General features: G+C 43.4%; 1 protein-coding gene across 1 annotated transcript; it reads left to right on the top strand.

The window, feature by feature from the left end:
• The first annotated feature begins 13,811 nt into the window (after positions 1–13,811).
• NMB (neuromedin B) lies at positions 13,812–70,314 on the top strand. Its single transcript, XM_069221251.1, has 3 exons — positions 13,812–14,127; positions 49,347–49,549; positions 69,949–70,314. Exons 1-3 carry the CDS (start codon positions 13,962–13,964, stop codon positions 70,003–70,005), a joined length of 426 nt encoding a protein of 141 aa, XP_069077352.1. The 5' UTR covers positions 13,812–13,961; the 3' UTR covers positions 70,006–70,314.
• Positions 70,315–72,089: the final 1,775 nt, after the last annotated feature.

Raw genomic sequence — 72,089 nt, 5'->3', positions numbered from 1 at the left:
TCAGTGGTGGACGTGTTGGGAACGTGCACAGACCCCGAGGATCTGGTGACTCTGACAATAACTCTGTATCTTTCTTCTCTTCATTTCTAATGAAGTTAGTTGATTCATCTTCAATCACCAAATTAAACATTTAACATGCTCAGTGACTGGGTCCTCGATTGTCATCTTCTAATAATCCACCCAAACCGAGTGGAATAATCATTCTGTTCCTGGAATTCACAGACCTCTTGAAGATTCTAAATGTAACTAAAGCTAAAAAGCAAATTATTTGTCTGGTGCAAAAATATTCATTTCTCAGAATGTCTCTAAAGCCGCAGCAAAATGTCATAAAGAATTACCGAATCTTCGCCCTGCACTATGTACTCAATATGGTATTTTACCCATGTACATTCAAAGTCATGGTTCACATTAACACTACTTCATATGAAGACCTGAATGAACTTTGAAAGTTCATTAATTCACACTCTACAGTTTCAAAGGACACTACTGGTCCTTCGTCCTCACATTGACTTAATTACAATGGTTTATAATTTCAGTAATTTTTCTTAATTTTTCTGCCGGTTATTAATTGTTGTTAACTACTGACACCAATTTTAGTTTGCCTAATCACCCTCTTCTTTATTCCTCTTATAGGTAACTAGTATTACTTCATGGCTGTTTCCTACTCATTCTATTTCTGTCATTCTGGTGTGGTGCATTGTCCTATTTTGGTTGTGCCAACTCCACTTGTGTGTCCCCCCCCTAATATTCCTCTTGTCCACTCAAAAAGTACCTCACTTCAGTTGTCAGCTCCTGACATGTACTGTCCTCTTTTACTATATATGTTGCTTTTTCTCTTTTCCCTATTTTCCTGACCTTTTTCTCTTCTCTCCCTTTGATCCCTATCTTGTATTATCACTCTCCTTCTGCATTTTCCTTTTTCTTCACTTTGTATCTCATAGACGTTTCTGACGGTATAGGTTTATATTTATTAACTGTTTTTCTCATACAGAGTTGTTTTTTGGAATGTGAAAGGTTTTATTACCCCTATAAAACAGCAGAGAATGTTTGTGCCACTTGCCTACTTATAATCCAGACTTTTGGCCTCATTACGAGGCTGGCTGTCCTAGAACTGCCAGCCTCGTGGTAGCAGTCCTACTGCCACATTACAAGATTGGCAGGCAAACCCACATGAAAGACCGCCGTCCCCGTAAGAATCAACGATCCCAATGGTGTGACGGCTGTCAGGCTTGTAACTACCCATGGCGGTGCTGAACTCAGCGCAGCGTGGCTGATTACAACCCCTCTTCATTCTTGGAATGCACACTGTCTGCTTTGCAGACAGTGCACATTCCGAGAGTGATGGAGTGTTGGGATATGAGCCGAGGCCAATATCCTAGCACTGTTCCCACCGGACAGCCCGGCGGGAATGTATATTGCAATGTTCCCACAGGTCAGCCCAGCGGGAACATTGTAATACCCTCGGGGGAACATCACCGCCATAGCAGTGGCGTCCTCCTCATGAGTTTCACGGTCCCCTGGTGGGACCACCAAACTCATAATGAGGCCCTTTGTCCTATTGGAAGAAACTCACCTTGCAGAAGCAGAAGCCTTAAAGCTTTAGCGTAATTGGGTGGGTTCGGTTTTTGCATCTCCACTATATAGCAAGAAAATGGAGTAAATAATGTATGTCACAAAACGTTAAAATGATCTGTTGTTACTCAAAATAATCATAAAGTAGATAGCTAATGGTTAAATTGCTTATAAAATGATACCTCACTATCTGTCCTGAATGTCTATGGTTCACCCCAGCCTGATTATTTATTTTGGCCTATTATAACCAAAAAATGTCTTCAACACAGTTATGAATTTTGCATTCTAGGTGGTGAAAGTAGCCAAACTATGGAGCCATTTATAGATTGTCAATCACAGGTGAAATTCACTCCTCATAAAGCTCATAAACAATTTTGCTCCACTCTCTCTCAAAATAACCTAGTAGATGCCTGGAGATTATCTAATCCCACTACAAAAGAATTTCCTTTTTACTTTCCTCCCCGTGGTGCTCTCACATTCTTGGATCATATTTTTCTTAGTAAACCTCTAGCACAAAATCTCCTTAATTCTACTATAGAGACCATTGGTATATCTGACCAAGCTCCAGTTATTGATGATCTAGATCCATTTTCAACACTTCTCAAATCTAATAGATGGAAAATGTATAATTCCCTCTTACTTGATTCTGCTTTTTATACATAATTTGCTTCCTTTGCTGAGGAATTCTTTATGCTTAATCAAAGCTCAAATACATCACCCCAATTATTATGGGATACTTTTAAAGCTACATCTGCAGGATTTATTATTGCTTTTGTTTAAAAAAAGAAGAAATAATTTGTGAAACAACACAAATCCTTACTAATCAACTATTAAACGTCTAGAACACCATTTCTATACTTCTGCACCTGACTCCAATTTTCAAGACCTTGTTCGAGCTAAATTACATTTTAATAAACTTTCTACAGATAATGCTTCATCTATATTATTACTTAGTAGTGCTCGTTATTATGGGGGACGTAATAAATTAGGAAAACAATCAATGTTTGTAAAGGTCGGCGTGCATCAGATAATTCAATGCATCAAATAAGGCCTCTTCTCTCTCTTACCCCTTACCTGCTGTCTCTATAGATGCTGAAAAAGCTTTTGACAGAATTGACTGGACCTTTTTACTTAAATCTTCTAAATGGCATGGCTTTAGTCTCAATAATTTGCTTATAGCTTTACTTTATAAAGTCCCTGTGGCCTCCATATTGGTCAAGGGACAAATTTCCCAATATTTCCCACTACAAGGTGGAGTCCGTCAAGGGTGTCCGCTATCCCCCTCATTTGTTTGTTTTTGCTCTTGAACCCTTTTTATGTTGAATTCGCAATAATGATCATAGATCAGGTTTCCAATATGGAAGCAAGCACTTAAAACTCTCTGCATACACAGATGATATTCTTCCTTTCCTTTCTGATCCTGGTGTTACAATCCCTGCCCTGCTTCATGAGATATCTGAGTTTTCTTTAGTTTCAAGTTCTAAAATAAATTCTAATAAACACAGATTTGGCTAATTGCTACATTTTGTACTAAACAATCAATTGAGGCTACTGGCTTTCATTGGAATAATTCTCACATTAAATATTTAGGTGTCTGGTTGACCAATTGTATTACACAATGTGTTATAATAAATATGAAAAAAGGATTAAAAAAATTGAGAGCCCTATCTCTTCTTGGAATCCATTATTTTGTCCTGGTGTGGTCGTCTTGATTCTATCAAAATGATGCTTACAGTTATTTTGCTATATATTTTGTTCATGATTCCACTAAATATATTAAAAAATAGATTCTCACCTCTCCAAATTCCTATGGAACAATAAAAAGCCACGCCTTTCTTTATCAATGCTCAAAAACCCTAAGACAATAGGAGGAGCTAACTTACCATACTTTCTGACTTATCAGAAAGCATTTTGTTCACGACAAGCCTCTAAATGGCTTCTCACATCATCTTCCCTAGCTATGCCTTTATTGCTGGATATTGAACACTCTAAAATAACACAGTTCTCTCCCCAAGAAATCCTTTATTTCTCCTCTAAGAACATTGTTACTTGTTCTCCGCTATTTAGTCACACATATTCATTTATTTACAAATATGTTCTCATCTCAGATCCCTCTCGAGCTAAATCCAAAACAGAACTTAGTTGGGAATCAGATATGGAATGTGTTTAGTCGATCTCCATCAGGAATAAGATTTGGTCCAGAATATTAAAACTTTCTAGAACAGCCACTACTACTCAAACCCTTTTCGTTTTATATCATAGATTACATTATACACCTTTTTCTATAGTTACCTTCTCCAACACAAACAACAAAGTGTGTTGGTCATGCAGTCATCCTTACAGTGACTTGATGCACCTTCCATTTTATTCCCACTCATTGTTTCCTTTTGGACGAAAGTTTGGTCCCAAATTACCAAAATCTTTAATTTACATTGCTCTATAACATCACCTATTATTTATCAGATGTGATCACATTAAATTCACATAATAAAGGTTTATTTGACTTAATGCCTGGCCTAAGCCTTTCAGCAAATTACAATTAACTGGAAATGTTCCTCTAATATTTCATTTAAAGCCTTGTGGTTTAATGTTTGTCATTATCACAGATTGGAGTAACCTTTACTTCTTCTTTCAAACCACATGTTAATAGAGATTTATTCTGGTTTTTATTAAGAAATGTCTTAGCTAATGCTGTTAAACACCAGCCTAATTCTACAAAATCAGAAAATGTTAAACCTCCATTAAGTGTCTACAAAATCAGAAAATATGAAACCACAGTAAAGTTTAGATTTCTCTGCTTTCTTTTAATTATACTTTATCTATCATCCAAACATTCTAATGGTTTATATTTCTAATGTTTTAGCTTTTTTCTTTAACAATTGATACATTAAGATTAAACACAAAAAAAGAAAAGGTCTCACTGAGGGGCGTTTTTTTCTCGAACCAGACTCTGCCGGTATATCGTGTGAAGTTTTTAGGCAAGGTGCATAGTTGTTTATAAAAATGTCCTGTGAGATACCATCGAATCTAATTTCACTCTGTTACATAAGTGTGTCCAATTTGCATATTATTTTCGAAAACGAATATGCAGTTTCACACACACCTGTATACAAGACATTTTTCCACGTCCATGCATAAAAGCGTATTTTTTTAGCCTGCCTGCAAAGCGGGCGCTGGCAGGTATTTTTACCCATTACTGCTGAGATTGGTAACAGGGAAAAGGCCAATTACATCACTTTCACATGCTGGCACAAAAAATGTTCACTGAGCACTAGTGCTGAATCTGGCTGAGAAGAGCGTGATAGCAGCCGATCTGGCATTTGTGTGTTAGCTGTGTGATTTTCTGTCTATAGGGTTCTGTTGCACTAAAGGTCTTTAATATTTTGTGCCACGTTTCTGTAGTATGGGTCTTGAATGTTAGTGCTGCTGGAAACTGATTGCTGAAAATGTTTCCTCTGTGCTCTGTTGAAAGTTAGTGGGATGAAGTGTGTAAAGTGGTCTCTTGCATTTTTGAGTGACAAACCTTGTTGACTGGTGCTGTTGAGAGCTATGTGACTTATCTCTGTTGTTTTGAGTGGTTGTGAAATGTTCTTATTTGTTCTGTCTCGTGTTTGGAGAAGTAGAGAGTGTTTCTGTTTGGAGCAACACATTTGTTGGCTATATGGCATATCTGTGGAGTGTTGAGAGGAACATATGTTCTGTTGTATCTGGACTGAAGTAGCACTACAATTACTACATCTATTTAATACGGTACCAGCTGTTTAGTTACAGTAAGCCTTAAATAAAAGAAATGAATGCATTATCGACCCAATCACATAAGGAAGAAGCCCTTTGACATGAGGAAGGTGCATATGGACAATGCTAGACAGACACATTGACTATTGTCATATGGAAATGCGTTTGACCACTGCAAGGTTCACATTTTGCTGTAGACCAGGGGTAGTTTGACTAAAAAGTGTTGCCATGCGCAGCAATGAAGTGGTGTCGTACCCCACTGGATCGAGCAAGTTTCTTGTTTGTAGCTGAAGTTGAAGAGCTGTGGAACAGATGAAAACTGTCAGTTGTCATATAACTAGCCTGAACTGTGTAGTGTGAAAGTGTAAGGTTCAATGTACTGATCCATGGGTGTACTGGAAGAGGCCAAGCACCATATGTGGAAAGTGTTTTTGTGTTACCAAACAGGATAATTCACAGAATTGGCGCATTTGCAAATGCAAAAATGCTTTTTGAAATGTTTAAAGTCCTAGTTGCGAGTCTGTAACCTATTACTGAATTGCAAATTGGGTTGCGATTCAGTATTAGGAAGGGGCATGTTTTGGGAGTCCCTACCTAATACCGAATTGCAATGGTATATAAGAATGTAAGTGGGAAGAGGTCCCCAAGAGGTCTCTTCCCTTTTGTTAATGTTTGAAAAAAAGAGGTCTCTTCCCTTTTGTTAATGTTTGAAAAAAACATTTTAAGAGCAGTCAGTGGTCCCACGGACCACTGCCTACTCTAAAAAATGAAAAGAAAACTTTTCATTTTTCTATTCGAAACGCATCTTGTTTTCCTTAAAGGAAAACGGGCTGCATATAAAAAATACAAAAAAAGATTGAAAAGCAGTCACAGACATGGTGTTCTGCCCCTCGTGCCATTCTAATGCCACATTAGCGTAATTTTTTTATGCTGACGTGGTGTTAGAAGGCCAGTAACTACGCACCATATTTACAAAGTGGCACAATGCATGCAATGCACCACTCTGTAGCCACTTGCGCTACATTATGCTTGCACCAGGCATAACGTATGCAAAGCGGTCGTTCCCCCGTTAGTGGGGCTAAAAAAATGGCGCAATGAAATCTAAGAGATTTCTTTGCTTCATTTTTTCTGCACTTTTAACACCTGCTCAGATCAGACGTTAAAAGGAGGCTTCCATTGGTGACAATGGGCCTCTGGGTGCTTTGCAGGATTAGCATCAACATTTTTTACGCTAATCCTGCAAAGCGCCGGACTAGCTTTTAAAATTCTGACACTAGTCCCCTAACAACCACCATGGTTCGCCATATTTTAAATATGGCGCACACATGGTGGCATTGGGGGGGGCACTAAGGGGTGCATGAAAAGTGGCCCTGCACAGTGTGCAGCACCACTTTTCGTAAATATGCTTCCTACTTTTCTACATATGGCACAAAGGGCTAGATGTACAAATAATTTTTTCGTCAGGCTGTTTGAGACCGGACAAATGCTTTTTCCAGTGTACAAAACCCAAAATGCAATTCGGTAATTTGTTACCAAATCACATTTTGCTTTTGTGAATCAGTATTTGGAGGGGGTATGTTTAGGGCATCCCTTCCAAATACTAAATCGGTATGGTATGTATTACCGAATTCTGGTCGCAAAACAGTCATGCTTTACCACGAGTTTCAAACTTGTGGTTACCCAATGCACTGGTCCCCTTCTTCTTTGAGAATGTAAATAATAATATAATAATAATTACAGTAATAATAATAATAATAATAATAATAATAATAATAATAATAATAATAATAATAATAATAATAATAATAATAATTTCAAGAGCAGGCTGTGGGACCACTGTCTACTCTTAAAAAATGAAACTGCAACGTTTCATTTTTTTCTTTTCAAATGCATGCAAATTTTCCTTTAATGAAAACTGGCTGCATTGAGAATTTTAAAAAAAGAGCTGCTTAATAAAAAAACAATCACGCAATCACAGACATAGTGGTCTGCTTAGCCCAGCAGGTCACCATCCCTGTGATGGCTGTGATTCCTAATGGGTCTCAAATTGTGACGTACCTTATTAATTTGCATGAGATAGGTCTATTTGAGACCTACTAGGAATCGTTAATTAAACTCAAAGAAGTTTCATACATTAGGAATACCGATTTCCTAACTGTGATGCTGAGAGAATCACAATTAGGAAATCGATATTCCTAATGTCAGTACATGTAACTCCAAGTGTTTTCGCACTAAGGGTGGCTACTCATGTGCAAGGAGAAGACAGTTTCAGTCTGACAAGAACTATTAGGAGAGGACTGGATGAGGATATTTTCACATGCCGAGCCTCATTAGGAAATGTTTTCAACGTAACTATTAGGGTTCAGCTTGCAAGTCAGAAAACAACTTTCTTGGATGCCAAGTACATTTAGTACCTCAAGGAGAGATGTGCTACCACAGTCATAATTAATTCTTCCTACCAAAATCACTAGCACTGTGGTGGTGAGTTGCATAAGCATCCACATGCTCAAGTCATGGTGGTGTCACTGAAAGTAATTAGTCTTGATTCCAAATGGGCCGATCACAGGCCTGCTCTCCGGCCACAAGATTCTTCGCCTCTTCCTCCAAGAAATAACCCTCTTCCTTGCCAAGGAAAAATATGTGAACTATTATCAGGGTATGTTTAAACTACAATTACATCTCAGGTTATTTGAAGAACTATTTCGAGGGACCTGCTGTACATTTATTGTGTTTATTAAGATTCTCAATTAAACCTGGAAGGGTCAGCATGCCTTGCAGCTGAATCTGGTGTCTTTCACAGCAGTACATCCACAGCAGAAGTTAAGTTACCAGCAGCAATAGGGATCTTCTTTCCTCAGCTAAGGACTAAGGGGCACATTTACAAGTTCCTTGCGCCCCCGTAGCATCCTTATTTTTGATGCTGTGGTGGTGCAAAACAGTCCCCCACCTCACGCTGTATTTACAAACTGGCTCAATGTCACCATTGCCCCAGTTTGTAAACCCTTGCACCACATTATACCTGCATCCGGTACAATGTATGCAAGGGAGGCGTTCCGCCACAGGGAGGCCAAAAGAAACGGCGCAGTCAAATCTACAAGATTTTACTGCAACATTATAGCATACTTTTTTAATGCCAGCCAAGGGCAGGCGTTAAACTGACACTAGGCTCTTTTCATTGGGCCTCCCCGAGCTTTGCTGGACTGGCGTCAAAATGTTTGACTCTAGTCCAGCAAAGCACCATAACTGTATAAAAAATGTTGATGCAGTTGTGCTAACGAGCACCATGGTGTGCTGTATTATAAATACATGGTGTCATTGGGGGGGCGCAGGGTGACGGAAGGAAACTGGCGCATCAGAGCTGATGCGCCAGTTCCTTGTGAATGAGGCCCTAAATGTCACCTCATTAGACATCTCACTGCACATCCTAAATAAAACTGATTTCAAGCTGTTTCAGTTATTGGAAATTGTACTTTTTATACATGTACCTTGATGTAATATGGTAATATTTGGTCCACTGATTATGCCAAACACTCTTGGAAGACACAGTCTGTTCACAGATGGTGCCTTTGTGGAACCACATTGTATTCTATCAGTGAATGAATCAATGAATCTATGACAATTTCAAGAGCACAGCTGTTACTTCCAAGGTGTCCTGGTGTAAGCTCCAGAAAAGGGTGGGCAGTGAAAAATATAGGTGTGGCTAGGTGGAGAACAACTTAGGCTCAGATTTGCTAACATTTGACGCAGTGCAAACAACCTGATGCCCTGAGTCAAATAGAGAGAGCAGGAATGAGCCTTATCCACTAAGATGGTGCATTCCTGCTCTCTGCCTCTGTGCTGGTGCACACAGTGCACCTTAGCACCAATGCAGACACCTTTGCACCATGGTGCAAGTGTGCCTTCATTACAGGCAGAACTGTTTTTGTGCAGGAAGGGACACCTTCCTCCAAAAAAAAGAATCCCTAGAGGCATTTTACTCTTTTAACATGTGTTGCAGAATGCTGCACACAGAGAAAGAGGAAATAACGAGGAGAAATAAAATTATTTGTCCTCATTGTGCCTCTGTTGAGAAGGTGTAGCATTTGGATGCATTCCCAGTTTTACTAGTCTTAGTAGATCTGGGAGTGCATCGAAATCTATGGGTGGTGCACGGGAACGCCTATTTTCCACTCAAGGAACGCCTTCCCAATGGAGAGTAAAGTAAAATAGCGAATTGTGCTGCTTTGTATTACTCTATATTTACTAATCCACGCAAAGACTAACAAGATGGCCTTGGGTGGCTAAGTATTTCTGACTTAACCCCTTGCATTGCCCTGCGTCACCTTGCTTGACGCAATGGCAACACAAGGACTTTTAAAACTACTCCAAGTTTTTAGTGGCTTCCTCAAACTGAGACTTGTGAGGTGATAAAATGAGGAAAGAGATGATGGTAGTTTGTTCCAAGATGTGACTGTCAAAAAAGTGAACTAACGACCACCCAGAGGGGACTGGCGGACAACTGGGAGAGTCAAGAGATTGACCATCAAACAGTTAGAACACTTAGGAGGGCGTATTTTTTAAAATACTGATGAAGAAATACCTGCTGAAGTCCGTGGATGATCTTGTGGCAAATACAGAGGCTACGAAAGAAGATCATTTGGCTGTTAGAAAATAACAGAAGGTCTTTACGTGTGAAGAAATTTACATCTATCAATTAAACTCGATTATCAAACGAGCTGCAGACTTATGAAGCAGTTAGAGCTGCAAAATATGGTATTTGGGAAGGCCGAGCACAATGACTTGCGGTAGTCCAACATGGAAGTTAGAGAGGCCTTACATATAGGATGGTAGAAGTAAAAGGGAAGTATTTTGCTTAACGTTTTATTAGAAAGGGTTTTCAGTATGTAAATATGTTGATCAGTGGTCAGATGGGGAGCCAGTAGCCAATATACCACAGTAGGAGTTGGGGCAGAGGCAGGCGTTTACATATCCCTGGTAACCTGGCACAGATATGGGGCAGAGTCAAAGAAATTCAGCTGGACTTGCTCTTGCAGTACTCCAGACTTCCCTCTGTATTCCAGGAGTAACCCATGAGTCATGCAAAAGTAAATCGGAATTACTCATAGCAAATTCTCTGTGAATTGGTACCACTGATTGTTTTGTGTGCACGGTTGCCTGTGTGCGGATATGTGTGCCCACAAACCCCAGCCCTGTATTGTCTGTTAAGGCCATGACTGCGGAAGTGTAGGACTGCACTTACAGTGAAGAAACCTCCCCTTTGTCCTATCCTAGAACATTATACTTCGGCCTATCACAACTCCGACAGCCAGGCGGCCGCTTCCTGTTGAGAAGTCACATAGATCTGTGGGCGAATATGTGAGCAGCATCCTTAGTGGGACCTCGACAAGAAAGTGTAGCTCCTTCGGGGGTGATTGTGGGTTTGTGTTTTACACATGGGGAAGCAACCACCACATAGAGCCCATCCCCAGGTGCAATAGGTCACACATACGATGCTAGAGTAGGTGCTGTTTGGTTTGGACAAGGTGAGTATAGGGAGATCAGCTTCGATAGCTAACTAATCTCCCATCATTAATTGTTATCCTTAAAAATTATTTTTAAATGGACATACTTTAGACAGCGCCGCTGGAACTATATCGCTGCTCGGGTGTTTTCCTCACAATTATGGGATGTTCGCATTTGCAGCCATGATGCATAATTTGCTGATTTCAATAATAAAACAATTCTAGCTCAGGTGGATAAAAACATATATATTTTTTTAATCGCTAACTCTCACTGTTCGGGGGCCCTTTGCAGTGTGTAATCTCAGGTCCTGGTTGCTGTATTCAGGTGTTAAACGTGAAACTTGTGCTCACACAATACTAATGTTTGTTAAAATTGAAAAAATAGTGAAACAATACTGTCAGTGGATGTGCACTGTGCGGCATAATTGGCCTTTCTTGCTGCATACGTTGTCCACACTGCAGCACAATTTGGACCTTCCCTATCACATAATTCCAGTGGCCCTCTCAATGAAGGTGCGGTGAGGTGGGAGAAGCTTGCAGCCTAGTTTGACGTCTTGGAGACCTGGTGGGGCATCGCTGCCTACGTGGAATAAAATGCAGCTCGCATACGTTGCTCCTGGAATGAAACATCCTCGCAATGCCGACCCGGACCCCTGCTTGAGGCAGGCGTGAGAACAAGCAGCACTGAAGAAAAGCGTCCCCCTGAACATGAGTCCTACCACTAGACCCTTTCCTGAGTCTCTTGGAGTCCCTTAGCAGAACAAACACGCAGTACATGAGGAAGACACACCCTTCTCCCTGTACAGGAATCCGGCCACTGGACTCCTGCCTGTGCCTCCTGGGGCCCATGGCCCAGCACATAGAGCAGGCAGGACATGGCTGAGTCCGGCCACTGGACTCCTGCTTGTGCCTCCTGGGGCCCTTGGCCCAGCACATAGAGCAGGCAGGACATGGCTGAGTCCGGACACTGGACTCCTGCCTGTGCCTCCTGGGGCCCTTGGACCAGCACATAGAGCAGGCAGGACATGGCTGAGTCCGGCCACTGGACTCCTGCTTGTGCCTCCTGGGGCCCTTGGCTCAGCACATAGAGCAGGCAGGACATGGCTGAGTCCGGCCACTGGACTCATGCCTGTGCGTCCTGGGGTCTCCAGGTCAGTATATAGAGCAGGCAGGAAGTGGAGGAGACACCCTTCTCCCTGTACAAGAGTCCGGCCACTGGACCCCTACCTGTGCCTCCTGGGACCCTTGGCCCAGCCCATACAGCAAGCAGGACATGATTGAGTCCGGTCACTGGTCTCCTGCCTGTGCCTCCTGGGTCCCAGGGCCATCCCATAGACCAGGAAGGACATGGACGAGACACCCTTACAACTGGGAGAGTCAAGAAATTGACCATCAAACATTTAGAACATCTCAAGAGGGCATATTTTTTAAAATAATGATGAAGAAATACCTGCCGAAGTCCGTGAATGATCTTGTGGCAAATACAGAGGCTACGAAAGAAGATCATTTGGCTGTTGGAAAATAACAGAAGGTCTTTGCATGTGAAAAAATTCACATCTATCAATTAAACCCGATTATCAAACGAGCTGCAGACTTATGAAGCAGTTAGAGCTGCAAAATATGGTATTTGGGAAGGCCGAGCACAATGACTTGCGGTAGTCCAACATGGAAGTTAGAGAGGCCTTACATATAGGATGGTAGAAGTAAAATGGACTCCTACCTGTGCCTCATGGGTCTCTGGGCCAGCACGCAGAGCAGGCAGGACGTGGAGGAGACACCCTTCTCCCTGTACATGAGTCCGGTCACCGGACTCCTGCCTGTGCCGGCTGGAGTCTCTGGGACAGCACACTGAGCAGGCAGGAAGTGGAGAAGATACCCTTCTCCCTGTACAAGAGTCCGGCATTGTACTCCTGCCTGCGCCTCCCCGGGTACCTGGGTCAGCAAGCAGAGCAGACAGGACGTGGAGGAGACACCCTTCTCCCTGTACATGACACCCTTCTCCCTGCCTATGCCTGCTGGAGTCCCTGTGACAACACACAGAACAGGCATGACATGGCCGAGTCCGGTCACTGGACTCCTGCCTGTGCCTCCTAGGGCCCTTGGCCCAGCACATAGAGCAGGCAGAAAGTGGAGAAGACACCCTTCTCCTTGTACAGGAGTCCGGTCACTGGACTCCATCCTGCCTGTGCCTCATGGGGCCCTTGGCAGCACACTGAGCAGGCAGGAAGTGGAGGAGACACCCTTCTCCCTGTACAAGAGTCCGGCACTGTACTCCTGCCTGTGCCTCCTCGGGTACCTGGGCCAGCAAGCAGAGCAGGCAGGACGTGGAGGAGACACCCTTCTCCTTGTACAGGAGTCCGGTCACTGGGCTTCTTCCTGCCTCTGCCTTCTGCGGTTCCTAGGCCAGCACACTGATCAGGCAGGAAGTGGAGAACACACAGTCTCCCTGTACAGGAGTCCGGCCACTGGACTCCTGCTTGTGCCTCATGGGGCCCTTGGCCCAGCACATTGAGCAGGCAGGACAGGGCTAAGTCCGGTCACTGGACTCCTGCCAGTGCCTCCTGGGGCTCCAGTGCCAGCCCATAGACCAGGAAGGACATGGACGAAACACCCTTCTCTTTGTACAGGAGTCTGTGCCTGCCGGAGTCCCGGGGACAGCACACAGAGCAGGCAGCACACAAAGAGAAGACTTCCATGGTCTTCCTGCACAGGGGTGCTGTCACTGGACTCCTGCCTGAGACAAGAACCCAGAACTGGCAGTGCTTGTCGGAGAAGCCCCTTCCCCCGCCTACACAAACACACTCACTCACACACCTCTCTGCACATGAGTCATTCCACCTGTCTCCTGTCAGTCCCTCTGGAGGCGCATTCTGTAAGGGGTTAAGAGAAAGCCCCAAAGAGTGACACACGCACACCCTTTTGTACGTAAGTGCAGAGTATTTGTTATTCAGCAAGCAACCCCCACCCCGCGCCTGGGTTACTTAAGTGAAGGAGGCGGAGTAGGAGAGAACAGAGGAGAGAGGGGCTGGAAGGGGACGGAGAGTCGGAGAACAGACGAGTGATAGCTCCGGAGCAGCAGAAGTCAGAGGTCCTCGGAGCATAGACGGCAGAGCCCCCATCCTTGCCCTGCAGCTTCGGCCCCAGCCCGTAGACATGGCCCCGCTGTCCGTGCACAGACTGCTGCAGCTCGGTCTCCTCGCCTACCTGTTGGTCTCCGCCTTCATCTCAGCTACCGCCGCCGTCAGCGTCGACCTGTCCGAGCAGCGCAACAAGGTGGCCAAGATCAAAGTCAACCCCAGGGGCAACCTCTGGGCTACAGGTATTGTTCTTCTCTTTCCCTCTTCGGAAGAGGTAGCTCTGTGGGGTAGAGACATTGCTGAAGAGATGCTTGTAACAAACAGGCTATGGGGTAGAGAGGGTCCAATCCTTGTATGTTAGCTCATTGGATTAATGCTCCTGATGCTTAGATCCGTGTCTGAGATGCACGTCGCTCATTCTGACCCTTTCTAGATTAAGGCACCTGATATAAATATATATTCATCACTTGCAGATCAAACGAGATCAGTGGGATGGAGAGGGAGGAAGATGTGCAAACCTCCATGTCACCGGTATGATTCAAGTTTTGGAAGATACACTCTTATTCTTCTGAACTTCCAAACTATCGCGGGCTTTGATGACGTGGCAAACCACGAGACCAAGGCTGGAATGGTTTGTAAATGCCATTCGAACCCCGAAAAGACACTATTTGGCCACGATTGTTAGGTAGATATAAACTATCAGTTCCGTTTTGAAAATATATGATAAACTACCTGTAGTATTCTAATGAGTTTAAGGGCTTTTGTTTCATACGTTTGAATGTTAAAGTGTAGCTTTTTGCTTGCCGCATTGCGTTAAAATATTCGAACGCTTGAAACGTTTCATCACAGTCTAAATCTAGGCCCATATTTATACTTTTTTAGCGTCGCATTTGCGCCATTTTTTGACGCAAAAACGGCGCAAACTTGCAAAATACAATTGTTAATTGTATTTTGCAAGTTTGCGCCGTTTTTGCGTCAAAAAGCGGCGCAAATGCGGTGCTAAAAAAGTATAAATATGGGCTAGTGTTTTCGCGGTTTGAGGTTTAACACACGGATTATGTGATACATAGTGTAAACGTATGGTTGCTGCAACACACAAGGAAGGAAACGTTATTGATGCAATTAGTACAATGACAGATTTTTCCAAAGATTATGCAGTATGTCCTTTTTTCTAAGCAAGTGTTCAAAATAGCAGATGGTAATATTCTGTGTGTGTTTAGTCTACCTAAATAAGTATGTAAATAAATGTATGTATATATTGCCCGATATTAAAACACAGTTTATGCGGCAGCTGCAGAGACATGTTTGCAACCCGCAGGAGAGAGGGTTGAATGCCGGGCAGCTGGCTCGTCCTTTTATCTTTCGGGTTCATATAACACTGACTACAATTGAACTGCGTAGCACAGGTATCGTACAGCAAAACGAAGCCAACATTTCAGCACTATTAGTGTCTAGTGTGACTACTTTAATTACATCTGCCCATTTTGTTCGCCATCTGGTTTTAATTGGAGCCTAAAGATTTTCTCCAACACCTTAAACAAACAGTTTACCACACAATACTCTCATGTTTAGGTTTCCACAAATCACCAAACTGAGCGCGCTGTACTGCGTTGCATCTTGTAAGACCCAGAGGACGGTTTGAGAAATACAATAATCGGGGCCAGGGCAATTATGTAGCAGGGAATTTCGAAATTATGCGGCAGAGTTGACCAAATTGTGCGACAAGGCAAGCCAAGTTATGCGGCACATGTTGCCGTATTCATTTTTTTTAACATGGTAACACTGTCGGTGCAAATCTTTCACCTCATTTCTTAGAACCAGTTAAGACCCCAAAATCGCTATAAGCAGTTGAAAGGTGACCAGCTACTGCGAAGGGCTCTCCATTACGCAGAGAAACGCGACGACGCCTTTTTAATAACTTTTGACCCGATTGAACTGGAAACACTATTTTTTTTTGTTGAAATCGACATATTATGCAGCAGATGTTGGATGTGCAAGTGCACATCCATAATTATGCGAAAAACGCCGTGGCCGCAGAATTGCGTAATTTCAGTGGCCCTAACAACAATACTCAGCATTCAAGATGCTAAAAAAACAGGTGAGTATCTTTTCGTTGCAGTTTGCGTCACGCTACAATGACTTGTCAGGTAGAGGGCCCACGGTGTGTTGCCTGTGCCGTTTTCCTCGCATTTTTACATTTGCATTAAATGCCCAGATCTGGCTGCTTTAACAGGGATGCAGTCTGTGGTTTGATTCGTGAACTGGTTTCAAATGGTATGTTCTCGCTTTGCCTACCGTGTGCCGTGTGATCGTGGGAAGATCCTCCCCCCCACCCCCCCATCTCATCCTGGGGCGCTAGTTGGCACCAGTCCTGGAGCTGCTTTCATTGAGTGGCGTGTAATTAATGAATTTAGCATCCGCTGCTTAGTCCAAGAGGAAGGACATGTACACAGTGTGTCCCTCTGTCAGGTCCTGTCCTTAACCAAGAGGGAGGGATCTGAGCGGAATCGCCTGTTCGTGAACTTTGCTAAATTAATAACAAGTGGCTGGCGGTTGCTGGGCAGGACGTCGGGTGCCCTCAACGAACAAACAGCCCCTCTTCGCCAGACAACACCTCCTACTAGACACATTTTATGGAGCACTAGATTTTCACCCTACAACCAGACGGGTTGTATGAAGCACTGTATACTCTTTAGTCAGATACATGGTGTCACTGACTGGACCCTTTAGTCTATAACCTGTAACATTGTTTAACTTAAGGAGTTTTACCCAGAGTCTATTGTTACACTGTGTGGAGGACTGGATTGCTAACCCAAATTGTTCAAAAGAGTGGCTTTTAATCACCGTTGAATTCATTGTGTCTATGCCCGGACTATTCAACCTACAGTTTGTAGTTAGGTCTAACCGAACGGACTTTTAACGTGGGGGGGGAGGAGGTGGGGTAGTACATTTCTACATTATGTATAGATCTGGATTGTCAGGAGTAGACTGTTTTGCCTCCTGTCAGTAACACTGTTTAATTGATGTCCTTTTAAACTACAATCTAACAATATTTTATTTAATTTGTAGTCTGAAACACTGTCTGTAGGTCTCGATAAATTAACTTACAGTCAGCAACACTGTTTAAAGGGCTGGATTTATTAAAGAACTAGATTGTTATTCAACATTCCCATACACTCTTTGAAGAAGTTGGGTTTTTAACCTTTAGTTTGATACATTGTATCAAGGGCTACATTGTTTTGCCTATAGTCAATAAAATTGTTTAAAGTAGTAGATGTTTTAACCTACAGTTGGATATACTGAGTCAAAACGGGATTGTTATATCCAATGGTTAGTAATATTGTTAAAAGAATACAACATAATAAATACTGCTCTATATAGTCTCACATAGGCTATGTTGTATAAAGGATGCCTGGTACCTAGACTTTGTTAAAAACTGAGCTGTTTACACTATAGTTGGGTACACTGTATCAAAGACCAGATGGTCTCTCCTTCAGCTGTGTCCATTGTGTGGAGAACTGCCCTCTATCTGCATTCAGTCTATGCTACTTACAATGAGAAAGACACATTATATGGAGGACTGGGCTTGATTTACAGTGATAATCGCTGTATAAGGGACTGGGATTTATGGTGACCACATTGTTGATCATGATGTTCTGAATGATCACTTGACAAGCGTGGGGACAGTAGGGATAGCACACATATGGTTCAGATCCTTTCTGGTGGGATAAAACATTGTTGCTTAATGCACTCCCTTTTTTTCCTACTCCAGCTACCTTTCCTGCGTAGCGTCACAGTGTACGGTACTGTCCTCAATTACCTTTAATATTTACATCCACCCTCTTGCACTACTCACCCAATCATCCAACCCTCACTTTCACTACTGTGCTGATGACACTTACCTTTGAGGTTTCATAATGACCTTGGTGTCTCCATCACAATATTCAGTTGTATTATGGTTCATTTGTTGTGTGCAAGGGCAGGCACCATAGGACTTAAATCCTGTGAGAAGATGCATTGTAGCATCTGTTTTCACCCTCAGATATATTCAGTAGCTAGTCTGAAGTTCACTCAAAAGATGTGGCTTTTCCAACCCCTAAAGACTGATCCTTGCAGTCACAATAATTGTAGCATCTAAACCTGATAACACCAGCGACCTGTATTTTTGGATACGTCTGGACAGGTTTGGACAGGTCTTCAAATGATTCAAGATATCACTCTCCAGTTGGTATGCAAAAATACACGCTTGTTGGTCAGTCACGCTTGCTACTGGTTTAGCAACAAATAAAATTCAGAGTTCTGTGCACAAAAGTACCGTATTCATCAGCAAAATCCTCAACACTAACACACCACTCATGATCTTGGATGAGGCAGTAGGATGTTACTTATTTTCTCATTTAGAAAGAAGATAAAACATTGCCTTTCCCTCTTTCTACCAGCATCCTTGCTTTGGAATGACCTTCTCTAAACCCTCTATACTTCAAGAAGTCCTCTTTGCCTTTACATAATTTTTGAAGACCCAGCTTTCCCTACATTCATTTATTTATTTAGCTTTTAGAGGCCCATAATGGGCAGATGTGTGCTTTAGAAATGAGTTGAAAGTACTATAACTTTCATACCACACAATGCATCAAGATCTTAAAAACAAAAAACTACATTGAGGTATAAGTTATGAAGGCCCCTTTATCCCTAGTCTCATGATTTTGTTCCATCCAAAAGCGTGAGATGAAAGAGAAATACTCCCCTGGGTCGAGCCAAGACTGACTTTTACTATATTTTGAAGTTATACAAAAATTATAAAAATGCATATACTTTCTTCTGGAAGTAGACTGCCTTGGATTCTAAAGTCAAGGTCTTTTTTATCTTCCTCTGTATTTCCTTCTCCACTTGAGCTATGCTGTATATTACCTTATTCCAATGTTCATACTTGCCTGGCCTTTTACTCCCTACCAAAGAAAGTCAGTAACCTGAGGAAGGGAAATGGCAAGGATAGGCTTAAGAGCCAATCAATGGAGGGTGAGTGAAGAGCACATGCATGCTCAGCCCTCTCAGAATACTGAACATAGGGCTACCAAGACTCTTAAAGGTCCTATGGTGAGCACCTTTTTAAACTCAAAGACTAAAAGTGGATGTTTATCGCTCCAAAGAGGGCAAAAGTGCTGAGGTTATTATTCTAGTTCTGCTTGGCTGTTGGCCAAGTAAATGACAGGACAGTTTAGTGGGTTCAGCTCTTCCTAATCTGTGTGAGTAAGCATCAAGTGAAAGCCATGAATCTCGGTGGCTCCACTTAAAGGTTCACCTATGAGCGCTGTTGAGTTAGAGTAATTCTAACACCACATACATACATAGTGCTTTCAATCTAGAAGTCTTAGATCAGGTAAGTTCTCACATCATAGTGCACGATACCAGAGTCACAGCTTTGCTGGCATTAGATAACTTCTATCCTTCCACTGCTTCCATTCAGGGAACAATTTTTTTCTTTTTTTGCACTGCGTGAGAGTGCAGGTTTTATTCTTGCAGTGCTGTTTACCTCCTCAATTCCTCCCGCCCATGTGGTTTCCACTCCCTCACCTCATATCTATTCAACTGGTTCCCTTCCCCTCTTCCTCAGGCTTTTTTCAAACTTTTAACACTCTTACCATGCTTCTCTGTTGACCGACCCGCCTGTTAAACCATTGCACTCTCGCCACTCACAATCACGTTTAAAAAAAAAAAATGTGCGTGTGCAATTCGGTATCGGGTCACCCTCCTTCTTCAAGAGCTATTGCACCTATTTTTTTCCTTACTTTACTGCTCCATGCTTGGTGTCTGCCATCTTGGAACAGTAAATTGAAAAAAGCCAAAATGGTGCCGCATCATGATGAATGCACCCATGTGTGGTCACTCATACCTGTATAAACATTATCAAGTGATGGCCTGCAACGTCATGACTCATACTTTAGCATGCGTCACCATAGATATGCACTTATGTATCACTGAGCTTTTTAAACAATGGAGTTCAGTATTGGAAAGTATAATGTTATCCCCTTTGTGGTCAATGCTTTAAATAAAAAAACACCCGATCTACATTGACAAAGTCTTTGCCGAAAAGCGGGACCCATTAGCTTTGGCAATGCTTGTTCTGTATGGTGCCGGAGCCCCCATTCCCATCCTCGTGATTTGGAATATCGCTATAAAGATACTTAAGTGCAAAATTAATTGATACTGTTATTGAGAACTCAGAGAACTGAAGTTCTCTATCAGTTATTATTTAAACTCATGTGTTTTCTGGCGCGCGCGTAAGCAACAAAACACCTCACGGTGTCAAGGTGCATCGTTTTCTCTGTTGCCAGCGTGAAGGGAGTCCTCGAGCCTCCCTCCCTCCAGGTACGCCTTTGAGGGCAGATTACACCTGTTAGGACTCGACCTGCAGATGGTATCAGAAAAAAAAATCAGAAAACGAAGCGTGCAGACCTCGCCAGCCCCAGAGCACCAAGCAGACGTGCATGGACTATTGTAATAGGTGGAACGGTGGGGAGGGGCGTTATTACACTAACGTACACTGCCGCCAGTCCTAGCGCTGTTTGTGACCTCAGTTGGTATAACATACTTCTAGGTGCTCATTTTACCGAACTCAGAAGTATTAGAGGAACTGAAAACGTGCTTCAAATGTAAAAATAAATAAATAATAATTAAATAAATACATCTTTTGAAACTCTGAATTTATTGGGGATAAGATGGGACTGCGGGGAAAAGAGTCATAACGGAGTCAAAGGCAAAAGTAGATTCGTTGACAGGTGTGATTGAAGGTCGCCTACAATCCCCTAAGAAATGGACACCAAGGAACAGTCCATTAGCAAAGATGTTCTAGCTTACCTTTCTTGTCGCAAAAAGACAACAATTTAAGATAGATTAGGTGTGTGAGACACCTATTTGGATACCTGTGTGTAAGCAGTGAGACCGTAGCTCAGGTTGTTAATGCACCACCTGCACAGCTGTGTGTTTGGACATTCATAAAATAGTTTACACAGTGTGCCTGGTGCAGAGCATTACGCGTATTTTGTAAGTCCAAGGTGTGCATTTGTGTGTGTGATCTATGTAAAGCAGATCAGAAGGTTATTGCATTGTTATTGCATAGATTCAGATGCATTCTGTAGACGTTTAATACCAGTGCTGGTAAAACAGCATAATCTACTATTCACACGCTGCAAACAGCTTAGTGCAACCTGCAAGATATTCGTTTGAATCTATTGTCACCAGGACAGAACTCAGAAAAAAACGAATTACCAGCTATTTCTACTAACTATATTCACTGAAACAGATCAGTACCCAAATATGTCTTTGAAAACACCGAACAGATGTCGCTTTGTTTCTCACATTGAAATGATGAGGCCTAAACTGGGACACTGTCACCTGCGCCACTCTGGAACTTTCCAGAAGGGAGCTCTCCATCTGTTCGCTCCTGTTTGAGCAGTGCAACCTCTTCCACATGGCCTCCGAGAGTCTGGGCCAGCCCTAGCATTGTGGGCTTCACGTATGTCTCAGCAAAAGCCAGGTAACGGACACTATACCACGCACACGAGATTTCCACAAGTTAATTTAGCTAGTTGAGTTGTCATTTTACAAATGTTTCTGAAAATGTTTTGGCTTACGTTCAATACAATCAAAAAAAAAATGTAAAGGACAAATTCGAAGAGAGTTTTGTACCTGTGGCTTAATCGCATACCAGGAGCACATGCCTGATCTTTGCTATGGCACCTTACTGGGGTGCAATAGGCGCACACCGTGTCTATGTACCGAGTTACTATAATGTGGTCCAAGTGTGGACTTGTGCCCGCCATGGGAGCAGAGCATTAGTGAAAGGTGGATTTGCAGTTTGAAACCACTGGTGAGCCTTTCACTGCAGGCGTTGGATTTAGTTTCAGTTTCAAGAGTGTCAGGAACCCCTATGTAGGTAGGTGCAGTTTTGTGAATCTGTGATACTCTCCTCCGTTCTCTCAAGTGGTGCTTTTGGGGCCACACTGATTGAGTGCAATGTCATATATGGCCCTTCTTGAGTACTTGCATATCCTGCACCCTATTCTGTGAGACAGCACAGGGAAATGCTTTCCCTCATTTGCACTGGACCACACTCCCATACAAATGAGACACCTTGGGATTGCAAAATGTCCACTGGCACCATCCATATTTCAGATGGGTCAACATACGCATCTGCAGCCCCTTCTGTAATTCCACTTGCCCCATGGGATAAAAAAGCAGACACAAACACTGTTGTACTAAAGGACATCATGATCCTCACAGGATTGAAAATAATCACTGATTGTATTAATAATGCCCAATAGGTCATTCACAGATATGTAATCATCCATCACATCCAACTTCTTTGTAATGTCATTAGAGTATATTTTTAAAGCTAATTTATCCAGGCTTTTTTGTTAGTGTATAACCTGTACCAGGCTCCAATGTCCCATTGCCAGATTGAAAGAGATATAATTAGTGCACATTGAATTCATCAATTGTTTTTGGGTGGGCACAAAGGTGAAGGGGATGGCCTTGTAGTGTTGTATCTGATACCCCATGGTCCACTTTCTTTGTGAGTAGAATGTGTGGTTTTTGGGATGAGGATGACGTGTGTTATACAAGAATGGAGGTGTGTATTATCCTATGTGTTGAAATGCGATGCACGAGTGAGCTGTGCCATTGCATTTGTGTGCGTGTCTGTAAGTTTGCAAGTGTGCTCACCTGCAGGCATGTCTATGCATGCATGCATGCTCAGTGACTGATTGCGTCTGCAGCAAAGTCCTTGACATTGAGCACGATGCATATTGGTTCCTGGACATGAACACCAGTCAAGTGCTGCTAAATGTTGTGGCCGCTACCACATCGCTTGTCCCATGAAACTCCTGGTATTGTCTTTGCTGCCCCTGATCTCCTGAGGTATAGAGGCAGGGGTAGGAGTAGAAAGTAAACAGGACTAAGTGCCATATTTACATTTTGGAGACCTAGCCTTGTCCCACATCACACCTAAAACATAGAATATCTTCCCTTTACACATCAGGGCTTCCTCTTCACTTCTTTAATTCCACAAGAAGCTGAAGATCTGGCTCTTCAACTAGCCTTCCACTTAACTCCTCTCGTACCCACGTCAGCCCCACACCTACATACCTGCTCCAGTGCCTGGATACCATACTGGAGGACAAGCCGCGCTCCAAATATCTAGATAACAGTATGCATTCTCTGCTCCTTGCCCCTTACCTCGCACCTTAGAAGCAAATAGCAGGCTGCTCAAGGGCTAAGTTGGAGATGAGGAGTCAGCATTGTGCAACTTTTAAGTGTGAAGTGTGTGTTCATACTCCTGGTGGGGCATATTGTTGTGTATACCTGTAACCTGTCTCCTTGAATTAACGCCTGTAACACAATCTGACATCTGTCTGTTGCTTCACCAACCAGTGACAAATTGGAGTATAATAAGTGGGGCATCTTTATTTGATTTTGAACCTTAAAATACGCAGCCTGGTCTTTGAATTACAAGTTATTATTGCAGAAGGTTGCAATAATATTATTATTACTATTATTATTATTACTGCTGTTGTTGTTATTTTGTTTGGTTGAATTTTTTATTTACTGAAACCAGAAATAAGCATTTGAACAAGGAATGCTATTGAAAGCAATAGATCATATGACCATTAAAATAGGTTGGATGGGGGAAAGGATTCGTCGAGTGATCACTTCCGGTAGTGCTGTCCAAGCGCAGCCTCGTCTGTAGCCAGGGGGGTGCCAGCGGCTGCTCCCCGGTAACCAAACACTCGTAGTAGGCTACGGCGATCCAGGTGAAGGGGGCCACCGAGGCGCCGGCCGCCAGCAGCCCGAGGACTCGCAGCCAGCAGCGGCGGGAGCTGCGCTCTGGAAAAGGGGCGCAACAGCCCGTGAGCAGCCGCCAGGTGCACGAGTTGAGCAGGAGGCCGAGCAGCAGCAGCACCAGAGCGGGCATCAGCATGGAGACCAGATTGTAGCTAAAGCTCCAGGCATTGCAGGGGCACTGGAAGACCACCTGAGAGAAGAGCTGTCCCCCGCCGGCCGCCAGGAGAGACAGGGCCCGTAGCCTCGCGTGGTCTTGTGCTTTACGCACTGCCCAGGACTGTCTGGAAGTTCTGCATCTCCGTTCGCGTAAGTGGCCCTTTCCCTCGCCTCCCTTCTTGGTTGTACGCGGATTTACAGGGCGTGCACGCGACCAGTTCGGCGGCTTTTGATTTTCTCGACGATGACATGAGATCGGTGCAACTTCACTCTCTGTGTACCATCGTGACTGAAACCGCGCAAGAGGAAGTGCTATAGGCCCAGGTTGTGGAATAACACGGGGAGGGCAGCTGCGGTTTGTACTGCAGTAATGGAGTGAATGAACTGACAGACAGCTGTGACTGTATGAAAGTACGTGAAACCAGCCACCAACCTTCCTGACAGCTGAGCTTTAATTGCGCATCAACAACGCACCTCCGGAATCGAGGATCGCGGGCTCCGAGCAGGGGAGGCGAGACAGTGACGAGGTGTGGAGGCGAAGACGGAGCAAAGCAAGGGGCTCTGTCGGTGTTGTATACTGCAGAGACCAGGCTCTTTCGGTGTCTGTGCGACGGGCTCGGTCGGTGTCTGTGTGCCTTCGTGAGCGGGCTCTGTCGGTGTTTGTGTACTGTCGAGGACGAAGCCTGGATAAAGGGCGGACAGTTCGTGACAGTTCGTGACAAGGTTCAGGTTTATACAGGCTGCTGACTTTTGTGACCTGTAGACCTGTACACTGTGAGAGTTCTTTAAGTGTTTTTTTGGACTGTATGTAGGTTGTGTATATCACATTTTGTTTTCAAGCAGCCATTATTATCTTATTATTTGTGTGTAATTAGGGAAAGCCTTATTCGATTTTTAAGTGATAATTTGTGACTGTTAAGCATGTCAAAGCAAAAAGTCCCCTCTATACCCCAGACATTGGATAATTATTTAGTGAAGATTGTTAGTAAAATTAACTGTGAGAGGAGACACTCCCTAGGGCTTAGCAGCCCCCCCCCCATTATCTAGTGTGCAACTTTCACCTGCTCCATTGGTTCTGGATGACAGTAGTAGTGTCTGCACTAATTCCGGTGTTCCTGATAGGGAAATGATTATGCAGAATACTTCTACCTTAGCCGATCTAGAGGTTTCTACTGATCCCATAGTGCAACATCCACCCACCCCACTATCTAGAGTGGTTAGAGCATGTAGAAAGACCCAGACTAAACGTGGGGGTGCTCGGCCCGCAAAAAAAAGATTAGTTAGCCCCCTCAAGAATCCAGATAAGGATGAGGATAATACGGCAAATATCGACGACGTTAAACTAGATGCAGAAAAAACAAAAAACTTAGTAAGTATTATTGACTTAAAGATTAAGGGTATTGTCAAACCTCTTATGGTAAAAATTGATCAGCTAACCGCAGAGGTTAATAGATTAGGCGATCTCCTAAAAAAAACACTGGTGGAAGCAGATAGTGTGTGAGCCCCAATAACAATAAGCAATCATGATATTCAGGTTGCTCCTCCCCGTGATGTTACAGGTTTAGATATTAGTAGGAGTGTTGTACAGAACTACCCGACAGCACAGTCCTTAGCCTGTAATGATAGTCAGGTTGTTTTAATACCTGATAGAAAAGAGGATTGGACTGAGGTAAGGCGAAGGCGCACCATTAATCTCCCTCCTGACTGCGCACCATATGTGGTAGTTTTAGCTAATGTTCCCCCTGTTGCTAAGGGGAATCACCAGGAAACCCACGAGTCTTTAAAAAATAAAACCGTTTCCTGGATGCACAGGCATTGTGGATTCCCAACTGAACTTTCAGATCAAGTTCTGACTACCAGAAGGGTAAATTGGATAGGGAGCTCTAAGAAAAGTTTTAGCGGTGACTGTGTCATTATAAACTTTAAACACCCTCAACATGCTGCCACTGTATTATTAAGAGCTGCCTCATTACCAATTATTGATAATAATGTGTGTGCCCGCTCGCTTGCTTTCTTTTACAGCCATCATAATAATGCCCCTTATGGGAGTAGAGGAAGTAGATTATGCCCTGCTACACACAGGCTATACCCTGATATTTCAATGCAAAACCGGTTTCAACCCCTAAGTTCTCTGGATGCAAATGATTGACTTAATGAGGGAGGGCAGTTCTTACCCCAGGTGATTATTATTCCCTGTGTGGATATTGGTATAGACAATACCATGGCCCAAGAGATGCCCAACAACACAGAAATCGAATTGGCGGTGGATATAAGGGCACCGCCTGATTGTGGGGACATAAGCAATTCAAACCAGAATGCGAATTGGGGACGAAACAATGGTATGGTGCCTGATAGTAATTGTGTTAGGGGTAAGGATACTATTACTATTGTTTGTTGGAATGTGGCAGGGCTGAAATCGAAGGAGAGGGATCCGGGATGGTTAACGTTTGTTAATGCCCATGACATTTTATGTCTTCAAGAAACATGGTGTAAAGATGAAGTTAACTATGAGGGATTCGTTTCTTACAATTTACCGGCGTTGGGAGGTGGTATAGGTAGAGCGAAAGGCGGTCTCCTTATACTTGTAACGATCTGTCGTCCTATTGTGGTTAAAAAGTATATACCTGTAGGGGACCTTGTGCAGATCCTCTGGCTTGTGGATGACAAAGACCATAATGTTTTATTGATTAACTATTATAATAACATTTTTGATGTTACCCGGGTCAAAGTAGTAACAGACTTAGCCGGCGCTGTCGAAAATCTATGTCTGGAACAGAATGTTGTATTTGACTTCATCTGGGTAGGGGACTTCAATACTACTTTGTGCGATTTGTCTACACAAAGGGTTTGTGGGGTTACTAACAGTGCCGGCTGGGATGTCCCGCATTTTGGACATAACAGTTATGGGGAAGCACTGCATAAGTTCATGGGCTGCTATGACCTGGAAATAGTGGAGTGCTGTAAAGATGTTAATGGTTTACCCATTCCCACTTTTAAAAATTGGCACACCAGCTCGGTCATTGACCATGTGATCACATCTTCTAATATTAGTTCTTACTGTGATCCACCAAGAATTGAAGTAACTACCCTAAGTGACCACAACCGTATTATTCTGGACACTACCCTTTGGGCCGGAAGTTCGGTGGATGTGGGAATTATTATTTCTAATGTAGAACCACATAGGACTAACGGTGTAAGGCTAAGATGGATTGGTGAAAGAGCCGATGATTTAACTAGCTCCATAATTAATGAGAACCTTCTGGACATTGCTTCTATTTAAAAAAATAGTTCTGACTCTGAGAGGGTTTTATATTGTTTTAACCAAATTAATGAAGCTATTGATGCCAAGTTTACCAGTCGCAATAGTAGGCAAAGTAGGAACGGACCGAGATGGTTTAATCACCTTTGCACTTCCGCACTAACTGGCCTCAAGCAGGCTTTAGCAGCGAGGCCCAGGGACAAAAAACTGGTAAATAAATTAAGAATGGAATATAAATGTGCGCTCAAACAGAGGAAGGGTGAACTGCAGCAACAGGCTTGGGATTCCCTCAACCAAGCTGCTGAATTATCAAATTGTACATTATTCTGGGCCACAGTCAACTCGCCTTTTCTAAGGGATGAAAAAACACCACAGTTGACTTCTAATGTTTCTAGCGAGGGTTGGATTGCATATTTCTCAAGCATTTTTGACTCTGATAAAGTCAATGATCCTAGTCCCAATAAGTGGCCTACTCTGCCTTTGGATATATCCGTCAGTGAGGTCAAATATGGTATACGGGCTAGCAAAGGAGGGAAAGCTCAGGGCCCGGACGGGGTACCTATAGACGTTTATAAAGCTGCGCCAGATGTCTGGGGCCCCCTTTTAACCATTGTTTTTAATGTTGCCGTGTGTGCCGAGGCCCCTGTAACTTGGGGTGAATCAATCATTGTGCCAATTCATAAAAAGGGAAGTAGATCTGACGCTAAGAATTACCGCCCGATCTCTCTCCTTGACTCTTCAGTCAAGGTTATGAGTAGAGTGATGTTAGTAAGACTAGAGGAATGGGCTGAGCAGGATAGCATACTGGCTGACAGCCAGTATGGTTTTAGGAAGGGACGAGGTACGCTCGACCAGTGCATCAATCTTGATCTACTGATCGGGAAGTATACTGAAGCGAAACCCGGTTCACTGTATCTTTGTTTTGCTGACCTGAGCAGCGCATTCGATATGGTAGACCATTCCATTTTATGGCCAACTCTGTTAAATTTAGGAGCCCAAGAAGGCATAATCTTTTTCCTCGCTAGGTTATACGAGAAACTGAAAACCAACGTACGTTTTGGAACCAGAGGAGAATGTACTCCAAAAATCTGTGTTACACGAGGAATTAGACAGGGTTGTGTTTTGGCGCCTCTTTTATTTATTTTATTTATTAATGGAATTGATGATATTTTAAAAAAGGTTAATGCTGATGCCCCTCAGATCAACGGTGTTCCGGTGTCGGTGTTACTATATGCCGACGACGCTGTTTTACTCTCTCGAACACCTGTTGGACTACAACGACTAATGGATAGTTTTTCCTCCTTTATTGAAGATAGAAAACTAGTAATTAATAAGGGAAAAACGCATACCATGACCTGCGGAGCTAAAGCCAAAACGTTAAATGCCTTTTTTATAGACGGTGAAAAGGTGCAACAGGTGGATACATTTTGTTACCTAGGTATTACCTTCTCTAATGACAGGAAATGGAACAATGAATTTAATAACATCCGGAATAAAATGGCAAAAAATGCTTATGGTATTTATAGATTTGCTGCAAAAGTTGGGGATCGTCGAACCAGGGATATGCTCAAGATTTACCAAGCTAGATGTGTGACTATTGCTCTGTATGGGGCAGGAGTATGGGGTTATAGCTGTACCTACAACTTACAGTTGGAGGAAAATATGTTTTTAAAAAAGCTCCTGTTTTTGCCCATCTCTGCCTCAACTGAATTAAGCCACCGCGAATTAGCCATTAATTATTTAACTGATCTGATATCACTTAGACCATTGATGATCTGGCGGTCTTTCTGGCTTGGCGATGAGAAGCTACTTAACAGAACTATTGTTGAGGATTGCTTACGTTTGGATAAATATCGAGATATTCCCTGGGTTAAATATGTTGTTGTCTGTTTTTCAGACATTTTTAATCTGAATATTTTAAATAATCCTAGTGCAGCAACCACGATCTCCAAATCAGAAATGAAAAGTATATTTCTAACTTATGCAGAAAGGAAACGAGCAACCATAGCCGGATCATTGTCCTCCGTCATTTTTTATAATAGATACAATCTAATGGAGGGTTTTCCATCTTACCTAACTATGGTGACTAGGAATTCACATAAATTTGTGCTAACCAGACTAAGATTTGGGATGGCACATTGTTTAGTAGCCCATCCAAACATTAAGAAACACCCGAATGGGCCATGTAGGTGGAATAATGTATCTACACAGAGCACTGTGCACCTTCTGCTGTTCTGTAAACTGTATACATGTTTTCGTATAGTATTTTTGAAACCTCTGTTTGTTAAATACGGAACACGTACAGCTAAACATGCCATGGCTTTAATTTTTAATCTGCAATCGGCAGATATTTGTTTTTATACTGCCACCTTTTTAAATCAGTGCATCAATTCCAGGAAAAGTATGAGTTTTTAATATATTTTATTGTTCATTTTATATACTTATGAATGACTGTATGTATTACTCAATGAGCCATTGACTATGATTGATAACTGTGGGTTTTGGTTGCAATGTCTTTGTAAATGTGTACTGTTGTCTTTTTTTTTTTCTTCTTCTTTGTTCATGCTTTCATGGTCATTTATATGTGCCGAATAAAGCTTTATGAATTGAATTGAGGTTGGATGGGAGACTAAAATATTAGATGTCTCCAAGTCATTTGGTGTAGAGGGAGAATTGGAGAGGGTCCAGAACCAAGCTTGAGGAATACCAGCTGGCAAGGGGGTAGGTCAGAGAATGAAGAGTGGGATAATTGAGAAGGATCGATCAGAAAAATAGGAAGAAAGCCATTGCTTGATTCATGATACCTAAAGAGGTGAGTGTAGAAAGGAGGGCAGCATGGACAATGATGTCTATTGCAGCAAAGAGGTCAAGATTGTTCGAAATGAAGGCGTGAGCACAGCCGGGTTACCATGGGCTCGAATACAAGCAAGGAAAATGTTCCCATCCTCTAGCTTGGAAGTTCAAAAACACAGTTACTTTTGAGGTGAATTGGGTTCCCAAGATCCCTGGGCCCCCCTGCCACTGCACCAGCAGCTCTATTGATAGCCAGGCCCCTTGAATGGAGGTCAGATGTTACGCAACAATGGCAGATTTGAAGCATTCAGTTACTAGAGCAGAGAGAGTAGTTGAATAGTGAGGTCATACAGGATAGGATGCAAGGCCAGAGAGGAAGAGTTATTGATAATTTTCAGGTTGAATAGGTCAGGCGGTGCACCGAAAGGGCTAGCATTCCTAGGTACCAGCACAGGTACATATGAAGACTTTCAATCAATCAATCAATCAAAAAATGTATATAGCGTGCTACTCACCCGTGAGGGTCTCAAGGCGCTTGTGGGGGGCAGGAGGGTCACTGTTCGAACAGCCATGTCTTGAGGCCCTTTCTGAAGAGCAGGAGGTCTTTGGTTTTGCGGAGGTTGGTGGGGAGGGAGTTCCAGGTTTTGGGGGCAAGGTAGGAGAAGGACCTGCCTCCTGAGGTGGTGCGTTGGAGGCGGGGGACTGTGGCCAGGGCGAGGTTGGCTGATCGGAGGTTGCGGGTGGGAGTGTGAAAGTTCACTCTTTCGTTGAGGTATGTCGGGCCGGTGTTGTGGAGGGATTTGTGTGCGTGGATGAGGATCTTGAATGTGATTCTCTTGTTTATGGGGAGCCAGTGAAGGGTTTTGAGGTGTGGTGAGATTCGTTCGTGGCGGGGGAGGCCAAGGACGAGGCGCACAGCTGTGTTCTGGATTCTCTGGAGTTTGTGTGTGAGTTTGAGAGACAAATAGTTTGAGTATACTAGTAAAGGTAATGACTAATGCCAATTTTAGTTGTAAATGACAAAATCGGTTTGACAAGTGGCCTGCTTACAGAAACCAGCAACATTGGATAAAATCAATTTCCTCCTTGTTTACTTAGTGTAAGTCAAAAAGGAATATGGCATAATCTAATGGTTGCTTGTGAGTGAGCCTCGGAAATAGAACCGGATCATGGAAATTGTGTCACTGTTTGAAAATTTTGATCTGAACCAGGGCAATTTTTCACAGATGTTGATCAGTTCTGCATTGGTATTATTTTTACATACGATCAGTACAAATATGTTATTTCCATTGACTAATTGATGCAAAAACAACATTTTACACCAGTTTGTTTGCAAACACCCCGATTTAAGATGGGCACACAAATAAACACAGCCGTCCAGCTCCCACGGTTTGTGATCTTCTGCAAGCAATGTTGAACCCACCCTCTCTACTGACAATACAAGTGAACTTGTACGACTCAGGTCAATGTAACACATGCTTCTTTTTATCTTCCACATCCTTAAAACATTTCCGTTCGCCAGTACACAATGACATTGTGTTTCTGGTCATACCGTAAATGAGGTAGGCTATGCTGAGCCCTGTAAATAACTGCCAGGGCCAGCTTGTAAAGCTCTTTCCCGTCAATTACTGTACTCCAAACACCAGCCGGGATTAGACAAGAGATAACCAGCTTTAAACATAAAAACATATTGCGATATCAGATAAGATAAAAATGAAAATCTACCTCTGCTTAAAATGAGTCTTCTTGTTTGCCATGACGATTTAGTTGAACAAATGAGTTACCTTCTGCACTATGAAAAGGACGTCAGCCGTGATGTGCTAGAACGTTACAAATAGAAATCTTTAAGAAACACGGAACCTACAGTATTGCTTTGACGGTTTCCTACTTACACAGGCATACCCAAATGCTGTTTGCTCGAGGCTGCCACATTAAAACTAGATCTAGTTGTTTTTTCAAGGTTAGTTGTATTGCTTTCGCACACGCCCACACACCATTTCTCTTATATATGCAACACTTATAAAAACAATGATTATAATCGCAGGCACTCATGAACATTGGGTGGTGGTAGTAGAGGTGAGGGTGATGGAGATTGAGATGATAACTGCAGCAATGGTAGTGGTAATAGTTTTAGTAGTGGTGGTATTTGTGGCGATGGTAGTGGTACACAAAATATACACAAATAACCAAATCAGGTAAGTAAAACAGTCAGAAAGTAGTGCAAACACTGTAAAACACAATAGGATGCAATAGGCCTAGGTTCAACACAAACCATATACTAAGTAAGTGGAATGCGAACCACAAATGCACCCCTAGGCAAATGTAGTGTGTAGAGGGTCACTGGGAGTGTGAGAAAACACCAAGGGTGTAAAGGAGACCCCAACCCAGGACCCAGGAAAGCAGGAGTAAAGTACTACTATTTCCCCCAAAACACAAGTCGTGATAAAGTTTTGCAAGGACCACAACAGAATGCAAAGCACTGAAGATGGATTTCTGGACCTGAAGACCTGTAAAGGAAGAGGACCAAGTCCAAGAGTCGCTAAAGTGTCCAGAGGGGGGCAGGAGCCCACTAAACCCCAGATGAAGGTGTATACTGACTGCCTCCAGTTGGAAGAAGATGCTGTTTTTGAACCAACAAAAGGAGATAGGAGGCTCTGCTTTGTGCAGAAGTTTAAGAAAGTGCTACATGTAGCTATTCAGCTCATTCGTCACAATGAGGATGGTACAGCAGAAATCATGTACTGTACGGGGTAAGATGAAGCTAGCATCCCATCAGGTTGGTGAGCCGTGTAAAGTTCTCTTGAAGACAAGTCTAAATGTTAATTTTTCAGGCATTTTCTGAACCGTATGCGATTGGGTTCTGTAAAGTTGAGAGTGTCCCATATTGTTGTCCCTCTACTCCCACGCATCTTCCACCATGATTCACCGTCTTGAATGATCGTCTGTTAATCAGTTGGGCAGGCACTGCAAGGACTTTCTTAGGCAATTGGTAGCGGAGAGCTTGTTCCTGTAGGTATTCTGGGTCTTTTCCTGTTTTATGGATAGTGAGCAAACCTTCAAAATAATTCTCATGTCACTGGAAGGCAATGAGCTGGTAGAGTGCTTTCAGGGCAGAACTCTTATGTTCTTCAGGGGCTTAGCTTGGTCAGTAAGATGTGGCTTAGTCAGTAAGATTGGGGGAGTGAACTTCAGATTTCCCAACAATAATGCCAGTGTCAATACATTATATGAGAAGCAGTCCATAAGGGGTAGGGGAGCTTAAGGAGCAGTCCATATTGTTAGGAGTACTTAGAATACAATATTTTTCAAATTAAGCAACATTTTGAAGACCTTCAAAACGGAGACAAGAGAGAGTGTGTGCATGTGTCTTTTTGTCTGTGTGTATGTAATAATCTCAGGTGAAGTCCGAAAGACACCTCACCATCCCCCACTGAAAGCACTTGCACCCAACTATTTACTACAGAATACATAGAAACACCACCCCCAAAGCAACGCCCCAATTGTCTTTCATGCAGAGACTTAGGCACAATCTGACAGTCTAGTTCTGCAGTCTTTGTAGCTTGACACTGACATTCTTGATGAGGCCATTGTAAACTGTGTTACAGTACTCAAATGGTACGAAGAAAAAAACTTGTCATCTCCATAGTGTGATCAGTATGGAGTAGAAGAAGCTTTCAGAGTGACAAGATGTGAAGGTTGATGCTTTAGCTTTTAATAATGCATTGCAGGACTATCATAAAGAAGGGTAAAACAACCAACCAGTCAAACCTGTTTTCTACTTTGGAAAACACATTTTCCTTCATTCCTTTGTGTGCATTATAAGTCCTTTGATTCAACTGACTCTTGTTGTTTTTGGGTCTTTGAGTATTTTTGGCACCATTGAGGATTTTTGGAGTTTAATTTAGAAGACTTTGTTTTGGGTCTCTCTTTAGTTACTTTAGGATCCTGGGACAGGGTTTGAGATTGACTTTTGGAAGGTCTCGGTTTTCAGTTCTATTGGATGGGAGCTCATATTGTGTTTGGATTGGTGGAGTTCAATTAGTTCGTAATTGCAACGTCTGAGTCCTGCTGTAGTACTTCTTCACACTTAAGAAGATACTATAGATTATGGAGAAAAGAAAGAGTCTGGGTTTATATTAAAGCACAGAGTCAAACTCTTTATTGTTTCTTGTCAGGCTGGGCCACTGCACTATGGTCAATGCCTCCATGGTCTTCTAAATTCTTAATCCTTGTTATCAAGTTGGGGTTCTGTAGGTTCAATGTGGTGCGCTGACCCAAGGCCCTGGTCTACTGATTGGCCAATCTTACGGAGTTCTACCCTCAGGTTATAAGAGTAGCCAAAGTGGGAAAAGATGAAGGAAGAGGTCACAGCATTCAGAAATGACTGCTTTTGTAGAGTGTTCTATAGAATTATTACCACTCACTCAGTCTTGTATGATTCACAATGAGACTCTGAAAGAGCCATAGTGAGATACTCAGATAATGACAACGTGATTTGAATGTGGCATTAATCTCGGGAAAAGATGGAAGTTCTTCATCAAACATTATTTCCAGAATTGTGCCACCAGTACTGTCCCTACTCCCACTTATCTCTGCAGTTATATGTAACCTCTACTTAAAGAGCTGAAAGATTCTACAAACCACCTTGTTCGATGTACAGAGAGATCTGATAGCAGTGCTGGCCAGCCTATCAAGTAGGAACATCTAGACAGGTTTTCACAGTGAGAAACTGATATGCACATAATGTGCTCTGAAATACACTATGTGTAAATTTTTCTGCCACACACTGTGGCTATCGTGAAAATCTATAAATAAATCAAGCTCCCCATTTAAGGGGCCTAGTAATGTTATATGATTCAAAACACAGGAAAATTACATTTAGAAAGTGAGGGCAAAAGAAAGTAGGAAAAAGCAGGTCTAAAATTTCTAGAAATTAGTGTGAGACGCCTCGACGTCCAAAATAAAGGTGTTTGCATAATGTGGAGGCAGAATTTAGGAAGGTTCAGCACTCCAAGGTAGAGCTGAAAATTAATGTAGGTTGCATAAGAAAATGGGACCCTAGTTGCCCATTTTTCTAACAGTATGGGATCAAACATTTTGGGTGTAACCTACAGATAGCTCTATAGTCAAACTGGATTTGGAAGTCCTGTGATAGTCAGGGCAGATCATTGTGGCCGAGTCCCAGAGAACCCAGAAAGTCTGCGGTTAAGCCAGGCAAAGATAGTGAATGCTTTAAGTAGGACTTTTCCGACCCCGTAGTGGTAGGAGAAGATGAGCAAGGCACTAAACTCTCCATGACATCAGGGAAGATAAAAAGATAAAATAGCCAAGCAAAGACATCCACTAGGAGACTCGAGGGGAATTCAGGTTGCAAGGTGCAGAAACCAGGAACAGAATAGTAGCAGTAAGAGCAAGTGGGCAATTAACAAGATGAAAAAAAGGGAGCAAAGGCACCATGAAGCATCCTTCATTTGTGTATGCCTCCTTCATCTATGATTTAAACAGAAACTAACACCACAGAAAAAGATTAATTTTGGATTGGGAACTTCAGGTAGAGCTCTCTGGAGCAACCACCATTTTGGAAAGGGCAATTGTAAGATTTTAGTATGCCTCTCTATTCTAACATATGGCATCAACTAAGCATGCCAGGAGGAGGCCCAAGTGTGAGGCCTTTCCTCCAATGCAGAATTCCACACCTGATGCTCTTCATAGGATGGCCACAACTGTGGAAAAGTTGAAAGAATGCCCAACCATGCATTGAGTGCAGCATCTTGCAACCCACTGTCTGACTGCTGTTTGATAGCCTGTCTTCCTTTGAAAACGTAGTGCATCTGGTAAGCACTCAGTGTGGATGTAACACTCAGAAGGAATCCACCACTTCGTACAAAGTCATCCCCTTGAAGAAAATACTGGAGATATGATGGCAGCTGGTCAAAATGTCAAGGCCTGAATCTGGAAGAGGCTAGGTAGTCACAACATCCTTGTCTGGATCCTACCAGAGCAGGTGAAACAAGGCCTTTGTGAGTGATCCTGGTACCTCTGCTATGGTTGACTAGCTGACTTACAATACTTTATACAACGCACAATCATCCTAAGGCTCCTTAGGCTAGCGCCTGTCCTTCCACAGAAACAATTACAACAGAAATTGTTTCAAGGGTTTCCTATAATTATCCCTCAAATTTGGGGAAAACATTCCACACTTGACCAGCCTGCAACCTAAAGAACCTCACTGCACAAATGGAGGCACTACAACTTCTTCATTTAATTGTATTATAGTTTAAAATACACAAAAGAGCCATGTCAGTTGATTTCAGATTCCTCAGGTGTGTTTTGCCCTATGTTATCTTGTTTGAACTAATGGCCTTTGTGGCAAGAGTCTTCCTTTGCCAGGTATGGGGTTCCATCAGAGTCAGCTAGTACATTTGTTGATGCAGGGCTAAGCAGGGTGTCCTCCATGCTTCTAGTGGGACTCTAGGGCTCGTGCTTCTTGTAACTAGAAGAAACCTCATTAAGAACTTTGAGGTTATTTAGCAATAGGTGGCCGGCCCAGTGGCCCATCAGCCTGCCTAGTCAGGAGAGGCTCTGCTTCCGAGTTTCTGGCCGAGAACCGCCAGCAGGATTAAGGATCTCCACAGTGTGGCTGGGATCATTTTTTGCGAAACGTGTTTACATTGGCGCAGTGGAAACACTCAGCAACACTGGCATTGTTTTTGCTTTGCAAAAATAAAGCCCCCAAAATGGGGGTTTATTCTGTATAACATAAAATCCATGATGATGACCCTTAGCAAATTTTCTCCCTCCACAAAGATGGACATTGATTTTGTCTCCCTGGGCAGGGAAAATCTGTTCCAGCATGCCCTCCCTAAACAGTGAGCCTTCTGAGACAGTAAAAATGGCAGCCCTCTGGCAGATGGGCTGTTGCCAGTAACAGTGGGCTGACGGAGCCCGAGGCTTCACTGGTGCAGACAGCAGTTGCCCCTCCGAAGATTTGGCGGGGTGAGAGCCCTGACGATTTATGGTGAGACTCCTGTGCCACCAAACCATACATGCCCCTCACTCCCGTGTGAGAAATCTGTATGAGTTCAGTTTCTCATCGGTCATGATTCCTCCAATTAAAGCATAGCAATAAGGATGAAAATACGTTTCTTAAGCTGAATGGACAGGGAAACCTAAAAAGATCACAGCCAACAAGAACGTACAAGAAGCAATGGTTTACTTAGAAAAATTGCTGAATAAAAACTGCAGTAGTACCATATGGCCATTTGGCAGTACTCTGGGTGAACCAGAAACACATCCCTGACATGCAGCTGCGATCCTGCTTTTCTTCAGGATCGGACTGGCACATAGGGCAATCAGGCAGTGCCCCATGGGCTAGTCTGAAAAGCCAGTCTGGGTGCCGTTATTTGACTGTGGGTTTTATACTCTGTTGGGCTGGTTTTTACTGTTGATTTCCACAATATTACCACAAATATTGCCTGCAGGAAACACAAATACATGTGTTGCCACATACCTTATAAAACACTTCTAGAGCCTGTGTTCACAAGCTTAAAACGTCCTCAATTTCAAATGTGAGCCACTCCTTGGCGATCTGATTTGCTAATAGGGGGCACTTTTATTTTGGTGCCCGGGCTTATTTTCTGTCCCTGTTCGACCCTGCTGTTCTTCCTCAAAAAATGCCCTGCAGTGCCTCTGTCCTCAACTTCTCCACAAAGTGCCATGCAGCACCCATGCCTTCAGATCCTCAATGCTGTGGCAACGTTTCACGTACTGTGTGTGGGCATTGCCATTTCCTGTAATTGTGCATGCATTTTGTGGTCGTACGTGGACCGGTGCCAGAGGATGTTCTATGCTGAATAACACATTCTTTTTTTATAATGTGTAACTTTTATTGTGTCATCCACACACTTGTTTGCTTCTTTCCATGCATGTGGGTACTATGACAAGGGATATCACAATGTATTCACAGTCTCTAGGGTACAGGGGTGTGCCTTTTCCCAGCTGCTGTTATCACCAGCATTGCCAGCATGACCTCTAACATATCAATCAATCAATCAATCAATCAAAAAAATTTATAGAGCGCGCTACTCACCCGTGAGGGTCTCAAGGCGCTGGGGGGGGGGAGCCAGGATGAGGGGATGGGGAGAGGGGAGATCACTGTTCGAAAAGCCAGGTCTTGAGGCTCTTCCTGAAGAGTAGTAGGTCCTGGGTCTTGCAGAGGTGGGTGGGGAGGGAGTTCCAGGCCCTGGGGGCTAGGTAGGAGAAGGATCTGCCTCCGGTGGTGGTGTGTTTGATGCAAGGGACAGTGGCGAGAGAGAGGTCCGCGGAGCGGAGGTGGCGTGTGGGAGTGTGGAAGGTCACTCTTTCGTTAAGGTAGGCAGGGCCGGTGTTGTGGAGCGATTTGTGGGCGAGGATGAGGATCTTAAAGGTGATCCTTTTGTCTATGGGGAGCCAGTGGAGGGATTTGAGGTGTGGTGAGATGTGTTCTTGTCGGGGGAGGTCAAGGATGAGTCGTGCTGCTGAGTTCTGGATTCGCTGTAGTTTGCGCTTGAGTTTTTGTGTGGTGCCGGCGTAGAGGGCGTTGCCGTAGTCAAGCCTGCTGCTGATGAGTGCGTGGGTGACTGTCTTTCTGGTCTCTGTGGGGATCCACTTGAATGTTTTTTTCAGTGTGCGGAGTGTTTTGAAACATGAGGAGGTGAGGGCGTTGATTTGTTGGGTCATCGAGAGGGAGGAGTCCAGGATGATGCCGAGGTTGCGTGCGTGGTTTGCTGGGGTGGGTGCGGGGCCTAGCGTGGTGGGCCACCACGAGGGGTCCCAAGTGTTTTTGTGTGGGCCAAAGATGACTATTTCGGTTTTGTTGGAGTTGAGTTTCAGGTGGTTGGCTGTCATCCAGGCAGCGGTGTCGAGGAGTGCAGTGTGTAGGTTGGATTTGGCGTTGTTGGGGTCACGGGTGAGGGAGAAGATGAGTTGAGTGTCATCAGCGTATGAGAGGATGGTGATGCCGTGGGGTTTGATGATGTTGGCTAGTGGGGTCATGTAGATGTTAAAGAGTGTGGGGCTGAGGGAGGAGCCTTGTGAGACTCCGCAGGTGATTTCGGTGGCAGGGTATTGGAAAGGACTGACTTTTTGGGTTCTGTCAGTGAGAAAGGAGGTGAGCCAGTCCAGGGCTTTGTGTCTTATTCTGGCGTTGTGAAGGCGTGTGCGGAGTGTGTGGTGGCAGACAGTGTCAAAGGCTGCAGAGAGGTCCAGGAGTATGAGTGCTACGGTCTTGCCTATGTCAACTCTGGATCTGATTTCGTCGGTGCATGCGATGAGAGCGGTTTCTGTGCTGTGGTTCTTGCGAAACCCAGATTGGGAGGGGTCGAGTGTGTGGTTTGTCTCAAGGAAGTGGGATAGGCGGGAGTTGACTATTTTTTCCGTGACCTTGGCTGGGAATGGGAGGAGGGAGATGGGGCGGTAGTTGGAGAGGTCGTCTGGGTCGGCTTTGGGTTTTTTGAGGAGCGCGGTGACTTCCGCGTGTTTCCAGAGGTCCGGGAAGGTGGAGGTTACGAATGAGCTGTTGATTGTGGCTCGGAGTATGGGGGCGATGGCGGGCTGGCTCTGTTGTATATTCGGTGGGGGCATGGGTCGGAGGGGGAGCCAGAGTGAATGGAGTTCATTGTGTTTTCAGTTTCTTCGTCGGTGGTGGGGGCCCAGGTGGTGAGTAAGTTGGGGGGTGTGTGTGGTGGGTTTGTGTTGGGTGGGTGGAGGGTGCGTGTGGAGGGTGTGTGTGGTGTGAAGCTGTTGTGTATGTCCAGGATTTTGCGATGGAAGTGATTTGAGAGGGAGTTGCAGAGAGTCTCGGTTGCTGGCTTTGGGTTTGGAGAGCTCTTTGATGATGGTAAAGAGTTCTTTGCTGCTTTGGGAGTTGTTGTCAATGCATTCCTTGTAGTGTGTTCTTTTTGCAGTGCGTATGAGTTGGTGGTAGATGCGTGTGGTGGTTTTGAGGGCGGCCAAGTTGTTGGTGGTGGGTTCTTGTATCCAGGTTTTCTCTGCTTTGCGGCATTTGCGTTTGGACTCATGGAGTTCAGTGGTGAACCATGGGGTGTTCTTGATATTGTGGATGGTGATGTTTTTTCTGAGGGGCGCAAGAGCATCGGCACAGGTGGTGATCCATTTGTTGAGGTTGTGTGCGGCGGTGTTGGGGTCGGTTATGTTGAGGGGGAGTTTGTGTCAGTTGGGAGTTCAGGAGCTCAGTGGGGATCTGGTACCACATGCGGTAGGGGGTGGTGTGTTGGTGGTGGTGTGTGGGTGGTTTGTTGTAGGAGAAGTGGACGCACTGGTGATCTGTCCATTGGAGTTTGGTGGTGTGGGTGTAGGTGACGTGTTGGCTTGAGGTGAAAATTGCGTCGAGTGTGTGTCCAGCCGAGTGGGTTGGGGCTGTGACCAGTTGTTTAAGTCCTAGGTTGGTGAGGTTGTCCAGGAGGGAGGAGGAGTTGTGGTCGTGAGGGTTTTCCAGGTGGAAGTTGAAGTCGTCGAGGAGTATGTAGTCTGTGGAGGTGAGAGCGTGCGTGCTGATGGTGTCAACGATGGTGTCACAGAATGGGGGGCGTGGTCCTGGGGGTCTGTATATGAGTGTGCCTCTGAGGGTGGTGGTGTTGTTGATGTGGGTGAGGAAGTGCATGTGTTCTGCTTTGTTGAGAGTGTCGAGGGTGTTGGTGGTGACCTTGATGGTGTCTCTGTGAAGGATGGCGATGCCGCCTCCTGGTTTGTTGAGGCGGTCTGTGCGTTGGAGTTTGTAGCCCTCCGGGGTGGCTATGGCTATGTCTGGTTCGGATGTGAGGTTTGTCCATGTTTCTGTGAGGAAGACAATGTCAGGTGAGTGTGATGTGATGAGGTCCCAGAGTTCTATGTCATGTTTGTGTAGGGACTGGGTGTTTAGTAGCAGACAGCTGAGGTAGTTGCGGGTAGTATGGTTGTTGTGATGTGTGATAGTGTTTGCGGGGATGCTTGTGGTGTTGTTGAGGGTAGAGGTGGCCGTGGTGTGGGGCTTGTGTAGGTTGTGGGCTTTGTTGGTGGGTGCGGGTGTTGTTGTGTGGAGGCTGTTGTGTTTGGTGTTGGTGTGGGGTGCGTGGGTGGTGGACCGGGAGAAAAGGCATGTGCGGCAGGAGAAGGGGCCTTGTGTGTGTGTGTGGGTGGTTTGGAAGCAGTTGGGGCGGACTCCGGGGTTGAGGGAGAGGAGCGAGTGGGGGTGGTAGTGTAGTCTGGGGGGATTTTGGCTGGCTGGGCCAAAGGGACTGGCGATGGGCGTGGTCCGGGCGCAGACGGGCTCATACGGGCTTGCCTCTGGCATGCATCCAGCGTGCCAGCGGCGCAGCCGCGCAGCAACCGCTATTAAGAGGGGGAGGTGGAAGGGAGGGAGGGGCAGCTGGGAGGCGGGCGGGAACGGGAGAGCGAATGGGGGTGGGCCGCAGGGATGCAGCGGCGGGGAATAAACAGAGCTGGGGGAGCGCACAATGGTCGAGATGGCCCGGAGAGGTAAAAGCAGTGGAAAAACGGCAAAAGTACAAAAACAATGTACAGAATAGCAAAGGGCAGCGGAAGGTAAAAGGATACAGTCAGAAACAGTGGGAAGGCACAATAACAGAACACAGTGCACCGAATAGTCGAGAACAGCGGGAGGCAGAAGGTAAGGAGATCTGGTCAAAAACAGTGGGAAGGCACAGTAACAACAACACAGTGCACAGAGTGGCAGAGTACAGCGGAAGACAGAAAGTAAAAAGATCTGGTCAGAAACAGCGGGAAGGCACAATAACAAAGACACAATGCACAAAATAGCAGAGTACAGCGGAAGACAGAAGGTAAAGAGATCTGGTCAGAAACAGTGGGTAGGCGCAATAACAAAGACACAATGCACAAAATAGCAGAGTACAGCAGAAGACAGAAGGAAAGAGATCTGGTCAGAAACAGTGGGTAGGCGCAATAGCAGAAACACAATGCACAAGGTAGAGCACTTACCAGCGTTGCGTCGCTGGACACCAGGGATGAGGAGGGGGGCTTCGAGCCTGCGATCGGTCGCATGGGCAGGGGTGGGGAGAAGTGGCGCAGCAAGGTGGTGCTGTCGGCGCAGGGGAGCGAGCTCCGGCAGAAAGGTCAGGGGTCTCTCACCTGCGTCACGCAGTGACCGACATTAAGAGGGGGAGGTGGGAGGGAGGGGCAGCTGGGAGGCGGGAGGTGGGAACGGGAGAGCGAATGGGGGCGGGAGAAGGGCGGGGCCGCAGGGACGCAGCGGTGGGGAATAAACAGAGCTGGGGGAGCGCACAAGGGTCGATTGGGCCCGGAGAGGTAAAAGCAGTGGAAAAACTGCAACAGTACAAAAACAATGCACAGAATAACAAAGGGCAGCGGAAGGTAAAAGGATACAGTCAGAAACAGTGGGAAGGCACAATAACAGAACACCCTGTACCGAATAGTCGAGAACAGCGGGAGACAGAAGGTAAGGAGATCTGGTCAGAAACAGTGGGAAGGCATAGTAACAACAACACAGTGCACAGAGTGGCAGAGTACAGCGGAAGACAGAAAGTAAAAAGATCTGGTCAGAAACAGTGGGAAGGCACAATAACAAAGACACAATGCACAAAATAGCAGAGTACAGCGGAAGACAAAAGGTAAATAGATCTGGTCAGAAACAGTGGGTAGGCGCAATAACAAAGACACAATGCACAAAATAGCAGAGTACAGCGGAAGAGAGAAGGTAAAGAGATCTGGTCAGAAACAGTGGGTAGGCGCAATAGCAGAAACACAATGCACAGGGTAGAGCACTTACCAGCGTCGCGTCGCTGGACACCAGGGATGAGGTGGGGGGCTTCGAACCTGCCATCGGTCGCGGGGCTGGGGAGAAGCGGCGCAGCAAGGTGGTGCTGTCGGCGCAGGGGAGCGTATCTTACATATACTTGTAAGTTGTTACCTCTTTGTGGAACACGTTCTGCTGGATATCTCGAATCTGTGTGAGGCACGTACGCCAAGCAATCATTATTTACCTGTCATGTTATTGAAGTTTAGGTTTTTCTTCACTGTTATGCAGTTAGGGTGAAAGAGCGTTCATGCTTGTATATTCAAACTTTTAAATATTTTATACCAAGAGTCATTGTGAAAAGTTTTCAGTCTAGTGTCTGTCAGAGATGACATAGGGTGGGTTTTGTGCTGACGTTCTTGTTGGTGCACCACTGTACCTCTATTTTAAGTATATCGGGTTCCAACTTTGATTGTTCCTTGAGACCGATGCTGTATGCCGTAAGAGCGAGCGTGGGGTTTTCCTGTAATCGTGGGTGCATTTTGTGAGCATCATGCAGCATGCAGTAATCTCAGCTTGTCTCCATGAGATATTCACTGTGAGTGTGGACTGATGCTGAAGGGCAATTGGTGTTATTCATTAAGGGGCATTATGTACTCAATGTGGATCTGAAAAGAATAGCACCTCCCCTGGCAAATCAGTGATTAATTTGTATGGACCATGTGCTGGCTGTGTAAGGAAAAATTATGCAAGACTTACACATTTATATAATTTACTGGAAGTTAACAAACAAATATATACAAATCTTACAACCAAATTAAAAACAAGACAATAGAAGGGAGGAAATGTAATAAAGTACATATAACAATATGTGTTAAGGACTCTTCCTAACAACAAATTGTATGTTATTTAATAATACATGCTTTTAGCATTTCCAAATGCTGGACGTAAATACAAATGAGTCCTTAACATTCGTCAATGTGTTTCGCCCCTTTAATGTAAAATTCAGACCACCTTCTTCAAAACATGAAAATGTTCCTGATCTTCCTCATAATGCTTATATATAAATGAGATATAAGACAATTGTTTTATATCTATCTATCTATCTATCTATCTATCTATCTATCTATCTATCTATCTATCTATCTATCTAGCTAGCTAGCTATCTATCTAGTGCTTAATACGAACAGACAATTACATAACATTAAGTTGACAAAAAATCGAAAACTATTTCATCAAATTTTCACAATTTATTGGAGAAAATTACTTTAGACATATTTTTTTACAATGAGTGCCTTGGGCATTAACTAAAACTCCAATTATATCATTTGGCCTATCTTTAAAAATTAGTGTCAAATCAAGGCAGATAAATCCATATAAAAAATGGGCGATATCTTGTGATATTAAAACAAATGAGGCTACTGTCCTTAAGGGTCTCATTTAAAAACGGTAGCCACCTCTTGCAGGACTGCCCAAACAGTCACACAAATTGCTACTTCTGCGTCATCAGCCATTATTTCTCAGACATCAATATATATTCTATGTATAGATAGGATTTTGATGCAGTCATCTTTCTCTGTTGTACCTGCCTTATTCTAGTCTATGCTTTCTGCAGAGCAACAATTAAGTTCTAATCAATTAGTTCAGAAACCATTTTAACAGTCTTCTCAACTAGTAAAGATTATCCATGTTATCATCCTGCAATCCAGATGTACTCCGGTATTATGCATCAGTTAGGGTTTCCACAGTGATACCTTAGGCAACAAACTGTACAATGCAATAGTCAGGCCTGGTGTTCACAGCAGTCCCCAGCCCAGTAGTAGCATTAGTCTCTGTAGTATTACACACTGCAGTCTGTGGTCCTTACAGTCTGCCAACATCTGAGGTTGGGGACGCATGCCCTAATTCAGGATGAAGCTTTGAGTCTTCAATTTTTTTCCATTGGATTCAGTCACTCTCCCAACAGAGACGGGGGTGGACAAGTTGACCATTTCAAGCCTTCCTTTGTAACCAAAATACAACTTTTTCCAGTACTCTGACAGAGAGTAGTTGACAAGAGTTGCCAGTATCGGAGCAAAGGGCCAGAGGTCTAGCATATGATCTTGTATTGTCATTCAGCAACTGAAATGAAATACAACCTAGAGGATTAGAATTAACCATGCCCTCTTTTTTTTTTTAAAGAAACGCTGCTACTTTAGGGTAATCAAAAGGTAAAACTTAGATATTTTTATATTCTACTATAGTGACATTCCTGATGAATTTAATTTCCTATGCTATGTTTTAGAATTCCATCCTGGGATAGGCCAAAGGAATTGACTGGGGCTGAATATACACAGAGGCAGGAGGAGGCTGTTTGCTGGTGCATTGTGAGGAAATGGAGCCAGTTAGGAAATTCATCTAAACCCACTACCCTCAAAAGTCAAGGCGAGAGAGGTGGGAATATCAGTTTAGAACTAAACCAGTCAAAACGGTACTTCTACTGGCACAGTACTACAGGTTCAGTATTCATGTTTACACACAATTTATATCCAGTGGTACGGCAAATACTGTGCTCTTATTTTGATTCCTGGCCTGATGGCCAGCTCTTCAGGTTCGTAGAATATGCACCTAGATTTTGGTAATATTTGTATTATAATTAATTCGTTTTTTATTGAAGTTACATGTCTAAGAAGAGTATTTACTAGGAAAAGTATTTCTAGCTGCAAAAGTTTAACAATCTGATAAAAATGCGCAAATAATTATTTAGTTTTATTGATAATTACTATGTACTCAAACTGTCTTTTAAAACTAGTAGACATAATGATATATCTAATTAACAGAATAGTATCTACCTGGTATGACCACGATTTCGGTAAACTACCTACCATGACTGTAAATGCTTTTAAAAACAAGTTTATCTAAAACATCCCCCCAGGTTTAAAATCAATGAGTCACTTATAATAAATGGTAATTGGATGCTTCATATTTACCATATCAAAGCGGATTTCCGTGTGTAATAATTGCAGTTCATTGTGCCACAAGGCCAACATGAATCGCCAATCTTCCGCACTCTTAACCTTGGCAGCAGGAGTTATTCATCAGTTTCCATTGAGCTTTCTATATTTAGTTCAAAAAGGAAACCACTCACCATACCCGGAAACTCTCTTTATTTCTCCCCGTTATTTTTCCTGGTGCATCATTCGTACAAGTTAGATACAGGACAAAAGAGAGGTTGCTCTGTGGTTAATATGCCGAATGACTTGACGTCATGACTGAAGATAACAGATCACCATCTGCCCCACCACACTCTTGGCACACTAAAGCAATGGGATGTCTAAAGGTGTGAAGGTGCCGACATTCACACAGAAGCAGCCCACGCCATTATTCCATGATAGGAAGCTGTTCTTGCTTCGCAAGTCCAGGGCCTCTCTTTTTGTCTTAACTCGGTGGGTAATTTGTGCAAGTGGCTGCAGGTGGGCACTGGCACACATTTTTTGGTACTGGGACTTATTTTTTCCTCATCAGAGTTTGACCCAGAGTAAGATAGCAAAAGGCAGTAAAAGAAGGAAGCAAGCAAAAGGAGAACAGTGGCAAGTGGGACGCAGCTATGAGGAAAAATCTGAAAGAGGGAAGTAAAGACACAGAAAGTGCAAGGCGGTAGAAAAAAGAGGCATGTGGAGGCACAAAAGATAAATATCCTTGGAAATCGGCAACTTTGGCGTTCATCAGTATCAGTGATGGGCTCCTAAGAAAAAACTTTGTCCCCCCATTACTCATGTTTTTTAAACGAATTTTGCACTGTATTGTAAATAGTCATCTTTTTAGTAGAATATCTACAATTGAGCATATATTGTTGATCAAACTTTTTCTCAATTATTAGCTTAAAAGATTTTGCACCTCTTTGACCACATTCCGCTGCAGCTGCCACCAGTTGTTATTTTAACATGATATCACAGCTTACTCCTTCCACCTCTAACATATTTAGACGTCTCAGATGAAAACAATGCGTTTTGGGGGATTTTGTTTTAAAAGTATACCCCTTTTGTGTTCTATGGTATTATTTATGCTAAGCTTAGCCGTAGTGGAAGACCGAAATATGGATATAGCCAGAGTGAGATTGAGGGTGGGGGGTGCAGGTGAATCTCAGATTTCCCTACTAAAAAAGCAGTAGGCTGTTGAGTGGAGTGGTGAGTTGATTTAGGTTTGGATACAATGGATGGTTTCCATGAGAAGCAGGGCCATCACTGATTTGCATTAGGTGGGCCTCTGTCAGAATGGCACAGTGGGTGAAAAACTATGAGTTGGAACTCTGTTTAGACTATTTGCAAGCATTCATCCCATCACCTTTTGGGTGTTTGATTGCCAGTAGTATTCTTGGAAACTTGAGACTGATACAGCTTTCCAAGCTTACTATTGCCAATGTTTTTGCATCCCAAAATGTAGTAATTTCATCCAATAAAAAGGAGTATTCTACAGGTGCAGATACACTACATTTTTGGTAAACTGGTCACTTCATATATTTAGGATCCTGATCCAAAAAATTAACAAGTTGAAATCTTTTAGTGACATCAGAATGATGAGAAGAACCAACAGAGACATAGCACATACACGTGGCACCATTTACTAGGGGTTTACTATTAAGTTAAATGTGTTAACTTGATGTAGGCCAATTTTACCATGTTTTAAGGAGAGGATGCAAGCGCTTAAAGACTGGTTGGCAGTTATAAAGTGCATGGAATCATAAAGCCAACAAAAACGAATTCAGCAACGTAGGAGGGGTGAAGGCAAAACCTTCTGGGGGACAACTACCTAAGGGTGTCAGGTCTAACAAAAGTGATTTTTGTAACAAACCCCCCAACAAAATTTAATTAGTGAATTAAGAGGCAAGTCAGTGGTCACATAAGCCCTAAACGTGGCCTAGAGTCTTAGTATAGATGGAGCAACATTACAGTCTATTACATCAAATACAAGAGATGTATGTACAGCACACATCCTGAACTCAAGTATTTAAAAATGCTATCATATGTGATAAAAAAAGAAAAAGAATGCTGTGTGAAATAACATATTTGCCTAGGTTCATACAATTTGTACAAGCAGGGATGTTGGTATTGATTCCAGGTTATCTAGTTTCACATTTTGAAATTCAGCAACCAAATGGGTATCTTTGTCTTTCTCTCTCTTCCATTTATGTCAGATGCCCCTATTTTGTAATTTATTCTTGGCTCATGGCAAGACAAACCAGAGATAGTAGACCCAACACAGGGCCTCAAGACCCAAGAATCCATTTATTTGGGGGGGGGTGGAATACCCCAGCCCTATCCCCCGAGGCAGCAGGAAAGAAGGAAGAGGCTGAGAGACCTAACAATAAGGATGATTCTGACATACAGAGAGCCATGGCCAGAAGCACACAGAGACATCTAGAGAGAGAGAGATGGAGGGAGAGAGAGTGAGAGTGCCCATGAACACCGAAATAGAGAGACTGGCCCAGGGGTGCATAGTAATAGAGGTTCGGCAGGATGTCGAACAAGAGAATATGATTGTCCTCTGGGCCACAGCTTCTTCTTAATAGCGGATTGGACAGAAGCAGCATGAGATCACAGAGGGAAGTCTGGTGTGGCAGTTCTTATCAGCCCACCATGCGATGAGAAATTGATTATTGCCCATAATGTATAAGGGAAGACTCCAGACAGGCCATTCTCCTCTGTACCCACTGGCCAGTGGTGGCTGGCCTACAGGGAAGTTAGTTCATTTCCCTGTAGGTTTGTTTACATCTGAGAGTTGCTATTTCAGACACTGCCAAAAGGGGTGTAGCACACTGATATAAAAATACAGCTGCTTGTTTAGTTGTCACAAGACTTGTTGAAATTCACACTAGAATGAACATATAATTTTAACAATCTTATGTCATTAATTATAAGCACTTTTTCAATCAAGGCTTTATTTGCTCAATTAATCCTTTACCACCAGCATATCAGAGCAGATTTGCCAGGTAAGGGTTTGACAAGCATGACTCTATCTGCTTTACACTTGTCAGGACCACTACATGTCTGAGAGAAACTACAACCTTGGCATCACATGATCGGATCACCTCTCCCACATTCTACCAATCATGTACCTTTAACGAGGTAGACTCGAGTCCTTAACAGGGTTTTGAAAGCTCTTTACCAATGTTACAACGAACACGGTCACAGCTCATGTCATTTGAAGTCTGATAGGTAAAATCATATTGCTTTCATTTGTGATCAACAGTCATTAATGCCTGGCCGCCATTTGGTGAATTAGACAAATAAGATGATGTTACTGATCTTGTTCACGAACAACCATAGCTACAGCCAACTCTGTTTGACCGACCAGCCGCAGCTGTGAGACTTGAGAGTGAATGGGCATAAAATCTGAACTATCACTTACAAAATGAGGTACTTTTTCTGCAGTCCGTTCTAGACTCACTTGGGGAGTACTGAAAAGCAGTTATTGTTCCAATGCATGCTTCCTTTGTTCTATAGGATAGTGATATATATTTTACTGCCCAGATGTCACCAGCAGCAATTTTATATATGCCCCTGTGTAACATGCCACAAAGTGACCCTTGCAGCCTGCCACGCTCAATGAACCTTGTTTATGTCGGTACCTGTCTTCATGTTCTCCCTCCTTCTGCTTGATTTCAGGTCACTTCATGGGGAAGAAGAGTATCCCGGACTCCCCGGTGCTGGAGTACCCAGAGGAAGGAGTGGCAATGAACTCAGTCCCTTGCAGCCCAGCTCTCTTTCTTGAGGACATGAAGGACCTGCTTATAAGGGAGCTCCTCAAAATGCCCTTGCAGCAAAGACCACTGGACGAGAGCCGTGTGAAGTTTGATCTCAATGATCAGGTACAAATAAGCCTTTCCTTCTCTTCCTGCTCATGGCAATGGAGTCCATTTGTCATACTATGTTTCTCAGGTATCACTCAAAAACACATTGCAGATTTGGATTTTACAAATGATATGTTGTTCATTTTTGTATTATTTTGCACTACATGACAATGCTAAGCAGCTTCAGAGTGCTCTGTGGATGTGTGGAGCAAGGAGGTGGTATAAGAGCCATAGGTATGGACGGTATTCAATCAAGCAGGTCATGTCTGTAATTCATACAACTCCCAGTTATACTGAGGTGAGGGTTCAAGCATGCTAATAGCGAGGGACCAACTAGACACATGCACCAAAAGGCACTCCAATCAACCCTATTCTATTTTCTTCAGGTGCGCCGTTTTCACAGTCAAAATAAAGGTGGATGGGCCTTCTCTGTTTTGGTCCTAACATTGTGGAATCCTATGCCTTTAGCTATTTTTGATATCATTACCTTACCTCAATTCAGGAAGACATTTAAAACCTGGCTGTTTCCAAGGGTTAGCTGAACATAGAGTAGTCACATTTCTCCCTTTTTACAGGTAGCGTCAACAAGCATTGTGTGTACAAGTGTGTTAGAAATAGGGTTTCTGGTTGGCTAGGGTAGGCACCTAAACCAGGCGGAACCCACCAGTCCAGTCAGTGCAAGTAAGTTACACACCAAAGATAACCTGTGCTCACCCCCTGGTAGTTTGGCACAGAGCAGTCAGGCTTATACACAGAGGACATCTGTAAAGCATTTGCACAACACACTCACACCAGTGACACAATAAGTACACCACAAATGAGACCCCACACAGGGTTTATAAAAAAAATATATAGTGTAAATTGTACTACATATCATATACTAAAACAACATTATTCAGAAGTACTGTGCACAATATATAATCCTGAGATAGTACTTGATATTCTGCCAGTGCAAGAATCAGAACATGATACATTATAACATCAGGGCATAAAATGCACCAATTAGGTCAGAGGCAAACCTAATCAGAAAGTATCACCATAAATGCATAATTCATAAATACTGTGCATGTCCTGTAATCACTGACATAGTACTCGTTATCCTCGTAATGAAAGAATCAATATAATAGGCATCATCAGATCAGCAATGCTTAGGCCATGAAAACACATCAGGTTATGAATGAAAAGATACAAAAATCACCCAAATATCACCATATGCTACTAGATCACAGCAGGCTTGAGCCCCTGCCCAACTTTATACTGTAATGTCCTTATACATTGTGTGTAGGCCTCAAACGTAGGATGCAGGAGCGCCCCCGCACCTAGTACATGGCTATCATAATAGTGGGAATCTGGAATACTCCCCGTCGCAGATTGACAACTGAGCAGCCTCATGAGGTACTCTAACCAAAGCCGGGCTCAACCGCTACTGTGCCTTAATACCTGGAGGCCACCTTCTCAAGATCGCTGGGTTTATTGGATTCTGGTTGGCCGTAAAAGAATGCCAAACAGTCCCGTGGGACATAGCACCTCGTGGTGGCGAGTTGCGCTAAATACCGGCTCGGCTGTGACCCGGAGACAGGGTAGGCACAATTGTCTCCTTTCTTCCAGGAAAGGTATGATGGAGTCGTGTCAGGCTGAACTGCTTTCGGCTTGGGTGCACCATACCTGACTCCGGACAAGGCCACGCTGATTGTCCCCCGGCGATCGAAGCTGACGGTGTTCAGAGGCCCGGGCAGACTCCTCCCTTCCAGGGCTTCCCTCCACATCAGATGGCCAGCAGGTTCAAGGGGAGAGGGCCACGTTGAGGGGCTCCTCTACATGTGATGTGACATCCAGCACTTAGGTCCGGCTGGTGAGGCCCTGTGGGTTAGGGGGTTGCAGTGTGGTTTAGTCATCATGCGCTGAAGAGAAAAGGTGCAAGACTCACCATGCTCTGGGAGGCGGGGAAAGAACTGAAGTCAGCACTCACCACACGCTAATCCCTGAGAATGAATGAAAAGGGTAAAGTCCTCACCAGGCGCTAGTTTTTAGGCAGACAAGGGGCATAAAACAGCACCCACATTGTGCTGTGGCCACTTGGAGAACACTTGGGTACAAAGCAGGGTAGCTAGCAGGACAGCACATAAGGTAGACGCAGAGTGGCAGTCCCTCTAGGAACCTAGTAGGTACCAGGGCAGCACAACAGGGCAAATAACCTCCTGACAGTCCAGCAGTGTTTTCACAAAACAGAGTCACGGAGAAGCTAGCTGCAGGGTAACAAGCAGAAAAGTAATCCAGTAAGTTCTTTAGGCCACCCAACAATAGTAGGCAGCAGGGCAACAGCAGAAGAGCAGTCCAGATGAGTCCTTCTGTGCAGCTCAGCAGTCTTCTGACAGAGGTTCAGTCCCAGTTCCAAAAGTGCTCTAAAAACATGGGCCAGAGCCCCTGTACTTATAATAAATAATTTCTTTGTTCAGATGGTGACTTCAAAGGAACCCTTTCAAGTGTAACACAACTCCTTCCAACCCAGTCCTGGCTCCAGACATCAGTAGGTCGTAAATAAGCTCCTGTGTGACAGCAGGACAAATGTAAGTACGCCCCACATCTCTCTCTACCAGCCCAGAAAGACTATCACTATGCAGATGGATGCAAACACTTCTCTTTTCACACCAAGCCCCTCTTGTGTTGTGGCTGTCTGGAAAGTATGCACAAAGAGTAGCTGTCATTCTGCAATAGAAGTTGATTGGAGTCAGGCTGCAAAACTCTAGTGTTATATGCATAAAGAAATGCCCACTTTCTAAAGGTGTCATTTCTGAAATAGTAACGTAAAATCCAACTACACTAGTACGCAGGATTTCTCAGTACCATTCCAAACATACCAAACAAGCCCATGCTACTCTTTTTAGGTCAGAAATTACCACTTAAAATATATGAGGGAATTCCCAATGCTAACCTATGAGAGGAGCAGCCCTCACAGTACTGAAAAATTAAATAGTCTGTTTGTCATTTTTTTACATGTACAACATAAAAGTGTATGTCCTACCATTTACATACACAGCACCCTGCCCATAGGGGTTACCTTAGGGGTGACTTGGTGTAGTAAAAGAGGAGTTTAGATCTTGGCAAGTAGTTTGAAGTGCCAAGTCAACGTGGCAGTAAACTGTACACACAAGCACTGCAGTGGCAGGCCTGAGACAGGTTTGGAAGGCTACTTCTGTGGGTGGCACAATCAGCGCTGCAGGCCCACTAGTAGCATTTCATCTACAGGCCATGGAGATATGGCATATCACTTTACAAGAGAACTACAGGTAAATTAAATATGCCAAAGAGGTGAAAGCCAATTATACCAAGTTTTAGGGGAGACAGCACATGCGCTTTAGCACTGATTAGCAGTGGTAAAGTGCCCAGAGTCCTAAAGCCAACAAAAAGAGTGTCAGAAAAATAGGAGAGGGAAGGCAAAATGTTTTGGGACACCCCTGGAGAAAGGACCATTTCCCACACAGTGCATTAAAATAATAATTATCTATTAACTCACTTATAGAGAAGAAATATTGAGGCTTATGATGGCAGGCAGTAGTGTGGGAAAGCCAAGATTTGCATCCTTATGATTGCAGAGGTTGTGGTGAAGGTGATCTTTAAATGGAGAGAATCTTAGTACGTTGTAAAGGAGGTTTGGTGGACACCAGCAGCAATGATTGAAGATGTGAATCCAGAGAATGGGTGTCAGGGATGAGATGATTCTGTTCACTTGCACACAGTGGCTATGCATCCTATTAACAAAAGAAATGTGTGGTCTCACGCACAGTGAAGGCTTACACACGGGAGCATTCGCAGCCCCATAACTAAGCATTAGAAGACACCCAGCCATGAAGGGGGGCTGAGGGTTGACCTATCTGGAAGCAGTCAAAGACTCTTCATAGTTACATTTCAAAATATTGTATCTGTGTGTCCCACTAAAATGCACCATAAAATTGAAGACACTAGGCCTGAAAAGCTCATGAGAATATTTTGAGTTCTTTGTAATTCTAACTGTCCTCATGAATAGAGTCTACTTTAAAAAAAATTGCACATAATTGTTAATTGCCTTATCCTGTAAATATATTTTTTAAATGGTCATAAAACATGATTTGCACAAAACTAAACTAGAATTTGAGTCCAATGCACAGAATCGTACCTGGACTGTACTGTGTTCATATATGTGACACTGTTTTTCTTGCCTGTGTTATTTCCTATATCCACTAATAGGAACCATGCTAAAATGGTTGATTAAAGTTCACAAGCAAAGTATATCCTGTTGCAGTGGTGTGTAAAGGTAGATTTCAGTTCCTTTCGAAAGCAAAGCATAGAAACCCTTTTGAATCCACCCACAGATGCATAAGATGAAAGTGGATCTCCGCCAGTGTTTTGTTTATTCAGCATTTTCCTTTTGTGATTGTTCCTCTACTTTCAGAGTGCCTATGTATTTATACATATATCTTCCAGACAATGTGTGTCACAGGACACAATAGTCTACTACTGGCAGTAATAAGTTCATGACCATCTACAGATGGTTGTTATGATCAGAGCTTCCTCGAACCCTCATAAGAGCAATATGAGATAGCACGGGATGCACAGTGAACTCAGAGGGGGATATTATTGCAGTGTTTGCTCAGTATTACAAACAGTTGTATTCTCCACCACAAGAGCTCCATCCTGAGTGGGTGAGGGAATATATGCAAAGTGAGGCTCTCCACGGTTTGACCCCACTGCAGTTGTTGGAAATAAAACAACCTCTTCAGATAGAGGAGAACCAAATGGCGAGCGAGCAGATGGCCTGGGGTAAGACCCTGGGCACAGATGGGTTTACTATGGAATATTACAAAATATTTAGGACCATTCTTGACCCAAATTTCTGGAGGTGTTTTGGGAGACACAACACCGAGGTACACTTCTAGAGTCCCATTGAGAAGCCCTCATTGTGGTCTTGCCAAAGCCTGGCAGGGATCCACTCGAGGTGAGCTCCTACCGCCCATTGTCAATGCTAAACATTGACCATAAAATACTAAGCAAGTTCCTTGCAAATAGGCTGCTCCCGATGCTAGACTCACTTGTCCACCCCTTACAACTGTGGGTTAATTCCTCAGAAAGCGACATACTACAATACACGGTGATTGTGCCACATCATGGGCACAGTGGTAGAACAGCTGACCTCCTAATGGAGGTCTTCCTGGACTTTGAAAAAGCATGCAGTATGCTGGGGTGACCTATCTGCTTCGGGTTCTGGAGGCCATGGGTCCTGAGTTCCTTGGCTGGGTCAAGCTGTTATATACTGAACCACAGACGAGGGTGTGCACTGGGCATCATATACCTGTGGTCCTTTGTCATCGGGAGGGGGACCTGACAGGGCTGCTCTCTATCGCCCATACTTTTTGCTTTGGCCACGGAACCCCTGGTAGCTCTGTTGCAAGCTTGGGGCCTGGCATGGAGCATCCGGGTATGGGTGGACAGGCATACTGTATCCCTCTACACTGACGATTTACTGGTGTATTTAAGAGCTCATGCACATACCCTATTGGCCCTCTATGAATTTCTGGATGTCTTCGGTGTCTTGAGTGGCCTTGGGGTTAACTGGGGTAAATCCTGTGTCTTTCCATTACGTTGGGTGGAACATGAACACCGGGATGCGTTGAGACCGGGGCACCTCTCCTTTGAGACATTCCACTACCTTGGTGTGAATGTCTACCACACAGATAGAGATGTCCTTGATGGCAATCACGGCTGGACCCTGACCTCGATTCGTCAGTCCCTGAACTTTTGGACACATCTACCCCTCTCCCTGATAGAGATGTGCATCAGTTGTAAAGATGTTGGTTCTTCTGCACCTCTTGTACTTTTTCGCAGTGCTCCCGGTGATTCCAACCAGAGCTATTTCAGGACACTGATAGGCCCAGAGTCTGATCTTGTGTGGGTGACTGCGCCAAGCGGGTCTCGATTTCCCTGCTTCAGTGCCCCAAGATTGAGGGTGGCCTAGGGGTACCAGACCTAGAGCTGTATTTCTCAGCTGCATAATTGCAATGTCCAATGCGTTGGATAGTTGAATACATGATGGGGGAGGGCAGATTGGTACAAGCAGACCTTGGAGACATGGGTATACTGGACTTGCTACATGCACCCCGGGGCCAGCTAGAGGATTGGGTAGGCTTGCACATGTGGCCAAGTTAGCCTGGGTTAGATACATGCAACACTGATGGGTGAGTGTCCCTTATGCGCTGCAGCTGTCTATATGGGGCATGCTGCTACGAGGGCACTGATTCTGCACCATGTCTGGAGGTGGGGATAACACAGATGAGCGACTTTTATAATGATTGTTCCCTCCTCTCTTTCCAGGGACTGCAGGACCTATATAGGGTTGCTGCTGGGTTCTTTCTGGCGCACAATACGTTAGTGTTCGCACTTGTGGGCACGTGGTGGGTAGGGCAGACTGAACCAGCAATACACCTAGGCCTCCAGTGCCTCTTAATACACAGACTGGGACACAGGATGATTGGAATGCTCCATGCAGCATAGTTGGCGGGAAACATCGAATATACGCTACAAGGATGACTGCCTGGGCACCGAAATGACTTGTAATCATTGGGCATTGGCCTCAGAGTGGGGAAAGTGCATTTCACCTCACACGTGGCTGAAATACACACAGTTTAATTATTTACATCAAACACATCTTACACCGCACCGCCTACATGAACTGTTTCTGAGAGTATCGCCGGCTTGTCTGTGATGTAGTCATGCTGATGCCATTTTCTGGCACATTGTCTGGGAGTGGCCCTCATTAGCACATACCTGGGTTCCGGTGATGGAACACATATCAGTAAAGGTAGACGTGCAATTGCTGCCACTTCTCTGCCTCCTTGGGAACACAAAACGCACTAAGCACAAAAAACACTACCTCAAATTAGTAGACCTTGCATTGGTCCTCTTTAAGCACCTGATTGCTATGGCTTGGAAGGCACCTCAACCACCTACAATTTACTGTTGGCTTCAGCTAACTCACAAGGGGTCCTTGGCTGAGGTGGACACCATGGCACACGATCGGCAACTGCGAGGGGCTAGGGTGTGATTGCAATTTGGGACACATATATCAAATTGTTTGATAAATTGAACCCACCTGCAGCCTAGCTTTGAGGCTTGTCACAGTGAGTTTGCTACGAAATTGGGGAGAGACAATGGGGGGACTCTGCCACATGCTTAATCATACTAATTAGTGGCTCAATGCACTTAGGGGAACTCTGCAGTGCTTCCATTCCCGCTTCCTTTCCCTGTAGTGCTCCCTCACTTGCCACACGAGAGCGGCCCAAGCCAGAGGTTCAGAATGGTTTTCTGTTCGTTTTTAAGGGTTTTGTTATGTTGGCTTCTCCTCTAAAGGGTGGAGTGCAAATAAACTACTTTGTCTTCTTATCTTCCCCCCCCCTTTTGAGCCATATCACACAATGTTATATTCTTGCTTTGTTGTCAACGATGTAGCTGGTATGGAGGCGAATGGACAAGTATGATAACCAGACTATTCACAATACTTATCGCTACACTTTGTATCATATGTGGAGGTTTTTGTTCAAATTCCAATAAAGAAATGTAAACAAAGTGACCATCTATAGCAGCTGTTCCAAACCTGTGGTCCGGGGACCCCTGTGGGTTCGCAAAGCCGCCTCACGGGGTCCGTAACTGGTTAGAAAATGTAATAATATTAACAGATTAGGTCCCCAGCTTTCAGTAATGACTCATTAGTGGGGGGGGGGGGCCCGGATTTCAATAATGATTCAATGGGGTCCCCAAGTTACAGTACTGATAAAGTGGGGGGCCACAGAAGTCAAAAGGTTGGGAACCACTGATCTACAGAATCCAACACTAGGCCGCTCATCATGCAATGCCCTCTGGCTACAGTGGGGAAACTGTATGTAGAAGCACACAGTGCAGCGTAGCATATGTCTCAATCAATATATTATTTTCTCCTGCGGGTACCACTCATCCAGACACGTGAGCTTGTTGCCGATGCTTCTGCTTCACGCTCTTCTGCACCTTTTCTCTGTGCAACAGCGACCCCTTTATGTCAAGACCCTGACGAGCTCAATGATTCCCCCCACCACGTGATTACTGGAAGGCAATCTAAATAACAGATTCTGCTGCTCATGAGAAGTTTGGCGTTAAGAACCTGCTTGAGCTTAGCAATAACAGAGACATGGAAAAGAGGGAAAACCAACATATAATAGCTTACTTAAATATATCATAAATTCACATAGCAGTATTTAATGTATCTTTATTAATGATGTTCCTTCTAGCACACTCATCTATTGAACAAAGAAAATCATCCTTATTGCTTCTTCAATTAAAATGTCAATTCTGACAAAATGTTAGAAGATGCGGTGATAGAGTTACATATGTACATTACTTTACACAACACGAATTGTTATTAAATGAACCACAGAATTCACATAAGGCACTCAGTCCTGGCAGGGGCTTTTGTGGTGGGGCTGTGGACGGTCTGGAAGTTCTTGGAGCGCTTCTGGATGTACCTTTTTTCTGGGGTTGGGCATACTGAAGAGACAGAACTGCATCTTGAGATGCTAAGGGCACTCTAGAAGACTGGAGTCTCATTGATTTGGGAAACATGCCTGTAAAATTTAGTTTGCCATAACCAGTATGCACCCATGGACCAGTAATCAGTAACCAGTAAGCATCCATTAATAATTAACACGTTGCCACACAAGCACTTCTTTATTTGTTTTCAGTTCTGACTGACTACTATTTGTGGAAGTGATTTAGGTTTTAGTCACCATTTATTTTATTAGTGGCTGAGTACCGTGTAGTGTAAGGTGTGGTTTGAGCCTTTGGCTACTTGATCTGCAAATTCCGGATTCTTGCCTTTCTCAGTCCATTTAGTCAGGCTGGCATTCTCAGACTATTCTGTTTTACCCTCTATTTTCCCTGTTTTCCTCCCTGTTGTAGCTGAAGTGTACAACAGCCTGTTAAGCGAAGGTTAACATTGAAATACTGCTTATTCATGTGGTGATTAGCAATATTTCTGGAGTGGAGGCCTGATCCTGAGTACAGACTCATATTTGAGGGATACATTTATATTGGTGGTGATGCACGTTAGTGGAAATAGGTTGATCTGGCTATTGTTAGATGTAGCAAAGTTACACTGAATCGGTGAATGGACTCATGTTTGCGGAATAACTTAAATCTGGCCATTGTACCATATTTCACACATGTTAATCGCTGACTCGATTGTTAAAAACACACCGAGGCACAATCCCTCAGTTTTGTAAAGTATGCACTCCCGCTTAGAGATAGACTTATGCACACAATGCTGGATGAACAGTACATGTCAAAGGCAGCCCAGAAGTCTGAAATGTAGTCCCATCCACCGGTAGGTTTACAAGCCAAGCCATAGAACAGAAGATTAGCTTGTGTATAATAGTGATGTACTGCTGTACGATTTCCATTTGATGAACACAGGATTTTAATTGTATTGATTTTACACAGAAGAATGTCAGTAACATGAGTCTATCATTCTTTGAACTAGTTCAAATGTTATATAAAACACAGAGAGCACTTAACCTGGAATTTGCAAAAAACAAGTTCTGTTATGATTCACAATAAAATTTAGAAAGTATTTTCTCTGTTATTATTCAGTACTCAAGGCAGAAGGAAAGATCCAAAAATACCTAGAAAGGTAAAACATCACTTATGAAATTGGGGGATAGAGAAGCAGCAATGTACCTTAGAAACTGTGAAGTAAGATAATTAATTTATAAAAGTCTTTCAAAGTTCATTTTTTTCAGATCATAAAAAGTTAATTTGCAGCAGTACCTGTTTTTTTTTTTTTCTAGGAATGGCAACTTTATTTGCTCCATCAACCATACTACAGGCCATGTCTCCTTAAACACATTTCAGACCATAGCTTACTTGCTGACATTCAATGCCTGCATATCATTTCTTCGCAACAATTATTGCTTTAAAGATAAACTCCTTCAGTCTGTTCCCGATCCAACAATAATGCCAAGTTGTTGAAATGCTCATTTCCAATAACAGAAAGTTGATTTGACATCACATTGTCAGTGCTTGTATAAAAGCAAACTGTTGCTTTCCAGCACATGACCAACATGCATCATTATAAGTAAAACATTAATGTTTAACCAATTTGAGTGTGGAGTAACCACACAGGACTGTTTTCTGCTGCCTAAATCTTTAATTTAGATCACTAAAACCACTTAAACAATTATGAGAAATTATACCTCAAACAGAATCTCATAGGTTCTCATTGAAACCCTCAGAATCCACACGCCTGAATAGGACTGTGGCTTAATATGAATGCCCTTCTTAAGGACTTTGCACAAAGTTGAGGTAGAAATTACACCGTTTCTAGTACGTTTTCTAACAATAATTATTTCTTACTTTGACTTCAATTAAAAAAAGCTATGTATCTCAAGTGTACTCCAATGTATACACTCACTTTAAATGCAAATAAGATGACCACATTGATGCTCAACCGTTGATTAACTTGCAATTACGTTTACACTCATGGTGAATGTATACATTGTCAGTAAATATCGGTGTTACTGAAATTGTACGAAAAAGGAGGATAAATGAGGCTTCAAGTTTGACTAAATTATGGTTAAAGAAAGGGAAATTATGCAGCACAAAGTGCACTTTCTGTGGCATTATTATCTCGTTGTTTTACGTTGGAAATTGTTTCACCTTATTAACACCACTATAAAACCCGAACAAAACAACAGTAACTAAAAGGAGTCCAATCACTCTTTGGATTAAGCCTGCTACAGGGTGGAACCATAAGTGGCACTACTTTAGTACCTTTTGAGCAAGAAGCACATTTTGTTGTAATATGCAAAGTATGCAGCAGATGATGGATCATGTGGCAAGTGAGATGTATCAATAATTATGTGGAAAAAACAATGGCAACATAATCATGTAATTCCAGGAGCCCTGTGTACACTTGAAACAATAACTTGCTGATCCTGCAACTAGCATCATACTCACAAGTATTTGTGTGTTTGAGTTAATAAAAGCTATGGAATGTTGCAGTAAGGCTTATGGCTAGTGCATAGTAACCAGTACCTACCCAATAGTAGCTAACCCAGTGGTTATAGGAGGAGAGGTTGGATACAGAGGCAATCACTGCAGCTGGATGACGATGATTCTGTAGCATAGGGGACTCACGGTGCACACAGTAGCCTGTTTCATTGTGGAGGCAGATGGAGAATTGACAAGGGGCAGCAGACAGAAGACCATATATGGAAGGATAACTATGCAGATCTGTGGGAACCACGTGACAGTAAATAGTGAAAGAGGAAACTGCTTTGGAGCTGCAAACTGATGTGCAGGTAAGTGGGGAGCAATCTCCACCACCTGCCTCCGAAGACAAAAAAATCAACTGAACGGGGTCCAATCCTCAATTTAGAGGCTTCAGGAAGGGCGTTATTGCACCTTGAGCAGCCGATATTAAACAACAAATCTGTGTTACTGGTTTGATCAAAGGTCTTTCTAAGGCATTCAACCTGTGACAAAGACCCTAGTCACCGTTGCCTCGAATGTGTTGCGAGGTTATGGGAGGACAGATTTCAACAGAGATGGTTTTATCATTTCCCTTACTCATTAAGTCTAGGCCTTTTCCAAATAAAAAACAGGACCAATGTATTATTAAACCTGAAAATGGCATCTGATAAGATGTTGGAACAAAGATTAGAGGGCAACAAGGATACGAATGTGCTCCCTATATGAAATAACTTCTAAGCTTGGTCAGAGGGTGAAGTGACTGTTATAGAGATCTGTGCCTGCTCCGCAGTTGTAATGCAGCGGGGTAATAACTCGTATTTAAAGTACGGTGTGTGTGCTATAAACGTGGCCAGAGCAACATAAGCGAACATGTTGGACAATTGGAAATAGGAAGAGGATGGGGTAATTCTAGCCAGTAAACCTTTATATAATAATCCATGTGCCTAGGAGTTCATTCTAGCGGGGAACATGCAGCCAGCCACACCGGTTTGCAACAGTTTTAAAGGGAGGTATTTTCTTCGAATTATGTTCGCCTCAAGCACAACACAGGCTGGAAGGGCTTTACGCATATAAAGCAATAACGGAGAGGCGTGTAACATAATAGCTCTCCATCTCATATTGATCCGGAGCGCCCGAGGAAAGGCCTGCATTTGCACTGACGTACAGTATACGCTCGTTCCTCTTCGCTTGACTTGTGTGGAACTTCTGAAAAGGGATAAGCAAATTGGTCCTCGTAGGTGATATCTCAGGGACTTAATGCAGTTGATTGGGCGGAAGTTGTAGTTTATAGACTGGGATCCCAGCACGGCCAACTCAGTCTCACATCCTTCTGAAATCAATAACACAAGAATTACTACGAGGAGCAATGGCACTATCTGTCTGCTATCAGCACTTAAAAACACTATTGAGTTAGCACCATGTAAAAGCACTAGTTCCAAGATGAGTCAAAGGGAAGTGGAGAAGTGCTCCAGCCTAGCAGAAAAACTGTGGAGTCAAGGATCTATGTAAGAGGGTATGGCTAGAGGATAAGGCGTCAGGGGAAATTTGTGGAAGTCCCCCTAGGAATCGCTATTGAGTAATGAGATGAATGTTCCTGCTCGTGTCTGCCTTTTCATTTAAGCTGTTCTGGATGAAATCCACGCTTATGTGAGCACGTCTCCAAATACATCATGGGCCATATTTATACTTTTTGACGCAAAACTGCGCTAACGCAGTTTTGCGCCAAAAAAATTAGCGCCGGCTAACGCCATTCTGAAGCGCCATGCGGGCGCCGTATTTATTGAATGGCGTTAGCCGGCGTTAGCCGACCGGCGCTGCCAGGTATGCGTGAAAAAAAACGACGTACACCAGGCAGCGCCGGCGTAGGGAAAAATGGCGTTTGGGCGTCCCAAAATGGGGCAAGTCAGGCTGAGGCAAAAAAATCGTCTTAACCCGATTTGCGCCATTTTTTTTGGGCGTCCAGACGCCATTAACATGACTCCTGTCTTAGCAAAGACAGGAGTCATGCCCCCTTGCCCAATGGCCATGCCCAGGGGACTTCTGTCCCCTGGGCATGGTCATTGGGAATAGTGGCATGTAGGGGGGCACAAATCAGGCCCCCCATGCCACACAAAAAAATTAAAAAAATACTTCCCACAACTTACCTTTTCTTCCCTGGGATGGGTCCCTCCATCCTTGGGTGTCCTCCTGGGGTGGGCAAGTGTGGCAGGGGGTGTCCCTGGGGGCAGGGGAGGGCACCTCTGGGCTCATTCTGAGCCCACAGGTCCCTTAACGCCTGCCCTGACCCAGGCGTTAAAAAGACGCGCAAATGCGGGGTTTTTTGCCCCGCCCACTCCCGGGCGTGATTTTTGCCCGGGAGTATAAATACCACGCACATGCCTGGGAGTCATTTTTTAAGACTGGAACGCCTACCTTGCATCTCATTAATGCAAGGAAGGTGTTCACGCAAAAAAATGATGCTAACTCCATGGACTTTGGCGCTAGACGCGTCTAACACCAAAGTATAAATATGGAGTTAGTTTTGCGTCGAATTTGCGTTAAAAAAAACGATGCAAATTCGGCGCAAACGGAGTATAAATATGCCCCCATATGTGTACTTAGGCCCAGATTTAAGAGGGCCGAGTGCCTCCTTGCGCCACTTCAGCATAATTTTTTTAACGCTAATGTGGCCCAACGAGGCCAAAATCACTGCACCAGATTTACAAAGTGGCCCAATGCCAATGTATTTTAAATATATGCACACATGTTGGCGGTGGGGGGGTCGCTAAGGGGTGCAAGAAATATGGCGCTGCACTTGGTGCTGCGCCACCTTTATTAAATCTGCCTTTAGTATTTTACTGACAACAAGGTTGGTGGTTTAGGACATCAGTAAATGATCCTCGAGTGCCAAATCCAGCTGAGCTTTTCAGGATTTCAGTCATTAATAGGCACGAGCTAAATGTACATTCAATGAATTTGGACAAGGCTCAATTGCACATGCATTGGTTGTACCGAACACCTGTCCTGGAGAAGCCATCAACAACCATTAGCAAGGAGCCAAGGCTTACACATTCACTAATTCGGGCTCCACTTATAATTAAAAAGGGCATTTTTTGTTAAAATCTGTAGACTATGCAACAGCTGATGGAATATAAGACAAATGTGGCTAGTCCATTATTATACAGAAAACACGATAGCTACTGATGTGCATAATTCCTGTTGCTCTGATTACACCCCCACCGTCAAAGTCCATTGGTTAATTGGCTGGTCAGACCTTTTCTCCTTAGCCCCAGTCAACACTGTTTTTAATTCGGTGCATGTAGGGTCACCACAGTAGCCAAGACATTTATCATTTTAATAAATCTGGCACTAAAGTCTCCATCTCTCCTGAATGTATCATTTCAAAACTGATTGCGGTATACATTGTTCCAATAGTAAGTTGATGCCAAAATATTTCCAACGGAGATTGGTTTAGCTACACAGACAATTTTGTACATATACCTACAGTGATTATTTGTGTCCCACATGTCATTTCATATTATTCTCTAGCCATGCCTCCACTGTAAGCACCATCACAGCATGCATTGCCTTTCTGTTCACTATTTCTATAATAACTAGACAATTCTAAAAAATGCTAAAATAATGTTGTGGTGTTTTTAACATAGTGCTCAAAGCCAAGCACTTCTAAATCAACGTTTAGCACTCTTTTCTACAGATTCAAAGAACAAAAGGTTAATATATATGAATATTTCTTCCTTTTATTAAATTATTTCTGCAGTCCATTGCTAGTATCCCGACTCAAAACATATGAGTGCACAAATTCTTACTTAATAAAAGTTTTACTCAAGCTCAATTTGTCTTTGAGCTGTGTCAAAAAGCTTACAAAAAACATTAATGCGGTTTGGTCCAATCCTAGAAAGTACGTCTTGTAATCTCTGTACTGTAAGAGACACCTTCCAGTCTAAGATCAAAATGACAGCTTGCACTATGAGGCCCTATCTGGTGTGAGGAGGATCAAACATATTAATTTCTAACAATGCCTTGGCAGTTCCACCCTACTCTCTGTCAGTATTAACATACCTTTGGCTCATCAACTATAGTTCTAATGAAAAACTTTGCATTGCTTGAAAAAACTGTAGAAACAGTTGTGAAGTTAATGTTGAAAGTATATGTATATGTTTTTAAAGCTTCAAGAATTTTGCAAATATGTGTGCTTGTGTGATAGTTCTAAATTCCAAGTAGTAGCTGAAATTCTGTCATAACAGAGTACTTATTAACTGTGGGCCTGATTCACAAAGGGCCTCCGCACTTGTAGCGGAGGCCTCTCATTCGTGGGAAGTCTCCGCATTCAGGGCTAAATCTCCACAATGAGAATTCTCATTGAGGAGATTTTGCCTTGAGTGCGGACACTTGCCATGACTGCGGGGCCTCCGATATGCAGCGGAGGCCACCGTAAATCTGAATAGGAGGGCCAGGGGGAGGGCCCTTGGGACGGTGGCAGAGGAGGAAAATTTAAAAAAAGAAAAAAGAAAAAAAGAAACTTACCTTACCGCCGTCTCTCGCCGTCTCCTGCTGCCTTGCTCCTGTTCCCTCGATGTGGTGTCCTAGTATTTACTGGGACACTGGCACAGGCTCCCCAGCAATCCAGCACCAGGATTGGTCTAAGCGGCTCGGACTGTCGCTCAAACACAACCCTGGGGTAGGGTGGCCACCCATCCGTAAATTTCACAGACTGCCAGTAATTTCGCCCTGCCGTCTGTGATGAAAGGCTTAACGGTCAGCATTTGTCCGTAATTTTAGCCTTTCACCTAAAGGACAATGTAGGCAGGGCAAAATTATGGGGAGATCTGTTTCCCCGGCTGGATTGAAAGGCAGGGAATCTCCTGTGCTCTGAGGGAGGGAGGGGTAGACAGATAAGAAAAGGCCTTCTTGTCAGAGTGTCTCCCTCCCTAAAGAAATGCAAATGTGGGTAACTGGTAAATCTGAAAATGCAAAGGGGCTTGAAAACCTGCATTGACTTTAATAAAAGGAGTCACTTGAAGCTTTCTAATGGCAAAGATATTTTCTTTTAGAGAGGTACTGTAATGGTGTTCCAAGGTGAGCTGTGGAGTGTGTGGTTTTAATGGAGTGTTATAAAAAATGTTAATACTAGGTATGATTATTATGCAAATCTGTATTTGAGAAGCACTTTTTTTTATTTAACTGAACTGTATTTGCACATTTGGTAGCACCCTATATTATGATGTAATTGTATTTATATAGCGCTTACTACCCCTGAAGAGGAGTCAAATTCATGTTTAAAATAAGGACTTACACATTCACTGTTCTTTCAGGGACCTCGGTACCTCATAGCACTAACACACATCGGCAAAGCCAATAGGTCTAATCTACGTAAGAGTTATTGGCTTTGCCAATGTGTTTTAGCCATGTTATGCACCAGGGTGGCTGCTGTTCAGCATGGCTAAAAGTTAGTGGCATAATGGTGTGGAGTGGAGTTGAGTGGCATAGGAGCAGTGGCGTAGAGCCCAGTAGTGCAGAGAACAGTGCAGTGGGGTACAGTGCAGTTGTTTAGAGTGCATTGGCAGTAAAGTGCACTAGCACGGAGTGTATTAGCTTAGAGTGCAGTGACGTACAGTGCAGTGTTGCAGAGTGGCATAGAGTGGAGTTGTGCAGACTAGATTGGTGTTACCTAGACTGGAGTGGTATAGTGTGCAGAGGAGCAGAGCACAGTGGTGTAGAGAGGCGTAAAGTGCATTGGCATAGAATAGAGTGGTACAGAGTACAGTAGAGAGGCATAGTGTGAAGTACCATAGAGTGTAGTGGCAAAATGTGGAATTGTTCAGAATGGAGAAGAGTGTAGTGCAGTGACATGGAGTGGTGTAAAGTGGAGTGATACAGAGTAGGGTGCAGTGGTGTGGAGTGGTGCAGACCAGCGTGGAGTGGATTGGAGTATGCATGCTGTAGTAACACACTGCCATTACAGACAACACAGTTTGATTGAAATGACCATTACATTTGCACAGACACAGAGTTTTTCAAATCAAACCATATTGTGCACAGACGATGTGTGTGGAAATTGTATCACCTAATGCAAAGATTTGTTTTAATCATATAAAGGTATTTGTTTCCAACACAGTTCAAAATTAACAAAAAGGTGCTTCATTTGTACTCCTAATTCTAATATATTCTGAAGTTTATTTAAATGTTGTCATGTGATAGAAAAAACTATTTCCTAATCCCAGTATCCAGCAAGATTGTCGCAGAAATCCTCTCACTTTGAAGTCAGAGAAAGAAGAGTAAATACTGAGCTCCCACTCAAGATAGAGCCTGACATTTGACTTTGTTCTTTGAATGCACAGCAAATGTGATGAGATAAGAACAATATTTACAGGCCTGTTTACAGAAAGGGAGCACTCAGAAGGATACTGTAAATAAGGTTTGGGCAAGGGAAGGAACAAACTCAAGCTGCATAGCCTAAAACAAATAAAGCCAGCAAATTGAAAGCAACAAAATGTGAGTTACAAACCACAAGGCCAATGGCAAGCAACAGGGGAAATGCTTTCCCAAGGAAGCACTATGAATGTATTTAAAGTGACAGGCGTGGGATACTTTGTGGGGAAAGTCTTGTATTTTAGTCCAGTCCGCATCTTGCAAAGGTTTGGTCAAATCAATCACCTAGATAGTATGACAAGAAGACCTGGAGTGGTTGCCATGTTGCAGGAAAGGTCTGTACACCCATTCTATCAGTTTGCCACCAGTTCCTATGGTGTAGAGCTTCTGGCACACCTCTTGTAGGGTTAGTGCTAGGTGGCAGACATCAAATAGGTCATTTAATGATTATTTAAGGTGGCTGTATGTAGGGAGTTGACCTGGGTGAAGATGGTAGTTCTGCCACAAGGGTTTGGAAATTTAGTAGCACACCTTCCAGAAACAAATCCCCCAATTTTAAGATACCTGCAGCATGCCACTGATGGAGATGCTCTGAGCACAGCTGTCCTGTGCGAGTGGGACGGCTTAGCAAAGGTAGTGCAGGAGCACAGTGTTTCTTCGTGTCAGTGAGTTTACAGGTTCTAGCAAGGCAAGAGAAAGCAGTGCATGATATCCCTGGATGGTGATCCGTAGAATGGTCAGTAGGAAACAATAAGCACTGCATTAAGCCTTCCTTAAAAGTCTTTACTGATAGACCCCATATCATGCAGGGAGGTGGGCAGAAAGCCAGCAAGCCACCCATTGGACCTGTGCAGCTGAATAATAGCATTCTAAGTCCAGAAGACCTAATCCACCCACAGTCATAGGTAGCTTTAGAGTGGAAAGAGCGACCCGACGGTGCCGCAGCGACCAAATCAGATGTGTGGCATGTCTGAAGAAGGAATGAAGGACGAGCAGGGGAAGGTTTGCAAAGTAATACTATCATTGGGGTAGCACACCATCTTCACTAGTGCCACGTGGCCCACTACAGAAAGCAGAAGAGAAGACCAAAAAGCAAACTGGGCTTGGAGGGACTGTGATGCTCTGTCGAGATTTCCATCCTGCAAATCAGTGGGAGAATGGTAAAAATTAATCACTAGGTATCGAAAGGTAACTGGATCCCAGTTCAATCTGAGATCTAATTGTACATAAAGGGGAAAACAGTGCCATATTTTAAAGAAACACCAATTACATTTAAAAATGTTTACAGTTTGTTTGCCGAATTTACAACCCAAATATTTTGAAGATTCTATGTGTTCTCGACACTTAAGGATAACCCAGATCACTAGTTTGGCTTTTGCTCAATTTCAAAACCATTTAAAGACATGGACAAAGTGGGCAATTGCCTTGCACAGCCTTGCAAGGGGTCTGGCCCCTGCTCACCATTCACAAGCACGAACAGTGGACCATTGCACCAGAAGAGTTTGCCAAGGTGGATGGGTGTTGCTTGTTCAACCACTTGACAGTGGCTCTTCTGTTTCCCTCCTTTGTGCAGAGACAACTCCTGAGGTACCCAATATCTTCCGATAGTCTTGGTGGACCCATCTTGTCTGATTTTAGGAATTGTCCCACCTTGTTCTTCTCTTCCTTATTTATCCAGTTCTGAGCAACAACCCTTTGAATCACTTGCCGTGGATCTCCCATTTGATCTCGATTTCATCCTCCTCTTTTATTATCTTTGATTGGCAGTCTGGGCTCCCATTTCTGAGATAAATGTAGAGTCCCAGACATACACTCTAGTGCTGTGAGACTACAGACAAGATGTGGGTCTTCACATCCTGATATTAGTTGTGAGACTGTCGCCCACACCATCTGCCCTGCCTCTTTAAAAAAAATGTAGGTTGAAAGTCGATGGGCGGTTGGGGTAAGCCAGATGATTTTGTTCAATTTGTTTAAATTAGCATATGGTTAATTACCTTAATGTTTCCAAAACTATTTGCCAGGGGTTTTAAAATGTTTAGAAACATAATCAAAATGTTGCTGTTGCTTTCTCTTCAAGAAAGATTGGGTAGATTTGGGTAGGGGTGATGGCTTTGGTGATTGGCCTACGCTACTGAACAAGGATGTGATGTGACACCTGAATGTAGCATACCAGGAGGCAAATACAAAAGGACCACAGTGAATAAATACTGCTATGTTAAAAAAGAGTAAATAAATGCACTGACAACATAGTGAGGCATGGCCTTTCTTGTGTGTGTCTGTAAAACTGACATTTGTTCTTGATTTTAGTCCTGAATTTTGACCCTTTGTCCTAAATTTTTGTCCTGAATTTTGACCCTTTGTCCTGAATTTTTTACAGTCCTGTCCATAATTTGCTTCAGTGTCATGTGGTCACCCTACCCTGGGGTCTGTGCTGTTTTTTCCAGCCTGGCTGTTTAAGACAGCCGGGCTGGAGAAACCAAGTGCGCATGTGTATTTGGCCGGCCTGAGCCGGCCGGCCAAACACACATGCGCACTTAGGTGCACTCTCTCTTCCTCCCCTTCCCACTTCCTGTGACACAGCCACCCCCGCCTGCCACCTCTGCACTGCTGGCTGAGCCAGAAGCAGAAAAATAAAAAGATAGTGGTTTTAGTTTTCTGCTGCTGGCTCTGCCATTGTGGCGACGCTCCTGCGCCATAGAGAAGGAGCCGCCCCTGCCTCTATGAGTGCAGAGGAACTTTGTGAATCAGGCCTGTAAACCTTAAAGATTGCCAGTTTTCTGGTTAGCATTGATATAATCTTTGATGCCTGTGAAGAAATCACATAAACTCCTGACGTAAAGTCCATAACAGTGTGCAACGTTCAGTGCAATCTCTTTCACCTTTGTTTAATATTCTCAGTTAAAGTTGAACATGATTTAACAATACATTTTCTGCATAGCTATTTGCTCGTGGTTCTGTGCTAAATCCGACAACACTCGGATTGCATTATTTGGCCTAATCATGTCTTTCTCTCATTTCAGGCGACTGGTTTATTAATGAAGATACTGGAAAAATACATTGAAAACAGCAGGAAGTGACAAATATTTTGCATTCCTGTCTAAACGTCCTGTACATACTAGAATTCCAGCCTGAAATACAGAGGACTGATTTCAGACATTCCAAAGGCTTTTGTTTATATATTGAGAGAAGAAATGAAAATGTTTTAAATTATAATTTAATGTAGCTACATCCTTTTTATTATTATTTATTGTTTATGTAATATTGTTAATATTTATCATCGATATATTAAAATGAAGTACAAAGTACCTTGTATATTTTTCTGACATTTTATGCATTGCTGCTGATGTTCAAATAAAACCTGTGAATAAAAAACATTCTTTGCACAGAAAGTGTGACTTCGCTCTTTGCTTTTTATGCTGCTTTAAAATATGGCTAGAGGTTTCACAAATGGTCTAATTCGTGCTGTATTTCTTCCGTGAGCCACATTCAACAACAGGAATAAGGGTAAAAGTGTGCTGAACTTTAGGTTCAAATAATTATTTGGAGAATGTTTGTACAAAATGGACCTACTTGATTGCTAGGTGGCTCTGTAGAAGGCATCCTCATGGGATTTAAAGACCTGGCATGTTAAGGGTGTACAGCGATGTTTTTAAGTAACCGTGAGGTGGAATTTCAATTAAACCAGAGTAATTACTGATAATAACTGGATTACTCCTGCTTGAATGATTAAGAGTAAGTTGGGCGAAAAAAAACATTCACTCTAGCTATTTGTGTTCTGCAGCCATTAGCACTATTTCTTAGCACAAAATGTATCCTGGTGTCCAATGAAACTGACTGCATCCTCATTTAAATTTACAAATATCGCATATCTTCTGCATATAAATAAACAGAAACTTTGAGATAGCTGATTACTTTAGTGAGAGGCTATACACATAATTTAAATACTGAAGGGGATATAAAGATCCCGGTGAGATGCTCCAAGGCAGGGGGCAGTAGGTGAGTAAAAATACCCCATTGGCTTTATTGAGTTCTGTTGGCGAGGAAGGCTATCAGTCATGAAAAGGCTTTAATCTTTAAATGACAGTGTTTCATCCATTAGAAGTAGGATCTAATGGTTGATGGCAAATAGGTCCAGAAGTATTACTACTCCTGATCTTCTGTCATCCACAATCATTCTAGAATCATCAATCGCAAAGGCTATAATAAATTGGTTCCTTAAACATGGAAGAACCCGGCCTGATTAGTCTCTAATAGATTGTGTTGTTCAATATATTTATGCCTGGTCAGAATTTTTCAAAACAGAACAGAGGAATATCTATCTGTACTTGGCTTTCTAAAGATGGGCCTGACTACAACTTTTGTCATTTTTTTAGTGACCTTGCCTTCTGTCAGGGAAGCAGTATTGATTTGCTTAATCATAGGAGCCACTGAGGTAGAGAACGTTTTGACAAGGGAGCTAGGCTGATACCTAGTGGCAAGCCCGAGAGTTTATTAGATGAGATAAATTTACACAATCTCCTTCCGAAATAAAGGAAAAGTTTGAGAAATACATTTCTTCATTCCGTGGACTACTGGTTACACTTCGTGAATACTTTTAGGGGGCAAATCATGATTATATTCAAGCATAACAGTGCTGAATTTGGCAGAAAAAGTAGTTAAATTGGTGGTTAACTATCTCTTGAGCAGGGACAATGTCAGACCTAGCCCTTTTTGCAGGGTCATCTCCAAACCTTTGGCCTTCTTCTTCCTATTTTTGCTGAATTAATCATGTACCCAGGGACTGTAAATTAAATGCTACTACTGGGCCTGGAGCTTTGATTGTGCCACCCACTTCAGTAGCCCTTTAGACATGTCTCACGCCTGCCATTGCAGAGAAGGTGTGTGCCATTTCAACTTGGCAAAATAAACATTTTACAAGGCCCAAACCTGTAGGTCACCTCTAAGGTAGGCCCAGAAGAGCTCCAAGGGCAGGGTGCAATGTATTCAAAAGGTGGACCTTAAGTTTTACATGTCCTGATAGTGAAAAACTCTAAAATTCAATTTCAACTACTGCAAGACCTATGTTTCCCATATAATTACATTGGTTTTGCCTTATAGCATTTTATAAGTGTAAATTCCAAGTGGAAAAAGATAACTGGTTCATAGCTGGGGTATCTGGAAT

The sequence above is a fragment of the Pleurodeles waltl genome, chromosome 3_1 (genome assembly GCF_031143425.1).
Source record: "Pleurodeles waltl isolate 20211129_DDA chromosome 3_1, aPleWal1.hap1.20221129, whole genome shotgun sequence".
Classification (NCBI taxonomy): Eukaryota; Metazoa; Chordata; class Amphibia; order Caudata; family Salamandridae; genus Pleurodeles; species Pleurodeles waltl.
Note: the sequence above shows the minus strand (reverse complement) of the source record. Positions and strands in the feature narration are given on the sequence as shown.

Bases quoted from the DNA above. Each gene is read 5' to 3' on its own strand.
- NMB (XM_069221251.1), top strand. From the start codon at position 13,962: ATGGCCCCGCTGTCCGTGCACAGACTGCTGCAGCTCGGTCTCCTCGCC. The intron at 14,128-49,346 runs GTATTGTTCTTC...GCTTGATTTCAG, and splicing joins GGGCAACCTCTGGGCTACAG to GTCACTTCATGGGGAAGAAG. The intron at 49,550-69,948 runs GTACAAATAAGC...CTCTCATTTCAG, and splicing joins AGTTTGATCTCAATGATCAG to GCGACTGGTTTATTAATGAA.